Source organism: Mesoplodon bidens (assembly GCF_964165515.1).
Source record: "Mesoplodon bidens genome assembly, chromosome: 12".
NCBI lineage: Eukaryota > Metazoa > Chordata > Mammalia > Artiodactyla > Ziphiidae > Mesoplodon > Mesoplodon bidens.
This window is the reverse complement of record NC_138168.1, coordinates 55,053,993-55,126,081: the sequence shown is the minus strand read 5'-3', so window position 1 is coordinate 55,126,081 and position 72,089 is coordinate 55,053,993. Positions and strand designations below refer to the sequence as shown.

Genomic DNA, 72,089 nt, shown 5'->3' with positions numbered 1-72,089 from the left:
AATCAACCATGCCCACAGCCTATGTATACAACATGTGCTTCTCAGTTATTTGAGGCATTAAATTGCATTTTCTGCTTCAGTAAATTCATAGGGAATAAGAAGCAAAAATGTTGATAGATAGATACCTCTATTTCTACCCTTTGAATCCCGGCTGTGGGAGAAACAGTACCCTATTTTGGTCTCAGATTCAGATAGTATACCTAATCCTGGAGAACATACTTTGGCCCTCAAAGGTGTTCCTATCCAGCTGGCACCACAACTGAGTTTTCACAAGATCATTCCACCGTTCTATCAGGCCAACTGCTTCAGGTGATAAGGTAGCATGCTAAGATCAGTGAATTCTAAGCCCATTGCCACATTTCATTTGTTGCAAAACTAAGTTCATTGGTTGGAGGTAATGCTGTGTGGAATTCCATGATGTTGAATAAGGCATTCTGTATGTCCATGGATGGTGGTTTTGGCAGAAGCATTGCAGATAGGGGCAGCAAATCCATATCCAGAGAAGTATCTATTCCAGTGAAAATAAAGCACCATGATGGAAGTGGTTTGATGTAATCATCCTGCCAGCAGGTGGCTGGCAAAATTACCAGGGGAATGGTGCCATAAGAGTGTCTCAGATTTTGTCTGTTGGCAGGTTGGACATTCAGCAGGGGCTATGGCCAGATCAGCCTGAGTCACTGAGCCAATGCAAAGCCTCCATCCTTGCTTCCATGGCCACTGTCTGTGTTCATTTGGCAAGGACAGCAGTAGCTGGGGATACATAGAAATAGCAACTTTTCACATGATTATTACAATCCTCCTTTGCTGATGTCACTTTTTGGTGAGCATTAACATAAGTCACAAATATCTTCATACTCTATACCATCAGAGAGGTCTATCCACATATCTCTTCCCTATTTTGTCTTGTGACCAATTTTCTGATTGTGTTCCTTCCAAGTTTCTGACTCTTCATCCAAACACTAAGCATTGCATATGGACCAGGGTAGACCCATGCCTCTGACCATCTCTTCTTTCAGGCAGAAATGAACAACCATGTGTACTGCTCTGACTTCCACCCATTGGAAGGATTTCCTTCACCACCACTGTCCTTTAAGGCTACCCCTGAGCGAAGCTGTAGTCCTGCAGTTTTCCACTTTAGAGTGATGCCAGCATACTATGCAAAATCACATGTAAACCAGACCACAAATTTTGTTCTTCTGTAGTCAGTTGGTCATGGGAAGCTCCCCATGAGACCATAGGTACAAACTGAGATGGAGGAAGGAACTTAGGAAGAAATATGGGCCATGAGCATCTGCGATCCTGGCTCTGTGCTAACTTGTGCCTTCAGGACCTGCTTGATCCTGATCTTATATGACTACATTCATGTGATAATGAAGTACTGCTGTAGTGGCCCAATGTCTTGGCTTCTTGTCAACACTTGGTTCATGATTGGTAGCTCAGGTGATTTAGTAACTTACTGGTCCATGATCAAGCTTTCAGTTACTTATGGCTTGCCAGTAACAAGTAAGAAGCTGCTTTTCAAAAGGAAGAGAGTTTTCTACGGAGAAGGCAAAGTTTTATCACAAAATTGTTAAAGCTCTGTGCTATGACTCACTTGTAGGGACCCACCAAAGCTTTCATACAGCATCCCTATCTACCTCTGACACTTCAAGAACCATCAGATCTGCTCATTCATAAGGCCCAAGTTGTGGAGCAGCTTGTATGGTAGCCTGGACCTGATAAAGAGCCTTCTCTTCCTCTGGTCCTACTCAAGGCAGCCTTTGGTAAATAGGTTGGAATAAGTAGTTCAAATGGATAGATATTGTCTCCCAAAATCCAAAGAGGCCCACAAAGTGTTTGACTCTTTCTCAGTGTTAGATGAGGCAGATGCAGCAACTTGGCCTTCATCTTCACAGGGATGTGTCAATATGCTCCAGAGTACAAGACCTCTAGAAGCTGCACCAAGGGGGCAAGCCTCTGAAGCTTTGTGTGGTATTTCTGTATTATGCACATCTGTATATTTCTGAGGTGGTGATTTTTTTCTTGCATGTTATGATGAGACTATCCTCCTCCAAAGTATCATCACTAATAAGGAAGAGGTAAATGACAGTGAACAGAATCTTCAAGCCAGCCGTAAGTAATGTTCTGAAAGAAAGCAGAACACTAAGATAAGAAATGGAACCAGGGGCTAAAGTCCTAGTGGCAATTTGAAAGGAAAAAAGGGCCTTCAGGATAGAAAAGCACAAAATTAGGAAATGAAATTACACCTCCTCTCCCATCAAAGAGAGAATGCCACATTCAGGACTAGTTCTGCAGGTCCTTTTTCTTCTTTATATTTCTTCCTTGCTTTTAGCACTTGGTATCTCTTCTATTGATACTTTCAACCTAAATACTGGGTTTTATCAATCATGCCTGCCAAAATCTATCAGTTTTCAATGCTTCCCTCCTGCCTACAAGATAAAAAGCAAACAATTCATAGCCAAAAGGCTGCTTCAGATACAACCCTCAACTATCCTTCCAGCCACCCATGCAACCTATTCTCAAGCTATACTGGATTCCTCACCTTTCCTAGAATACACTGTATGTTTTTACAGCTTCCAGTCTTTGCATAAATGATCCCTCTCCTGGGAAAGACCTCCCTCCTCTTCTTCTCCTGGATTGCTCAGTTCATCCTCAAGACTCAACTCAAATATCATTTCTTCTCCGATTTCCCTGATTTACCCAAACAAGTTAATCAGTCTCACCTCTGGGTTCCCCACAGCATTTGGCTTATAATTGTTAGAGTGCTGACCACAAGAGCTTGTTGTTTTTCTATCTATGTATGCCTATCTTGGTGAATAGAACAAAGAGGAGCATAATAAACATTCGCTCAGTAAATGAATAGATGGATTTATTACCTTTTGATTTGCCCGGATCTTCCACTGTACCGCCCCATCTATTCACCTGCAGTTTGCTGATGATGTTATTTAAAATCTTTAAGGAGGAATTTATTTTTCCAAAACAGCTGTGTAAGCAATTACCTAGAGTCACTAAGAGAATATTCCCTTGAATTGGTTTGTTTAGAGGTCACTTAGAAAAGTATGGTATTTGGTGGTTTATGATATATGGTGTTTAATTAGCTGATTTTTTTTTCTTTTTTGGTGGCACATTTGTGCATGAATCTCTGTATAAGAAAGAGAAAGAACTGAGCAGTTAATTAAAATGCTGTTCTTCTTTTTACAGTTTACTCTGTCAAAGTTATGCAGTTATCCCAGCCAGAATAGTGGACAGAGCCCATGATTAAAATCCTTGTTTTCCAACATCCTGACTGTGTAACCTTTGATAGATAAGCCCTCCACTGCTCAGTTATCTTTCCACTGTAAAATGAAGATAATGATTCTTGCCCATGTTACAGATTTCTTGAAAATGTCAGTTTTTTAAGTGAGTACAAACACTAGTCAAATACAAACATTATGCAGACTTTTTGTGCCTAATAAATACATCAGTACATTTAATGAGGCATTCTAGGGACAACCTGTGTACCCTTAAGATTTATTTAACATTATATCTTTACCAACCTGCACAGTGTCTGACAAACTAGAAACCTAATTAACATATATTTAAATACCTTAATTCAAAGAAGATCATTGAGATAGTACCCGGAAAATTCAGGAAATTTTGCTTCATAGTTGGAGTTAACTTTTTCTGTCATTATTGTAGGCTAATGTCTTATTTCATCAAAAAACCCAAAAAAACTAGTAGTTTACAGTCATAGTCATCTAGTTTAGAAGTCCTCATGTCTAGGTCAAATTCCAGCCCAAGTAAATCCCAATTCAGTAGTACATAATTTTAAATTGGTAAATTTAAGGGAGCTATGAAAAGCTAATTTCTAAACTTTTTTTGAGAACTACAGATTCTCAGTTATACCTGTTGTCCTATAAATGCAAATGTCGACCAGAATATGAGAATACACTGACAATTTGTTTTACCTAAATTAGAAGTGTCACTTTGCTCCAACTAAATTAGAAGCACCTGTGTCACTTTGATCCAAACTCGTGAGTTGTGAAGAGCTCAGGTTCAAGCTGGTCTGACAGCTGCTTCAAAATGGCAGGGTGGTGCAGCTGTAATTGTGGAGACAGCAGAGGAAATAGGGCTACACATCAAGGGAGAATCATGCTACCATTTAATAGTTTTTCCCCCTCCTGAAATCTCACCTTAATTTTGCCTTATATTCATAGTTCAGTTCTCTATGGAAGAAACTGTAAATTAGATTCCTTAAAAATTAAACACATTCATTTATTTCACAAAGGTTATTGAGTTCTTAATATGTGCAAAAGGGCAACATGCTACTCTGGTGACAGAAAGAAAGAGAAAGCTTTCACTGTAAACTCAGGGAGAGAGACTTGTGAACAGCTTGTGCCCTAAGGGAGCAAGAGGTAGAAAAGCAACTAATTTCAAGAGAGGGAAAGGGTCAAGGAAGACTTTTTAGAAATAGTTGCATTGAGGCAGAAATAGAGACACAGATGTAGAGAACAAACATATGGACACCAAGTGGGGGAAAGAGGGGTGGGATGAATTGGGAGATTGGGATTGACATACATACACTAATATGTATAAAATAAATAACTAATGAGAACCTGCTGTATAGCACAGGGAGCTCCACTTCACTGTACGGTAGAAACTAACACAATGTTGTAAAACAACTATACCCCAATAAAAGAAAGAAAGAAGGAAAGGAGGAAAGAAAGAAAGAAAGAAAGAAAGAAAGAAAGAAAGAAAGAAAGAAAGAAAGAGAGAAAGAAAGAAAGAAAGAAAAAAAGAAAAAGAAAGAAATAGTTGCATTGAACAATTTTGAGAGATGATGACACTCTGAGTTAAGGTATTTCTAGAGAGAGGAAACTGTACCTATTTATTGCCCAGGAGTATCAATTTTCCTTGTGAACCCTGAAAAATAAAAATAACTCAGCACTTTTTATAAAAGTGTTTAGAGATGGGGAGCAGAACACAGGGCAGTCAGGATAGCCAGGGGATAAGTGATTAGGCGGTCAGGGACTGATGGCGAAGAACACTGCACACCATCCTATGACATCCTATTATCCTTTTGGGGACACTCAGCCTCTCATGGGCTTGAAGGACAGGCTCAAAGTGACTATAGCAGTCAGCCCCGAATCACAGTAATTTGAACAGGGATGGTTTAACATAAAGAATCACTAACTATAACATGGGATTGGAGTGCCCGGGGATTAGCTAGTAAGAAGTAAAAACAACTCTAAAGAATATAGGAATCCCAGATATGAGGAGCAGCCACTCCCTCTCAGGTAGATAGAGCCTGAAGACCAACCTACTTCCACCCCCAAGGCTGAGATCCCGACCTTGTTGGAGAGGGCACAGAAGTGGCTCACTGGATGCAGAGGATGCTGTGATGCTGCCCTGGTGGAACTTATTGGAAATTCACCCTCCAGGGTGCCAGCAAAAACTATTCAAGGGCAGATGACTCAGCTGGAGGCACTCCTTATAAAACTGCCTAAGGGTAGAGGTACTGAGGAATCTGCTGGCAGCTGCATTCTGCTGCCCAGCGTGAACTGCCTAGCTGGGCACCGGAGAAGCTGCCTGTACTGGAGGAGCCTAATGCTACAGAGCGATGCATTTCCAGGCTGCAGGAGCCAGACAAGAGGAACACACTGGAACCAGGAAGAAAAGCCGCTCCTCCTGCAGTGTCTCTCCAGCAACCTCTAGTTACAAAGCTTATTCTGTTACCTGCTAAGCAAAATATTCCATCAGCCTGCTCCGTGTTCACAGAGCAGGTAAAAAGGGTTAATTCAGAGCTGAGAGGCAGCAGTAGAGACAGCATAGAGCCAACATGATTTACATCAAGAATTCACATAGCGAAAGAGAGGCATGGACATATATACACTACCAAACGTAAGGTAGATAGATAGTGGGAAGCAGCCGCAGAGCACAGGGAGATCAGCTCGGTGCTTTGTGACTGGAGGGGTGGGATGGGGAGGGTGGGAGGGAGGGAGATGAATGAGGGAAGGGATGTGGGAACAGATGTATATGTATGACTGATTCACTTTGTTATAAAGCAGAAACTAATAAAAAAATCAATAAATAATAAAAAAAAGAATTCACAAAAGGCTTAGAACTGGCAGAGAAAGCAGATGCTGAAAATAAACAAATGGTGGAATGTTGTTTAAGTACTTTGATCCATAGATTCCTTCCATCACTCTCTGCGGCAGGGTGACTGCCCTCCTTCAACCCAGCAGAAAGGCTGGAGTTTTATTCTTTGAAGACAAAATAGAAGGTCTTTGGACTGGGATGTGCCGGGAACAGTGTGAAAATCAGGCGAATGTGGTGAATACAGACCTACTGAATGTTGAGCCCCCTGTGCTCTTCCTTCCTCGTTTCCTGGCTCAGTGTTGACAACCTTTTAGTTCCCACCCTTAAAATGAGAAGGCAAGGTTAACGAGATGTCTGAAGAAGCCTTTAACATGAAAGAGACCAAAATAATAATTGAAATAAAGACCTTAGAAAGGAGAAGAAAGTTCAATTATTCTCAAAGAAACAGGAAAAAATTTTTCAAGACTTTCTTGCAGTATAAAGGAACATTTGGTGGAAAAAAAAGAGAACATGATAAAAAACATGATGGCAGAGATGAAAAATTCAATAGTAGTGATGAAAGATAATGTCAAGGAAACCATCCAGATACTAGAGTACAAAGACAAGAGATGGGAAATAAGAGAAAAGATAAGAAAAGGGTAAGCTGGGACAAAGTGAGAGAGTGGCATGGACATATACACACTACCAAACGTAAAATGGCTAGTGGGAAGCAGCTGCATAGCACAGGGAGATCAGCTCCGTGCTCTGTGACCACCTAGAGGGGTGGGATAGGCAGGGTGGGAGGTAGGGAGATGCAAGAGGGAAGAGATATGGGGACATATGTATATGTATAACTGATTCACTTTGTTATAAAGCAGAAACTAACACACCATTCTAAAGCAATTCTACTCCAATAAAGATGTTAAAAAAAAGAATATGTGTAGAAAAAAAAAAGAAGATGGTTCAGGAGGTACAATATTTGAATCACAGAAGTTTCCAAAAGAGAAATCAGATGAAGCAGGCAATCATCATAAAAGCCAGGGAACCATCATTAAAATAATTTAAGAAAATTTCACAGACATGAGTTTCCAGATTAAAAGGGCTCACTAAGTGACAGCAAAAAAAAAGATGAAAAGTAGGCCCAACTAAGTGAAATTTCAGGTAAATAGAGATAAGCTTCAAGATAGAAAAAAAAAGACAATAAATATGCCATGCAAAAATAAGGAACCAAATGAGATATCTCAACAGCAACACTTTTCTCTAGAGGAGAGTGGAACAGCATTTTCAATATTATTATATAAAGAAAAGAATCTTTCAATGTAGGAATCAGTGCCCACTTACCGGTGTTATGGTAAAATAAACATATTTCCAGACGCACAAATTCTCAAATATTGTATTTCCCATGCACCTTTTCTCAGGAAATAATTAGAGGATGTACTCCAATAAAACAAGAGAGTAAGCAAGAAAGACAAAAAGAGGGAATCAAGAAAACAGGATATCCAAATTAGAAGAAAAACAAGGGAATTCTCAGCATGACAAGAAAAGTTCCTAGACAAGTGCTTTGAAGTATCCCTAAAGAGCAGTCAGTTCAAGTAGAGAATGAATGGACTTCTCCAGATGGATGACTCCATACAAAATAATTGGAACTGATAGATTACCTGAGAAGAATGATCTTGGGGATAATGGTACTGAAAGGCTATTGTGAAAAATTAGCAAAAGATTTAAATAAAACCAATCTAATGAATAAAGCAAGGCTATTACCAATGTCAAGAAAAATGAAAGTTTAAAAGGAAGTGTAATTTTAGTAAATTCCTAAAACGCTCAGCTATAAATATTATTTACATAGTCATAATAGTGTAAGCAATTAATTAAATCTAGACAAAACTTTTAATGTAACTGTATTGTGGGAAATGGGGAGGGAACCAGAGGAGATGAAAGTTTCAGGGAGCTAAATGCTCAACCACCATAGTAGAAAGTCAATTGATAATATTTAAAATTGAATAATCAAAATATAGGAGTATATGCATATTATTGAGAAATATGAACAGGTATGAAGAAGGAATCTCTGAAGGAATTAAAAAATTGCAGGAGAGATTGACAGAAATGTATTTTGTTATATAAGTTCCACTTATAAACTATGTGTATATATTACTTTTTCAAAAAAATGTAAAAAGGAATAAAAGAATATGAGTTTAAAATATTTGCATATTCACACTCATTGAACAAATATTTGTTAAGAATTCACTCTGTGCCTGGCTCAGTACTCTGCACTGGGGATAAAACTGGAATAAGACAGGGTTCCTACCCTGAAGGAGCTCATACGATTGGAAGATGACAGAAGGGTGATGAGAGGAATATGAAACAAATAAAGGGGAGGGCATTGCCGTTAAGTGCTAGATGTAGAGTATGAATTGTAGCATGGGGAATTCAATTGTCTAAAAGACGTATAAAAGAAAATGTTTCTTGAAAAATAAATGTTTTCACAGTTTAAAAGAGGTTACCATTATTAGTTCATTAATAATAATAGAAGTAATAGGTGCTACTTTTTTTTACCACCTCCTACGTATTAGATGCTCATACTCAGTCTTTTACCTTCATCCTTTGATTTAATCCTAGCTCGAATGAGGCAGATCTTATTAGCCTCATTTTACAGGTGAGCTGAATCATAGTAGCGTTAAGAATAGAAAAGCTTCACATCTGTGCCAATAGCTGACATGATTCAGACTCAGAGGGAGGGAATGAACTAGATTATTTTCTTGGCTTACTTCAAATACTGTGATTTTACAGTGTATTTCTTTCTATAGGTTGTAGTCAGTAGAGTTGAAAAGTCACTGTTACCAGAACCTCATAATACTATTGAAATGGACCTGTGTGCTAGAACATGGAGAGGTCTTTGCAAAAGAAGAAGTCTTTGTCCTGCAAAACATTCCTTTAAAAGTTTGATATTAACTATTTATCTATACAGATATACGTAGCTACCAAAGAAAGTATTTCTTCTTTCTCTTTAAGTAAACTTCTTAAAATTTCCATGTGAATGAATTCAAACCACCATCAAAATATGCTTAATTGTTCTCTTCTTTTGTAATTCCCAAAATGCTAATATTGTTCATTATACTTTTAATATATTCTGAATAATTTAATTTAAACTCTAATTACTTAACTCCATTTTCCTGTCAATTTAGTCATTGTGCACCTGCCAATTTATCTCTCTTTATAACCTAAAATAAAGGATAAAAAATGAATAATAAAATAAAATGCTTAACTCTATTTTGTATTCATTCTGCCATCCTATTATTGAAATACTTTGAAGAGCATCTCCATGTGACCTGTGTAACTATCACAATACTGTATTCTAAATTGAAATGACAGGTACTACCAATATTTGATGTCCTTTCATCCTATTATTCTCTATGTATGGTTTTCCATCTTGATGTTAGATGACCATTCTGAAAAGAGTAGGATGAGATTTTATATTTGCTAAGAGATTTCTTTTTTTAATGCTTCAGAGCTGCTCGGGAAGTCAAGAGTTCAGCCTTTGAACATCTATAAACCATTGTGTAAATTATAGAAGCTTTTAAAGTCCTCACCATAAAAGCCTCATAAAAGGTTATTTTCATATTTAAAACTCACTGTGAATTTATTTCTAGACCAGAAAATGAGTTGAGAGTTGTCTTTAAGCTACTGTAATTCCCAGGTGTGTTTCCAATTAATTAGATATGTCAAAACAGGTCTGTTGAAATTAAATTACCTTTATTCTTCCTTTAAAACACATTTCCAAATCTGGGAGAAAAAGATTCAATAAACTACCAGCAACAAGGTTCTAGAGTATGAATGGTAAATAAAATGTTCTAAAGGTACACAGAGATCTATTTTATGGATTTAGCTTTGTTATTCACTGGTCTAAAGCCAACCTGCATGCATCAGAAGTAAATAAAAAATGACTCAAGACAGTAGTCATAATCCTGTCTTTCCCTGTATTTGTACAGCACTTATTTTGAGCCCTCCTGATACATCTGCTACGTCCTACTATGTATTGTGTTTGTGTGTAAGTCTCATCTCCCCTGCTACAATACAACTCTTTAAGAAAGGCCCCTTCTCTTATTCATCTTTTTATTCCTACTGTACCTAAGTTCTGATTTTGCATATATTTAGCACTCAATACATTATTCTACTGGCACTTTAAAAAAATATATCTGTCCATTAAGGAATACTTGAAGAACACAGTAAAGGTAAAAAAAAAACAAAAAAAACCCCAACAAATGAATCACTGCTTGTTCATCTAAAAACACCAGAAATGATATTTTAAAATACTACCCGCCCTTTACTTTTTTCCTATTTGTGGCCATTTTAATATAGTTATAAGCCTGCCATCTGCATAATTTGTTTGTAAAGTTAGACATGGTAACACGAACAGTTCCCATGCTATTTTCAAACTGTAGTAAACAGTGAATTAGCTACATAATATTTCATTTAGAGCCTTTCAAAACATAAAGTTATTCATAATTCTTTTGCTATGAGGCAGAAAGGTTATTGCAAACACCCTCAGTGTTTTTGAAAAGTTGTGCAACCTTCTGAGGATAGAAGTGTGGCCAGTGATCCAGTAATAAGACACATCTCAGGGTATAGGTTTTAGGATGTATTGTATCCAAGGGAACTTTGTGTTACCCACAGCTCTGAAGTGTGAGGTACTGGGGTACATCAGGCATTACTGGCAGTTTTGTTCCCCTGCTTTTCTACCTTTACCACCCAAAAACCGACCTTCTCCAGAAGAGGAAGCTGTTCACCGTTTTTGGCAGCTGAAGGCCTGCACTGCCTCAGCTCACCAAGTCACCCCATATTTATACTGTTAATTGGGAGGCTTCCATTAAAGAGAAGTTAACCTTTAAGAGAAGAGCCCTGTTCTTGGGCCTTCATCACCCATAGATGAAACCCCTTGACTCTATGCATGGGCTCCCAGGGCAGTCTCTCCAGGCTCTACCTCTTATCCACACATCTTAACCCCAGTAACCCCCTGCTGTCCTGGATGTCAGCCTCTGCTCTGTTATATATTATGTATTCAGCTCTCAGTGTTATATATTCAGCTCTCTGCTTGATCCTTTTGAAGCTACTGACCTATTCAGATAATTTTTTATTTTTTATTGGGAGTGGGATGGAAATCTCCGCCCAAGTTCTCTCATGGACACTGTATTTTCTGGCATGCTCCATTCCAACATCCAGGCCCAGATCTCAAAACTCCCTTCCAGGCTAGAGCCCTATACCATCTTTTTGTGCAAGAGAAAAGATCAGACACTGATTATGTGGGAGATAACTTTCACATTTTTTAGTGCATAATAGGTGCTTAGTGAATATTTGTCTACTATTTAGACATTTCCTAGAGGTGCTAGAAAGAAAAACATTTTTTAAATTCTTTAATGGAAGTCAAAATAATGGTTACTTTTGGGGTTGAATAATGTCTGGTACTGAGCATGAGGGAAGTTTCATGGGTACTGGAAATCTTCTATAACTTGATTTGGGTGGTTGTTAGGATGGGTACACTTGATAAAAATCCAAGAGTTGTACACTTGTATCAATAACCACTGGTTATTCCCTGGGGATGCAGTGGTTAAGAATCTGCCTGCTAATGCAAGGGACATGGATTCGATCTCTGGTCCGGGAAGATCCCACATGCCACAGAGCAACCAAGCCGGTGTGTCACAACTACTGAAGCCCATGAGCTCTAGCGTTCGTGCTCTGCAACAAGAGAAGCCACTGCAATGAGAAGCCTTGCACCGCAACGAAGAGTAGCCCCTGCTCACCGCAACTAGAGAAAGCCCACACGCAGCAACTAAGACCCAATGCAGCCAAAAATAAATAAATAAATAATAATTTTAAAAAAGGATAACCATTATTGTATGTATCAATAAAAAGTCACCCCTAAAAACAAAAAGCAAAATCCCTGAGTTATTAGAATATTCCTAAAAACCTTTTTAATCTCTAAAACTTCTGAGATTCTAAGACAGAATCCACTAAATAAACATTCAGATGATCCATACATGACCAGGGTACCTCTTTCTTTCTGGCCCATGGGTGGGAGTAAGGTTATCAGCACAGAATAAGCTAGAATGGAAATTAGAATCAGCTGTCTGCTCACCCCAGCTCTAAATGGCATATCTTCCAAATGTCCCTGAAGGAACTTAAAGGACAGACCAGGAAAGAACCTCCCCTGCTCCAGTATTCAACAGGGATCGCTCACCTTTCCACTATTCCCTGTCTCTTCCCCCTAACTTCATTCCTTGGCTACTCCTATTCTCAATACTTGTTTCAGTATTGCCTCATTTGGTGGAAACTCTTCTCCTGCTTTCTGATATTGTCCTGTCCTATTTGATTCTAAATTTTCCATATCCCCTCAGTTTCAATAAGCCTGGCTCTTGCTACAAGCTAGGTCTGGATGAACAGTGGTATAGCTTCAAAATAGGACACACAGCAGCTGGACTGGCCTCTGGCCTCCCCACTAATAGAGGGGTCTGGGACACAGGAAAACTGGATGCAGCGTACAAACATGAAGGAGGCCAAGCCTGAGGTCTGCAGCAGAGTAATCAGAATTGGGAATTCAGGCAAAGCTTACAGGAACAGTTACCTATTAAATATTAAAAAGGAAACAGAGAACTTATTCATAATCCAAGAGTTGATCTTTGCAGAAGGCACAAAGAGAGTTGGAAGTTGAAGGCCAGAACCTGGCCAAGTGATTGAGCATCAGTGATCAGAATTATGAAAGATGAATGTGCAAGAGGGAGAGGGAACTGAAAGCCAATTCTGATTCATCCTGAGATCTCCTGTGGGGTCGTGTTAACTCAAAAGCAGTCCCCAGAGAGGCCGGTCTGAAGCCTGAAGGTGAGGATGAATAGAATTGCCTGGATGATGTGAAGAACAAATGACTGGAAAAAAAAAAAAAGACAGCTCTATATTTATACTATATCCTCCAGGAAGACAGGCACAGGTTTGCTCCCCAGCCCCAAGCAGTTATGTTTGTGCTCTTTGAGATTTATACTTTCTACTATAGGACATTTGAGTCTGCTGAAATGCCAAGAACTTTTGTATACTACCAGCCCAGGACCATTTTCACATAAATGTGTGGCTTCTGTTTTTCCCAGGCATATGGGGCATATGAATTCTGGCCCCAAACCAGAGAGAAGGCTTGTTGAGAATTCTCAAGGAAAGAATTTTCTTTTTTCCCTTTTATCCAGGACAAAGGCCAAGAAAGGTAAGCATCTTTATAATCACCATCTCCTGGTTAGGATAGTTCACGTCCTTAATGTGTTCCCTTTGGAATTCCTGGATTTGCCTCTGTGTCTTGCTCCAATCTCTCACTTTGAGTATGAGCCCAAGTGTTCCTGACCCTGACAATCTACCCATTAAAATAAAACTTTAGCACTGACTGGGAGAGAGACTCATAATTTCTTATTGTTTCTGGACTTTAAGGCCTTCCGTACAGTTATACATTTTAAAAAATATTTTATTCAGTTGTTCCGTACTTGCACTCCAGGACCCAGGCAGAAGGAGAACACTTATCTGTGGTTTGATCTTCTCAATGTAGAGAGTGAGAAGAGTAAGAGAGCTGGTGAAACCAGCTCTGGTTTATATAAAAGTTTCTGCTCTGGTGAGTGTACTGTGACTTCTGCTCACATTTCCTTGGCCAAAGTATGTCCATGGCAGAGCCCGGTGTCTGTGGTGTGGGAAAGTATGCTCCCCCAAGGAAAACACTGTCAGCACATGTCAGTGGCTGGAGATATACGATCCTGTTACAGGGAAGAAGAGAATGAATAATTAGAAACAATAATACAAGCTGCCACAAGGGAGATCACAGGTGGAAGAACAAGTCTGATGAATAAGTTGATGTGTTCACATCAGACACGTGATGCTTGAAATGTCTATGAGACACCCAAGCACAGATGCTGAGCAAGCAGTTGGATATATGGGTCAGAAGATGAGGGAAAATAACTGAATGGGAAAGATATATTTAGAAACATTAATTGAAAATGGTAGCTGAAATCTTATGGAAGTAAATGAAATCTTTCAGGGACAAGAGGATAGACTTGCCATTTGCACATTAATATTTGCATTCTTCCAATTTTCCTTAAAACACAAAGCTCTCTTGGTCTTTCACTTTTCAATTTTGTATAGAAACATCGATATCAAGAAATACTTCTCTATTATAAGAAAATCAGTAACTGAGGTAAGCAATAACTGAGGCTTAGGGTCAATGTGTGAAGGATAGCAAAGAGAGTAGTAAGTGGAAGAGATAGTACATAGCCTATCCAAATGGGCAGGTGACATACAGCTCTAGCTAAATATTGCCAGGTAGAAATACTAGCTTAGGTTGTCCAAATGGTCCAGTGTTTTCAGGAAAAGCTGAAAACATATTTAATGGGTAATCTCCAATTTAAAAATATTGAATATAATTATTTCGAAATATTGCAAGGGCCAAATTATTATTATTATTATTTTCATTATCACTATCAACATTATTATTGTTATTCAATATCTGTAGGCAGATCTGGTCTATGGAGTCACCAGTTTGATATATGATCTATGATACAGAGTGAGAAGGGGACAAAGAAAGAAACCTGAGAACATTTAAAGAATGAACAGAAAAAGAGAACTCCACTAAGAAAAGTGGTAGGAGAAACCTAAGAGGACAGGGAAGTCACAGATCCCCAAAAAAGGAATATTTCTAGAAGACCCTAATCTGGTTATTTTAAGACATTGATGCTTCCTTATATCTCAAAAATGCACACAAAAAATGTGTTTTATATTACTTGAACTAAAAATATAATCTTGAGGTGCTGGTGTGTTAAGATACCACCACAATTTTAAAGAGGTTAGGATATGCCCTGAAAAATGTCTGCAATGCAAATCTTTATATATTTTTAAACCAAGACATTTTATTTACTAATGTGCTGTAAAATGTTTGTCCTTCAGTGAATAAAATATACAATTATGGCTATACCAAAATACAAGAGAAATATGAAAGATGTTATATAACTGGTCAAAAAAATTTTAATGATAATTTTAAGACAGAAAATATAACACAGCCTGTGGAAATGTGCTAAATCATTTTTCAAGCTATGGTAAGTACCTATCTCTGAGCACCCAGGTGTCTCTAACAAACATGCTAAAATTAGACAAAAAAATGCATTAAGAGAGACTGGCATCAGCTTTCAAGGAATCTTAAATGAAGGGTAATGCTATTTGAGCATCTGCACTCAGCTGCTGGACACTGATCCCTTAATGGCATGGATGTTACTTGAACTATATAGTAAAAAAAGCAGTGCTTCATTAAGTTCATATTTATTCCAGGTTGCCAAGGCCCATACTCCCTAAAACAACGTGAACTTTATAGTAAAATGAATTATTTTATCAAAAGGCAAATGCATTTAATTGATGGTAAAGAATCTAAAATAAGGAAGAACCCAGATTATTAAAGATTATTAAAACCATAATCATGAAGATCAAAAGACTTGACCACCATTGACCTCAGAAACAAGACTCATTACTCATTACTGCAGTCTACCACCAAAGGTAATAAATGTACACCCAGCCCACTGAATCAGGAATTGAAAAAAACGTTTATGAATATATCCTTTGTTAGCATCTTTCCAAAGAATGTGGATAGTTGTCTGTTTTAACTTCTAGAAAATATTTTGGGAACTGCCATTAAAGACATTGGAATCAACTCATTATCATTACCAGAAACTATTGATATAATGTAGTTGCATGTGTTTGGCTAAATATAATAGAAATCTCTTTGAGTTTTGTTTTGTTTTGTTTTTTGATCTTCCCATACTCTTTTTGTCTCTCCTAAATTTGTTTGGTATTGGAGTCCTCGCTTTCTTTGGGTGATTGTCCTTCCTTGACCCTAGCCTGGAACAGCTTCACGAACCAAGAGATGGTTACGTGACCAAGGCCTGACAACCATGGTTGTCCACTACACTGGCCACAGGAAGTAGCAGAGGAATGGGCAGAACTAAAGCTAGGTATTCAGTCTGCCCTGTAATACCCCTAAATAAACAAGTCCTCTCTTTTGGGGTACTAAATGGAACGATAGGTATCCTTCGTGAAGGAAGCTTGTGGTAGTGGAATAGAATTAAGCTACAAGAATAAAAGAAAAGAGATAAGTGAAGGAAAAAGAAAATCCTGAAGAGCTTATTTAAATCCCTGGATTCAGTCACCCTGAAATACAAAGTAAATTTCTTTATTTCCTCAAGCCAGTTGGAATTGGGTTTTAAGAAATAGAAACATTTGTATAAATTATTAACATCAAATACCAAATATCCATAATAATGATAACATTTGAATAAGTTTAAAAGTAATATATAAGCCTCTCGTGAGGCATAATTTTTACTTCCTCTGTGACTTTTAAATCTTTATAAGGGTTGCTACATGAAAATTTCAGAGACTCACTACCCTTGTCTGACTCTTTCAAGGTAGATATGTAGTTAGTTATGAAAAATTACTGAAGAGTGACCTTTGAGAGAAAAGAAACCAGGATCTACATAATTTATGAGCTGCAGAGTTCATCTCCAAAAAACCTGGAAATTACCATATTTAACATACCAAGAAAATGCATTTGGCACATAGAGCAAAATGAATTTCCCTGCATCTAAGAAAATGCAATATCTACTTATTTTATAGAAATAAACCATATCTAGGATTCCATGCATGCAACAAGAGGTAAGTTCTCTATTCTCTGTAGCAATCAGAACAATTCTATAGACAATCTCAGACAGCATGTTTTGTGTGAACTCTCAGCTACACAGTGTAAAGGTTTATAACTAGCAGTGTGTGAAAAGACTCAAAGAAAATTATTTCCTGTACTAACTGTATAAATGTACTGCAAATGAAAATTTATCTATAGAAAAAGGTTGAAATAGTGGGACAATCTTCTGTCCTCTTCCTCAGCATTACAATTTAGTTTTATTAATATTGATTGAGCACCTAGTATGTGCTAGATACTGAATATAAAACATGAACATGACATAGCCTCTGCTACCTAGGAACTCAAAGCCTGTTGAGAATTTTCTTCCATTATTCCTAATCTCGTTGAGGAGCCAATGACTTCAATACTGAATAGGTTATTAAGGAAAGAGCTTTCTCTACCATGGGCCAATCTGGCCTCTGTCTCAATAAACGCATCATAAAACTGACTTATCTGTAGAAGCATAGTTGAAAGGATTGGTTATGTGTAGTCTTATTTCTGTGGTGCAAGGCTAAGTCCTATTCTCTTAGTTGTATTCTTCCATCCCATTTATCCACTATCACCACCACTACTCTCACTGAAAGTATTCAAAACTCTTTGGAAACTGAGTGCAGGTTATATGTGAACTTCCTGTACTATCTTTATGACTTTTTGGTAAATCTATTCTAAAATTTTCTTAAGTTTTTTTTTAACTTAATGTGTGGATAATGAGCTTTTCATGTAGGTATTTTCAATAAATGTTGCCAGCAATTATCAATCAGTCATACAAGAAGCTTAGGACATTGAAAAACAACTTAAAATATTAACATTATTATCTTCTATATTAAGTATTTTCCTGATATGAAAAAAGAAATGAGATTTCTTCTAGAGGAATTTTTTTTTGATCATTACTTTTCAACACATGTTCAGGGACCACAGGAACCAAAATACATCAAAGAAGCTTAGTGATCATCTGCTGATGTTTCCCAAGGGATGTGTCATTGACATTTTAGTCAGGACAATTCTCTATAGTACAACAGTATCCCATGAATTAAAGGATAAGTAACATTCTGGCCCCTGCCCTGTAGCACTCTTCAGTTACTGTGACAACTAAACAAACCTAAATATTTCCAAATATCTACTGGAAGGAGGTACCATATGGTACCACTAGCCTGTTCCCTATTTTTGGAAAGGGGTAAATAGAAGTCCAGAGAAGTTCTATGGCTTGATTAAGGTCACAAAGGTAGCAAAGTTCTAATTAGCAAGCAGGCTTTTCTTAATCAATATTCCTAAGATACATGAATGTTTTTGTAATCCTATAGCATTACATTCAAGGTTTCTGAATTTTTGGTGCTTGGATTTAGTGTGAATTATTAAACCAAATTCTCAAACAAGAAAACTCAAGGGGGGAATTCCCTGGCGGTCCAGTGGTTAGGATTCAGCACTCTCACTGCTGTGGCCTGGGTTCAATCCCTGGTCGGAGAACTAAGATCGTACAAGCTGTGTTGTGCAGCCAAAAGAAAAAAAAGAAAGAAAGAAAAGAAGACTCAAAGCCTCTATGAAATTGGATTTAGTAATTGATTTTGAATTACTAATAGATTTTTTAAAATTTCATCTCTATTAACATAGCATATACCTCATGACTTTTTTTGAATTTTTGAATTTTATTTTATTTTTTTATACAGCAGGTTCTTATTAGTTACCTATTTCATACATATTACTGTATATATGTCAGTCCCAATCTCCCAATTCATCCCACCACCTCCTCCCCCCTCACCACTTTCCTCCCTTGGTGTCCATACATTTGTTCTCTACATCTGTCTCTATTTCTGCCCTGCAAACCAGTTCATCTGTACCATTTTTCTAGGTTCCACATATATGCGTTAATATATAATATTTGTTTTTCTCTTTCTGACTTACTTCACTCTGTATGACAGTCTCTAGATCCATCCACGTCTCTACAAATTACCCAGTTTTGTTCCTTTTTATGGCTGTGTAATATTCCATTGTATACATGTACCACATCTTCTTTATCCATTCGTCTGTTGATGGACATTTAGGTTGCTTCCATGACCTGGCTATTGTAAATAGTGCTGCAATGAACATTGGGGTGCATGTGTCTTTTTGAATTATGGTGTCCTCTGGGTATATGCCCAGTAGTGGGATTGCTGGATCATATGGTAATTCTATTTTAAAAAAGACAAACAACCCAATCAAAAAATAGGCAGAAGACCTAAATAGACATTTCTTCAAAGAAGACATACAGATGGCCAAGAAGCACATGAAAAGCTGCTCAACATCACTAAGTAGTAGAGAAATGCAAATCAAAACTACAATGAGGTATCACCTCACACCACTTGGAATGAGCATCATCAGAAAATCTACAGACAACAAATACTGGAGAGGATGTGGAGAAAAGGGAACCCTCTTGCACTGTTGGTGGGAATGTAAATTGATACAGCCACTATGGAGAACAGTATGGAGGTTCCTTACAAAAAACTAAAAATAGAAATACCTCATGACTCTTAAGGACAATTTAAGAAAATAGTTAAAAACTTAAAGCAAGCAATAAGGTAAGTGGTGAAGATGAGAAAGATCTCATTTCTTCCCAGCAGTGCCACAGTACACAAATGACTGCAACAACAGGATTAGTGGGAACAACCTTAAATTTGGCCATGGACCCAAGAAGAGAATTATATATACCTAAATGTACAGAGAGGAAGGTCAAAGTCAAATCTGCAAATATTGGACTAGCTAGACCACCCCTTATGTAAAGATGATTAAGGAAATGTAAGACCTAGGAAAAGATTCTGAAGGACAAGGGAAAGAAAATATAAACCTGAAGCTCAGAAAAAGGACAAGCCTATGAATTTTGTATACTAATCAAGCAGAAAAACATTTTAGAAAACTCCCTGGAGCTCTCAACTCATGGAAAAAGACAAAGTAGAACCTCAGGCAAAAGGTTCTATTTATGAGGAACTAGCAATATCAAAGTTATAGAACAATGAACATTTATGTGTTGAAACTCAGAGCATCATTTATTAGATACATGTGTATATATAATAAAATCTATTAGAAATAGAAAGAATTGAGAACCACCCCCATAACTTTCCATAGAGGATTTTAATACTTCTCATACTTTGACAGCTCAAAAGGATTTTTTTTAATGCAGAAAGTTTGGATAACCTCATAAATGACGTTGAGTTTAGATAGACAGATATCATAGGAAATTATCCTTTTCAAGAACGCATGAAACAAAAACTAATCAACTACTAGGACACAAAACCTCAACTAAGCCTGGGTAGAAATGGTAAAAGCCATATTCTCTGACTACAAAGTATCAGTAACAGAGCTATAATTTAATGACAGCAGTTTAAGCAAAAAGGCTCATCATTGTGGAAAATGGAAAAAACATGTCCTAAATAATTGTTCAGTTAAAAGAAAACCAAAGCTACCGGTAAAGAATATTGAGAACATTTTTAAAAATAAGAACTCGTTCTATTAAAATGTAGAAGACATGGCAAAGTTATATGGAGGCAAATGCATAACCTCTTATACTTAATTATTTAATAGGGAAAAATAATTTAAAAGAACAAGCACTTTAACAAAAATAAAACATAAAATGTTAGAGCAATGAAAATAATAAACTGGAAACTGAATAAAAAGGTAGTTTGATTTATAAAAGAAAAAACTGGTCTTTGGGGGAAATTTTTGTTTGGAAGGATATCTCTGAGATTCCTTATTCTGGTCCAGGAATCAGTGGAAACAAAATATAATTTTGGAAAAATTACTGAGCCTGTCTTTGGTCCCATATTGTTTCCTAGGTACTCAATGGTAATGCAGATTTAGAGTCCAGAAATCTCCCTAGGTCATAGATCCAAAAGAAGCTCATGGCTTCCCTAAAACCTGGATTCTACTTTCTTTTCCTCTTTTCAGAGTTTTTAATCCCATAAGTACTACCAGTGAAAAACTGGTGATTCTCCCAGTATACAAGCATCACCTTCTGTATTTAGCATTAGTAGATGAATCTATTTATCTGTATCTCCAAGACCAAGCCAGAATCCTGTGTCCTCTACCTCTAGGGCACTGCTCTGGTAGCCCTCTGCTGCCCCCTATTGGTTCTAAGCAATACTTTCTCAGGAACTGGGACAAATGGCTTAAAGCCTCTGAATAAAACCTCCAAATGTTTCAGAAATACCTGTGTAACCAAAGCATACTTGGTGGATAGTCACTTCTAGTAATGTAATAAAATTATAGGTGGTTTTCAGTACTCATAATCCTCACATACAACTAAAGGAAATTTGCCAACTGTAAAAACAGAGTACTTATCTTTAGCAAGTAGTTTCAGAAATTAACTTCAGCTCAAAGTTTTCTAGATAAAAACAGTCAAGGTATAGACATAATAAATATTCCCAGTAATACAGTGATTCTTTACATTTCTGAACCATGAACAGCTTTGAAATCAGAGGAAGACTAGAGTCCAGAAGAGTGCCTATTCAGAATACATCCACCAGGACACTGTGAAGAGATCCATTTTCAAGGAAAGACTTGCCTCAGCTGTGGGAAGTGCTGTCTTCAGTTAGCCTTCAGCTGTCAGCCCCTGCAGGAAGCCTTGGCTTGCCTGTCACCATGCCCCTTCTAGAACCCTATACTGACAACTGATTGATGCCAGGAGATAAATGTCTGGTCACCTTAGCCCCACCCAAGCAAGTCCAGAGCTACCCCATGTAGTCAGCTGAGGCTGCAGTTGAGTCTCTGCCCATTCTTGTTTCCTTCTCCTTCTTGCTGCAGGTATTGATCCCAAGGCATAACCTAATAAACATCCTCATGTTAAACCTCATGTCAGTGCCTTCTTGGGGAACCCAACATGTGACAACTATGAACATCACTGCATAAAGTGTTTCCCCCTCCTTGTGGGAACTATTCAGAGGCTACAGGAAGAAGCTTTTATAAGTTCCCAAACCTTTTTTGGAGAACTTGGAAACATATTTAACTTCCATACTCCATTTTATATGTAAACTACCAAAAGCAGATGACCTTCATTGGGATCACGAAGGAGGCAGGGGAAACAAGGATCCCTAGAGAGAAATCTCAAGAGCAGGGGCCCAGAGAAAATAGATCTCAAAAAGCACCAGCAAAAATATACTTCCTGAAAATGGGGGTCATCCTGAAATCAATAAGTAATATTCCTAGTTTATGATCCTTGGTGCAAGGACTAGCTAGATTGAGTTGGCATATCTTTCCTCCTAAGAAGAAGTGGGGCTATAAAAAGAATCATAAAGAAAAGTTATATTTGCAGGAAGCAGCATGACACTGTGACAGAAGAGAAAGCCTTTGCACTATGAAAACTTGCTAACCTAAAACTCTACCTTGTCTTCTTCCCCCAAAAGGAACCTCTGACAAATAACCAGTCTAAGTAAACCTAACTCATTCAATGAGTAATATTTTAAGAGGACAGAATTGATTTTTTAAAATTCCCTTTTTTAAAAAAAGGTTTTTCCTCTTCCCCCTTCCTTTATTTAAAAAAGATTCATTGATTCCTTTCACTTCTTTTCCCTTGAAGCAGCCAAGGCCAATGAAACTGGTAGAGCCAAGGAGACTATTGGGGCTGTTGAAGTGGGCAGGGCATAGCTGGGTCAGTAGTTTGATTGCATACAGGAAGAATGAACAAGTAAGTAAATTGAGAATAATGGGAACCAGATTTCTCACTATTAGAAAAAGGAGTTACAAATATGGAAAAGCCAAAGGTCAGAATCAGCCCTGTGGTATTGAATTGTAATTGGAGTTGTCACTATGAATGCATGCTACTTAATATATAGAGGTAGATGTAGAAATAGATATAAATGTTTATGTGTGAATATAGATGGATGGAAAGATAGATAGATAGATAGATAGACATATTTTCTCTGCCTGGTGGGAAAGACTAGAAGCAATTGCATCCCAGGGGCAGTGAGCAGACCTACTGCTCAGATCTTAGCTTCTAAATAGAATTCTCCACTATATAGAATGAGAGCTCCTTGGTGAAATGAAAGAATGATATGAACCTGGAAGATCTTGTGCCAGAAAGTAAGGAAGGGCTAAAGTGAAAGTGATGGGGAGATGTCAAAAGTAAGGTCCAGCCTCGAGGGAGGAACATCCCATTTGCCAAATAAATAGCAAATTGAGCATCAAAATAAATAACTATAACAATGATTATCAACTCCTTAAATCAACAGAACTCTATAAGCATGTGTGTGTATACGCATATACATATATCATACGAATACATAAATAAGAGAGGGGCAAGAAAGCTATTACTTCCAGAAGAATGCAACTAGAATGTAGAAAGAATGATGAAATTAGAAAATCACAATTTGGCAACCATGGTAGTAAATATATATTGAGGTAAGAACTTCCAATAGATGCTGAAATGAATGGGTGAATAATTATTGAGAACAAGATATTTACATAATCTCAAAATATCTCCTTTCAAATACGTATTAATTACAAAGAGAAAAACAGAAACTTTACAAAGGAAAAACTTCGCAGATACCACTTTAAACAAGTGATAAAAGTTATTATCACTAGTAGTAGGAAAAATTGAATCAAAATCCAGACATGAAAGGCATTCTACAGATTAACTAGACTACATTCTTCAAAAAATAAAAGGGTCATGAAAGAAAAAGAAAGACTGAGGATGAGTTCCAGAATGGAGGGTAATAAAGAGACATGACAGCTAAAAGCAACATGTAATCCTTCATTGGATCCTGGAGCAGATTCTCTTATCTATCTATCTATCTATCTATCTATGATCTATTATAAAAGATAACATTAGGGTAATTGGCAAAATTTGAATGTGCCCTATAGATAGTATTGGACCAATTAATTTTCTTTATACTATTTTTATATCTTTCCTGTAAATTTGAAATTATTTCAACTAAGAAAGTTATAAAATGTTGCACTTTTAAAAAGTAAAATATACAAGAAAAGTAGTCATAGTGTAGATTTTATCTGTGATCAAACATTCTTCCAAAAAATTAAAAACTTATTAACACTAATCCCTCTAACTAGAAGACCACGAAGCAGAAAGGGGGCATCATGTCTCCCTTATTCTCAATTGATTCAAGGACACTCATTGTTAATTCATGACAAAGAAGACATCAGCAGATGCAGTTGAGTGTTTCAATCCTCAGGCACTCTTCAACCTGCTAAGGATTTCTATCACCACCCTCAGGTCATAAACCTGAACTTCATCTTCTGCTGAAGATGACTTCAGTCATCGAAGTAACACTGCTTTTGACGTTTCTTCTGTTAAACTAGCCGTCTTTAACCATTTCTGCTCTTTTCTAGCTTTGACTTGGACACGCATTAACCACTCCTTTGTCGCTTGTTTCTTGTTTGCTATGTGTGCTTCCCTTGGATCCTAATTTTTATATTCCAGTCACATACCACTGATTTTATCCAGACTCCAAATTATTCCAGAGCATTTCATGTTGTTTTTATTGCTGATACATCTGCCTTTTACCTAGAGAATAATGCTTTGACATGCTAGTTTGTTCTGATATTTTAACCCAAACCCTTCAAATAAATACTTTATTGATGACTATCTGTTCTATTTTTAAAACAAGATTCTAATTTTCCTTTGGGAAATAATTTTAGTGTGTAAATTCTTACTTAGATCTCTTATTTATATCTCGTGTAATAGGTTAATCCAGTTTTCCCATTTTGTCTAATTTTATTCTCAGTGGAAATATAGTTACCACATTCTAAAAGAGTATATTTTAACAGTGTTTCCCCAAACATGATCCATAGGATGTGATGTAGGTTGTCTTTTTTTGTTTCAGAAGATGGAAAGTCCTGAGATCATATAAATATGAGAAACACTGGCTTAATAGCTTTATCACATCATTTCTCAAAGCCTCTAAAAAATAATGTGTGATGTGAATCTCTAATAGGCAATGTACCAAACCTGTTTGAAAAAGATTTCTTTATTTTGGCTCCCTTTTTATTTCAGGACTCCTTCTTTCAACAAAAACAAATAAAATCCCTCTTCCTGTAATTGGCTACCTGAAGTTCTCCCACTTACTGACTGAGTAGCCTTGGACAAGTCATTTGATTTCTCCAGGCTTCAGATTCCTCATCTGTAAAATAGAAATATTAATAATATTTTTCCTTATGGAGTTGCAATGAGGATTAAATGAGTTAACACATATAAATATTTTAATAATGGTTTGCATACAATACAGGTTTTAGATTAATGTATGATTATTATTGTTATTATTATGATTGATGACAATGTTAAAAGTCATATAGAGGAAAAGCAGCTGTATGATTACTTTTACTACCCTGGAATAAATATCTGTGTTTCTAAATCAAATACAAAACCGAGGAACTAACTTGTAAAATGTATAAATAATCAACTAAAATATTCTTGTTGGCTTTTACTTTTTTGTAAAATTAATTAATTAATTAATGTATGTATGTATGTATGTATTTATTTATTTATTTATGGCTGAGTTGGGTCTTTGTTGCTTCCCGCGGGCTTTCTCTAGTTGCGGCGAGCGGGGGCTACTCTTCGTTGTGGTGTAGGGGCTTCTCATTGTGGTGGCTTCTCTTGCTGTGGAGCACAGGCTCTAGGTGTGCAGGCTTCAGTACTTGTGGCCCACGGGCTCAGTAGTTGTAGCTCATGTGCTCTAGAGTAGTTGTGGTGCACGGACTTAGTTGCTCCGCGGCATGTGGGATCTTCCAGGCCCAGGGTTCGAACCCATGTCCCCTGCATTGGCAGGCAGATTCCTAACCACTGTGCCACCAGGGAAACCCAGGCTTTTATTTTTGAAATGGAATATCATCCATTAGTGTCAGCTCTCTTAATTTGGTTCTCATGTTTTAAAAGTAAATATGTGTTACAAAAAAAAGTCATTAATGGACAAAAATTACCTCTAATAATTCAAGCACTGCCTAGATAGAGTATTAAGAAAAAAAATCTGATTATAATTTAAAACCAATGTCAGAATGGTAAGATTTTAAGGTGCATCTATTGTAGAGTATTCCATTACCTTGCATTGGACAGGACTAAACCTTACTACTGCAAACAGATAATATACACAATCTCTTTTAAATTGCAGCCTATTTTGTACTCCACATATTTCTCCCCTACCCCAGGACATACCAATAACTTTATAAAATAAGTCAGGGTTCTTTAATCTTAAATATACTAGCACAACTTTCAAGTGTTTTAATGTATAATTTCAAGATAAAATTTGAATATCTATATAGAATAAAACTCTTATTTGAAACTGAAATTCTAATTCAAAGGTAAATATATATAGAATCAACATTTTATTTTTAGAAGAAATAGTTTTACTATTTCTCACTGTTCTTACTGTTCTACTTTCTCAGACAAAACATTGGCTTTATTTATATAAAAGTTACCATATTTTTTAGTTGGCATAAATAATGCCCACACAAATCTTTCAAGGATTATAATGCTTTTTATGAAGCTTATATTCGGTCTTTAAATAAGAAAGAAAGGTCAAGCTGTAGAAGTCAAAAGAATTTATGACATTCCCTTACCAGTGCCTACAGAAGAGGGTATTATTGAGGAAGCAATCAAGAGCTCTTAAAGAATCAAAAATCAATCCATTTTCAATTAACATTGGCTGCAGGCATTTTTGGAAGAGACAGTAAATGCAATAAAAAAATTTTATTTTTACTTGTAAGTAAATACCAATTTAAAAATTGTGAGTTTTGGGAACAGCAAATGACAAACAAGATGTACCTGTAATATGGAATTATTTGTAATCACACTATGGGTAAAGTGTTTTACTTTTCATTCACTTACATAACATTCACAATCATGTTTTATTTTTTCAGTTCAGTTTGTTTTTTTGCTTCTCTCTTCAATGACTTGAAAGCATCTCATGAATTAAGCAGCCATACTTTCTGAAAGATTTGTTTCCTTCTCCACATCTCTTTAATCCCAATTTTCTAAGTCAAGGCTGATACCTTCTGAAATAGCGGACGTTTTAAACACTGTGAATCTTTAAATTGGCTTAATATTTCTAAAAGCTAAGAGGAAAAGTTTTTACATTTTTCAAGGCTGCAAGGATTTTCTTAGTTAAAATTTGTGGCATCTCACATTCCTGGCTTTCTAAATGTTACAATTTGTGGCAATTCAAATTTCTGGCTTTCTCAATTAAATTCTAAGACAAATCATAGATTCAAATTTTGTTTCCAAGGTAGTCACTTGTTCTACTCACTTAGGTACAGAAGAGGTCAAATGTTTTCAGGTCCCATTCATGTCCCATTCATTAGACAAGTAAAGTTTTGTTGAGATATTTTATCATAATATACCACACTCATTACCCTTTCTATCACTGAGGATGAACAAAATAGAAAATGAAAATTTGCTTTGTGAGCTAGAGTTTAATTTAATACTGTTTTGTATTGTAGGGGAGCAGAACTTGCCACCTCCAAATATCTCTTTGGCATTCAGATTATTTCTAGCTAAAAATAATCAAGGCCCAAAAAACTCAGGGAGAAACTTTGACCTTTCCCCTAACTGCCTAAAGAATTTCGAGGGTCAATTACAAGAATAGAGCTATTACCAGAGATGTCTGCAATGAACATAGGCTAGGTATTGTGGGGAAAACTTAGAGATCAGAGACTCTGTGTCCTATTGTCTCTGTGCGGCCCAGCAAACATTTGTTTACCAAACTTTTGATTTGCCATCTCCATGTGAATTGCTTTCCTCCCCTCTGAAGTCCCCAAACCACCCCCCCCAACATCTTCTTTTGTCTTTAGCTGAAGAATTTAAGGTGAGGGTTTTAGTCATTTTCACAAGTCACTCAGTTTTTCTGGGTCTCACCCAAGGGTGTATGTTATTAAAATTTTGTTTGATTTATCTCTGGTTAATCTATCTCATGTTAATTTAATTCTTTGACCACCCCCAAGAACCTAGAAGGGTAGAGAAACCTTTCTTCCTCCCCAACAGCATTAAAGCCCTTCTATTTTACTGGAATTTGGGGGGATGGGATAGGAAGTAGGAAGAAAACTCTAAGAGATTTTCTCAACTGTTAATGTCATAGATTGTTTACTCTAAATTTTTTAATATTGTGAGATTTAATAATAGCTATTTATTTAAGACTATCAATGTACTTGCTCGATTTTTTTCATAGAAAATAATACTCAATCTGGGAAAAAATAAACATGATTTCCAGATTTTGGTAACGTAGATTATTTTCCAAGAAAATAATTTTGAAAGACATCAGAAATTTTTCATCTCCTAAAGAAATATTTTCACTGCAAGAGTAAGAGAAGGCAAAAAGGGACCCTAAGTAAGTACTTAGTGTCATCCAAATCCACCTTCTCTTATCTCTCCCGCCATCAAGTTCACTCTTAAATTCACTCATTTATAAGTGTTTATCGAATGTATATTATATGTAGATGCATGATGAGTACTATCAGACATATAAAATAAAATTATCAGAGCATATAAAATAATCTATGACCTTATGTAATTTATACTATAGTGGGGTATTCAAGCAGGGAAACAGAACTAAAAGGAATAGTCAAGTTCATATCACACCAGCTCTGTAATTCATTAATTAATTCAACAAACATTTACTTAAACATACCTACTATGTAAATGGCATATTTTCATTTTGCAAATACAGTAAATTGCATAGGTATTGTGTGATTAACTGCTGGGTATAGTGTTTGGGACATGGTGAAGACTACACATTACTTAAATGTATAACGGTATGCTTCTCCAGAGAAGACCTTATAAAAACAAGCCAGAAGCTTCATTAAAATTTTCAGGTATATATTTTGCAAATGTGTTATTTATTTCTGAATAATATTGAAATCTTTTCTTAAAAGTTATTTTCCACAGACAAAAATTATGTAAAGATTAAGGAGAATAAAAAACTCATTAACCAAACAATGACAAACTCTGCAGTTCTTGCCAAACTCACAGTACCTATAGTAGGTTGAATAATGTCCCCTACAAAGAAGGCCACATCCTAATTTCCAGAACTTGTGAGTATGTTACCTTACAAAGCAAAGAGGATTTTTCAGGTATGATTAAGTTTATAATCTGGAAATAGAAAATTAGCCTAGATTATCCAGCTGGGCCCAATGTAATCATAAGAATCATTATAAAATAAAGGGAGAGGCAGGAGAGTCAGAGAGAGAAATATGACAACACAGTAGAAGTTGAAGTGATGAGGGATTGTAAACCAAGGAAAGTGTACAACCTCCAGAAGTTAGAAAAGGCAAGGCAGTGGATTCTCCCCAAAGCTTCCAGAAAGAACACAGTCCTACCAACACCTTGATTTTAGCCCAGTGAGACCTATTTTGGACTTCTGACCTTCAAAACTATAAGATAACAAATTTGTGTTCGTTTACACCACTAAGTTTGTGGTAATTTGTTACAGCAGCCATAGGAAAATAATACAGCACCTTCTTGAGCATTTACTTTGTGCCACTACACATGTTAGACATATGATATCTTTTAATCATCATAAGAGCCCTATAAAGTAAACACTCGAATTTTCTGTGTTTCACAAATGAGGGAACCAAGATAAAACTGTTTAAGCAGTTTGCTCAAGAGACTGAACCCTTAATCATCATTAAATTTCCTCATGATCAAGCAAGGAAATACATACATATGAAGCAGGATATCAACCTAGTAGCAATTTTATTATTGAACTGTTTTACCAAAGTGCCCATAGTTTCCTTCGATTTTATTTTGTACCTTGATGAAAATTCTGTAAGCATACTCTACAAAAGATTTGAGTGATTGCTTGAGTTTCATGATAAACATGTTGGCTTTGTTTATTCTTGATGGCAGTACTCCATTTCTAATGTTTTCCATTTGTTTCACTCCTAGGAATTTGATGAGATATCTGCCACTGTCTCTCTGTCTCTCTCAGAAATGGACCAAGACCCCCTAAACACCACCATACAGAAATGATAGTTGAACAGCTTAAGGTAGAGTGGTTTATCTAATCAAGGCTAGATTAGGGACAGTAGAGCAGGTAATTGTTTAAAAATAACATAGAAGTATTGGAGTGATTCGATACCTGAAGTAAATGTACAGGCTTAAAACCACTTTATCCTGAAATAGCTTAATAATTTATCCAAAGAAAAGTATGTTTTGCTTGTTTGTTTAGTTTGAACTGGATCACCTGGATAACTGCCTCAATATTTTCTCTCAGCATTTAGATACATGTTGTCCAATATGTGAGTTATTGAACTCTTATAATGTGGCTGATCTGAATTGAGATGCGCTATAAGTTATAATACAAACCAGATTTAGAAGACTTATGAAAAATAATGTAAAACGTCTTATTAATAATTTTTATAATAATGTCATGTTGAAATGATAATATTTTGGATGTATTGGGTAAATGTATTGTTAAAATTAATTTCATCTTTTTTCTTTTTAATGTGGCTACTAGAAAATTTTAAATTGCAGCTGCACTGTATATTTCTATTGCATAGTACTGATTTAGACATTACCTTCATAACATATTTAATAAGAATTCAAAAATCTGATGAATGTCCAAACAGAAATAGTTAGCTCTTTTCTGTAACATGATAAATAACATTTTTGGGTAAATGAATGCTTGATTTTAATATTTTAATATATCTTCAATATAGTAACATTATACTTGATCAGTTTCTATGTGCGATCAGTAAATACTAAACATATTTCAGCTAACTGCCCTTGAGATGCAAAATGTTTTAGAATGCTGTTAACGTTTCTTCAGGTAGTCACTATCAATGATTATAAAACATTAAACATTAGAAACATTTGAATTCTCTACGGACTTCATTATTTACATTGTGAATATTTGCTTTTTTGTCCCTAAATTTTCATATGTTCTGCCTGAAATAAATATTCTATTTTTGTAGTCATCTACTTCACTGGCATAAACACCTGATTGTCCATGAGAATTACTGGCTTAGATTTGAGCAAAAAAAAAAGAAAATCTGTGTGGAAAGAAAATTATTCATTTATATTTTTAATATTAAGTTAATAGTTTAGGAGAGTGTGCCTTTAACATTATTACTATCATTATTTTAAATATCAAGATCACTGAAAAAAGTCTATCTTAAATCAGGATATGGTCTCTTCCAATTCTAAGTTTATACTGACCTCTATAGGCTATTATGTCCTAATCTATTTCTGGCTTATTCTTAAAGAACATATGGTGAAATATTTAAACATGTTTACATTTAGGATTAGTCATAAAATACTTTTTATAGGCCTTTTTTCTCCTTATAAATGCAAAATTTTACTCATCCTTTAAGACAATTTATTTCGAGGGCCCAAGGTGTTTTATCCCTCAATAGTTTCAGTGTTGGTCTACTGAGGACAGGGGAAATAAATCAAAATCCCTAATTTACAGCAAAATATGACCTGATTATTTTCCATTAAAAATCTGTTCTATTTTCACAATGTTTCATAGCTATAGTCCATTAAGAAATTAGCTTTAAAGTTTATACAGAAATTTGTATAAAGGCAGGAAAACCTTGGGACCAAAGGTAAGTCTGATTTCAGTTAACCTTGATGGAGGGACACTAATTCTAGGTTAAACTGGGAACTTTTAAAGTGTTGTGCAAGATACTAAACCATTTCCTTATGGATATGGGTGAGGAATTACAGGAGAGGGTGAAAGGTTACAGACTGCTGGCTTCTGGGCACAGGCATCTCCAGTAACAATTAGTGGGGAAGGAATTTTCTGTGGATGACCACTAGACAATATAGAGAGGAGCATGGCAGCAGCAACCAGCCAAGGCAGCAGTGGAAATTGTCCCATAGGTCATCATTGGTAATCTACAACAGGAACTCTATATACTCCGTATGCTTCCTTAAATTGCCAGCACCTGAATGAGATACTGAACTAATTTCTTCCTAGTCTATACATAGATAGTAAGAATCCACCTCTTAAAAGAAGAATTTCGGGCTTCCCTGGTGGCGCAGTGGTTGAGAATCTGCCTGCCAATGCAGGGGACACGGGTTCGAGCCCTGGTCTGGGAAGATCCCACATGCTGCGGAGCAACTGGGCCCGTGAGCAACAACTACTGAGCCTGCACGTCTGGAGCCTGTGCTCCGCAACAAGAGAGGCCGTGACAGTGAGAAGCCAGTGCACCGTGATGAGGAGTGGCCCTCGCTCGCCACAGCTGGAGAAAGCCCTCGCACAGAAACGAGGAACCAACACAGCCAAAAATAAACAAATAAATAAATAAATAAAATTTAAAAGAAAAAAACTTTCTTTAAAAAAAAAAAAGAGTTTCAACAGTGTTAATTATCAGCAGAAACTACAGCAGCTCAGCAGTAAGTATGAGGTAGGCTCCAAAAGGTACAATGCCATGAAGTCCAGAATGTCGGTTCTAAATTACTCTGTAATAACAAACACTCAGGAAGGAGTAGTGCATGACTATGAAATATCTATAACTAATGTTTAGAAAGATCTTTCATTATTCATGCTTATTCTGGAGGAAAAAAATCAGTCATGGACTATGCTATATGAATTTAATATGAAGCCTGACTACTTTTGTTTTTCTTAAACTTGTACTTCAATACAATCTGAGAATTAGGGATAATCGAATGGTCTCCTTCCAGATCAGATAGTAATTTCCAGAGTATTATAGAGCAAAGATATGTTTTGATCCTTTTTATGACTTGAAACTAGGCATGGATTGCCAGAAAAAATATTAAGTATTTTCCTCTACACTGAAGATATGGTTTTATTGCCATACAGGTAAATTTTGAAACCAGAATTATTATTTGGGTAGATACTCTCACAATACTAATGACTGATAGTCAATAAGTCTAAATTTCAGAGTAACTTATTTAGTTACATTAGGGTAAATTTTGTGCCCAGTTCATCCTGGGGATTACACTGGTCTAAGCTGATTTTTATTAATGTATTCTTGAAACATTTACTATTAACAGGATAACCTTGGTAACCCTGCTTTACATTTTTCTCAGGCTAAAACTATCACAATCATGCTCTACTTGGGAGCTTTGATTCTTTGTTCATCCATATGTGAGAATGAACCCAGAATGTTTCCTGAGGAAAATCTTAAGCCTGCCTATAGTATTCCAGAATTCTCTCAGCCCACTCCTGTGCATGTCTATTCTGACCTGTGTCTTGGTCTTACTCCTGAATTTCCCTGAGACTATTAATTTTAAATTCCATTTATTTTAATGCCAAAGTTTATATCTTGTCTTTAATTGGCAACATAGAGCATGCTCACATTCTTGCCGAAGAATATAACCTTGAGCTCTCTAATGCTCAAAAAGATAATCTTTTGATCTAATGACCAAAAGCTCAGTTATGAAAAATGATATTTTAGGAGGATTGCCAGAAGGCTCTGCAGTCCATCCTTTCCTCCATCAGCATATCTTAAACTATCTTCCACAGAATATTAATTATGATAGATAGTAATACATGTTTCTTGGAAAAGAAAAAAGGGTTTTTAAAAGTCAAATGTTTCAAATGTTAACATGCAACATCAATCACAAGAATATAATATGCAGTACCACCCAAACATATTTGGAATCTTTTCAGGGGTGGATACCTATTAGCATTTCTAATATTTTTGGAAATTGCCCACTTGAGATCTCCTAAAGTTGATCCCTGAATCAGGTCACACCATAGGAGAAATGAGCAATTAGCATTTTTTAAAACTCCTAATTTACTTACTTTTACTGATTTGTGCTTTGGCATTATGACTTTGATTTGTACTATAAGAAGTAGCCTGGAGAAACAGCTCCTACTGAATTGCTGATTTGTACTGAAAACATGTTTTGGGTTGCCTTCGAGTACAAATCTAAAAAAGCCATCATCTTAACTCTTTCACAGTTGGCAAGGAGACAATCTGTTAATTATAACTAATAATTCTTTCTTTGCTTTACTATTGGTTTACAACTAATGGTTATATTGTCCCTTAGTGGGTATCACAATAATTAGTAGTAGGGGATAATTCTGACAGTGAGTGAAGGTTAATAATACTAACAAATCTGTCTCATAAAGCATAATCTCACATAATAAAGTACTGGCCAATCTAAAATGCAAATAATGTCTCTTTGAGAAACTCTCTAGCCACTAAGAAGCTTATAGTCAAATATATCACACACCTCTAAAATATGATCAAACTCTTATGATTACTGAGGCTATATAATTTATTATCCAAACTTGACAACTTGACTCTAAAATATATATATATATATATATATATATACATATATATATATATATATATAAGCATCAAGAACAGCCAAAACAAGTATGAAGAGTAAGGTATAGAAACCCTTCCAGATATCAAGACTTCCTTTAAAGCAACTATAATTAAAACCATGTATTTAGAGACACAACTATAAAACTATGTGTTAGTAAACTATGTATAGATGGACAACTCAATCCATAAAATAGAGTTCAGAAACAGACACATGTGTATGAAATGTGACATATGACAGCAATGGTATTGCTGCCATATGAGATGAGAGAGAAAGAATTATTATTCTAAAGTTCATACTGGAACAATTGGTTATCCATAAGAAAAACTAGAATACAAGTGGACCTAGTGGTATCTTGGTGCTAGATCAAACCGACCAGTTGCTAAATAGTCAAGAATTTCACAAGTGTATTGTTAAAACAATGGTAGATGGGAATCAGCCACAGTGGGAGTATTTATACTGGAAATCTGCAAATGCTACATATCAGGGCTATTCTTCCCCCCCTGGAGAGGCAGGTTACCATCACATCATTGACTGGATTTCTACCTCATACCATACACAAAAATCAGCTCTAAGTGGATTAAAAACCTAAGTGTTTAAGAGCAAAACGTTAAAACTAGAAGAAAATATACAAAGGAAAATATCTCTAAAATCTTGGTACTAGTAAGGAGTTCTAAACAACAAAAGCATGTAACTTAAGGATCAAGTTTGTCAAATTTGACATTATAGTAAATTTAAAACTACGCTAAGGTGTCATCAAAGGACACCACAAAAAAGTGAAAGAATAAGTCCAGACTGGGAGATGTAATTGCTCCACACATAACAAAGAATTTGTATCCAAAAATATATTAAAACCATCTACAAATCAATAAAGTATAGATGGATAGCCCAACTGATAAATGGACAAAAGACTTGAAAAGGCACTTTATTCAGAAGAGGATGTTGCAATGGTCAATAACAAAAGTTCTCAATCTTACTAGTTATCAGGGAAATGCAAATTGATAGTATAATGAGACATTTCACTTCTCTCATGTTAGCTAAAGTGTGACAAACCCAAGTGCTGAGAAAGATGTGGAGCAATTCTCATACACTGCTGGAGAAAGTGTACATTGGTAAAACCACTTTGAAGAGCAATTTGCAACAGTCAATAAATTGGAGACATTGTAGCAAGATTGCTAGTTGGTCCCTAACATTCATTCATTATGATCATCTCTTGGTGGAGGGGGAGGAGCAATTCTATTTGTAATGTTTTGTTTCTTGAAGACGGGAAAGTTCATGGTTATGACGTTATTCTCTTTACCTTTTTGTAGGTCAAATATTTCAAATTTTAAAGATGTTTGTATTAATAGCTTATTGGGTGATACTTCACTTTCTTACACTTTGCATTTAATTGTCCATTAGGCATCCAGATGAATCCCCTTACAGAGATGAAAATGTGGATCTGCCCCTCTGTCTTGAAACTCTGTACTACTAGCATGCCACTCCTTCTTAACTGGATTTGGTAGGTCTTCTGATCTCCCATAATTGTAGAGTCCCTAAAATGCCTTCCCAAGGATTGTGATAAATCAAACTTGTGTAGAAGCTATGATCTTTATAGTGGAGATACCACTTTATTTTTGGATTGCATACAAGAGGTCGATCTCATATAAATAACTATAAGCCTACCTAAGGAAAAGACACAGCTCTGCAATCATAAATTGCAACTGAGTAGCTCTCTAGATGATCAATTAAGATTAAGTGCTATATGGGTTTTATCCATAAAGGTATCAAGGGATCTCTTTTCTCAGAATATCTTTAGGGACTAATCACTGTAAAAATAACTGTAACTTTTAGTGAATACATTCCCCGGAGATGTCCATTATCACCTATGGACAGGGTTCTAAATGTTTCCTCAACAGCTCGTGACATTCAGTAGAATCAATAACATGTTTGAGCTATTACTATGTCTTATCTAACTCATTTAAAAATTTTAAATGTGCAAACTTCTTGTAACAGCTTAATAGGACAAGAGATTAAAACGCGTTCTCAATCGCAAACAGTGATAGAATTGGAAGCACCCAAATGAGTAGAAATATCCCAGTAAAACTTGGCCTAGGCACTGGCCTTCAGAAATAAGTTGAGAACATAAGTGGGAAAATAAAAGATGCAAAAGCTGAAAAACGAGACGCGCTCGGGAGTTGAATTAGAAGAGTAATCGCGGAAGGAGACTGCCTCGGGTGCCAGTGTCGCGCATGCGCAACCCCAGCACTGCACCCTCCCCTCCCCGGGCCACGAAGGAAGTGACGCAAGCTGAGGGGCGGGGTGGGCTCTGCGCCGGAAGTGGCTTGTAGTTAGTAAATAAGCAGGAAAAGGCGAGAGGAGCTACCTCCATCTTGTTGGCATCTGCTACTCCTGCGACGCCGTAGAGATGGGGAGCGTCTTGGGGCTGTGCTCCATGGCGAGCTGGGTAAGGTGGTTTTTAGCGGCCTTTGGGGTACTAGCGTGAGAGACAGAAGAAAGGCATCAGAGCTGGGCTGGGTGAGGCCCAGCGGGACCGTGGTACGCCACCCAACGGGCAGTGCCTTCGTTCCCCATTTTCTCCGTCTCGCCTAGCCACTCCGACTCAGCTTCGGGGCCCTGAGTCTTTCGAAGAGCTGACCGGGGTGGCCGTGAGGAGCAGTGGACATGAGAAGTTGACTCCGATGGGAGAAGTGTAGCAGAGAGCTGGTAGTCTCCCTCCCCTGCCCTTCTTTCGTGAAAGCTTTTCCCGATTCTTCCAGGCCCCTTTTTGTCCTATTTTTCTTATGTCTGCCTAGGCTATTTCTACAAAGGTTTTAGGCCCCTTCCTTTTGTGGAGTACCCCATCGCTTCTCGTCATCTCTTCCCAGCGACCTCAGACTGCAGCACTGTCATCCCTGGAGGCATGTCGGCCTCTTTGTTCTGTCGCGCAGACTACAAATAAGTGCCGGATATGTAGGGCAGCTTGGCAGTAATACTGATATAGTTATATCCTTTTTAAATGTCCTAACTCTGCGACTGGGTCCTCGACCTCAGTGGTATGAGAAAATTACGTACTTCTCAAGTAATAATTTATGTATCTGAAAAAGCTGGTCAGTTCTGTGGTATTAAATACCTGTTTTTTGACATAAAGATGCTTGCGTAATATGACATCTCACTTTTAATTAGGTGCACGTTGCATTTTGATTAGATAGCGTTGTTAGAGTGACACCATTCTTCATTATAGTGGCAAGATTTCTTGTTTCACGTGGTACAAATAAATTTGAGTTTGATATAACCACTCCCCCGCTCCCCAATAGACAAAAATTGACTTTACAGTTAATAAAGATATTTGTAATATGGGGCGAGATATTTGGGTTCAAGTCATATTTCTTTAACCCATGATTTATAAATTCCACTTATAACAATTGCTGGTCTGACTTCTCAGATGACCCCATTATATACATTAGCCAGCATTTTTAGTGTTTTACATACCTTACCTCTTTTTAAAAAGTTTTTGATATGGCTTGAACTCTAAGTGTTAAATTTTAGTTAAATAATACATAGAGGTTACTCCAACCCAGGTCATTGTCTTGATTATGTTATTTTTTCTTGTAGTTCGGTGTGGAAAGCTGGTATATTTTTCTTTCTTTCAAAGCTCAGAAAGTAGAGAATCTACTTGAACCCATTGAGTATCTTATAAGAGGCATATTTAGTGTAATAACTTAAATGTATTACAAGATTATTATAGAATTGTCTTAATTTGGGGGATGTTTAATTCGATTTATAAAGTCAGATTTTGTCCATTTATCAAGTGGGCCTGTTATTTGTATATAGTAAGTCATTAACTTAGATCGGTTAAGCCAGAATTCAAATGAACCTCATTCTTCCCTTGCTTGAGTTTCTTTAGACTTAATCCATTTTTGTAAAGGTTTTTTGTTTTATAAAACTGTAGAAAATACCTCAACTATGAAAAAAAGTATAAAAAGATTACATGTAACACTACTGTATAGAGATTAGAGTGTTAATTTTTTAATTTCATTTTGTGGTTTTTTTGTTTTGTGTTTCTGCTGTTAAGTGGCCTAGAATTAGATTGATCTTAATCCTTGGTTCAAGCATGGCTATTTGATTGATGATTAAGCATTATTAAAAACATCTGTGGACCTCCTGCCTAATCCTGTAACTACATTACTAGCAATTTATGCCTACTTAAGTGCTTTTCCCCACCCCAGTCTTACAATGCTGTTAGTGAATAGCACTGATTTTTTGAGTCACTGTACTTTATATACAGTAACTATCATTTTTTTGTCCAAGATATTTAATGTAGTTAAGTAATTGAGAAGAAGGAGCTTGTGATTCCTGACTGCTTATTTTGTGCAGCCTCTGCTAGATTTTTATTTTTTAGTACAATGACTTGATTTTGTAGAAATGATTCACAGTTGTTATGAATAGTCAAGCAGTGCAGAGTACAAAATGTAAATGTCACCAACAAAGTCCCACCACCAATAACATTTCTTCTCTCTCAATGCATATATACAGTTGGATGAATGAACAGACAAAAATACCTTGTTAAGGAACGGTAGCATGGTGGACATGTATTTTTAAAGAACTTAATTTTTTTTTTAATTTAACAAAAGAATGTAAAAGTAAAGGAATTGCTGAATGTTAAGTAAACATTTCTTCATCAGGAGAGGTTCTGAAAAAGAGTTCTCTAAGGAGGTATTTCTAGAGCAGTGGTTCTCAGCTGTCCCACAGGGAATATTTGGCAATGTCTGCAGGTATTTTTCATTGTCACAACTTGGGATAAGGGGTGCTAATAGCGTCAAGTGGGTAGGATACTGCTAAATATTTCACAATACACAGGATAGTCCTCAACAACAAAGAATTATTTGGCCCAGGATGTCAGTAGTGCCATGATTGAGAAATCCTGCTTTATCCTCTTCACTTGGCCAGTGTAAGAAAGGGAATGAAATTTAAGAGTTTTAACTGCTCTTTAAAAAGGCATTCAACTAATCATCCTATTTTCACCTCTACCTTCAGCCTCACTTATGGAGGCACCTGGTGCCACCAATTCCTGATGTATTCGAGGATGCTATACAAATTTTATTGCTGAACTTTTTCCTTACTTTTTCTTTTGATGGTTTATAATTCAACTTTCTTGACCCATTAAATCAGTTATTATTTTGTTCCTTCCAGCTTTATTCTCCTGGGTTTTTTTTTTTTTTTTTTTTTTTTACTTTTTAAGTTTATTCCTTCTGTTAAAAATCCTTTTATTTTTCATTTTATTGGTGTTTCTAAAGTAATTCATATATTCAGTTTGCCATCTTTAACCAGAATTCCTTTGTATTATTTTTTATATATGACTGTATTGTGTTATAACCATAATTCCCACAGTTGTTTAATCTTAGAACTAAACCAGTCATTCTTAAAATATCCCGGACCCAGTAGCATCAGCACACTAGGAGACTTACTGGAAACACTGACTGGGCCCCAGCATTCTATTTTAATATGCTCTCCTCGTGATTCTGATGGAAAACCACAGTTCTACACTTAAATGGATTCAAAGCTCAAAGCATTCTTTTTTTACCATGGCTTCTCCCAGTTTATTTTTTTTTAATGTTAATGTCATCTCATAATTGACCAAATTTGGTTGACCAGTAGATTTTTTCAGAAAGGCTTTATGGATGATGAAATCCCTGAATTTTTTCATATTTAAAAATGCCTCGTATGTTCTTGAGAGACATTGTAGACTGGTATAATAGTATACCCATTTCCTTCAGGACTTTGTAGTTATTTCTATGAATTGTGTTCTGTCTTATCCCACCCTGGTAGTCATTCCCTTCCAGCACATCTCATGTACGCAACTGACCTGTTTCTTCTGCTTGGGTATCTGAAGAACTTTACTTATCTTTGAAATTAACCAAGTATGTCTGACTTTAAATCTTTTATCACTTTTTTTTTTCTGGAAAATATCGTTCTTTTGAAAATACAGATTTATTTCTTTAAGGAAGTTGTTATTGTATTATATCTTTGAATGTCCTTTTTTGTTTTATTTAGAGGATTCTCTATTTTAAGGGCATGAGTTACTTTCATTTTATATTGTCTTAGTTTTCCTTCCATATTATTTTTCCTATTTTTATTTTTGTCATTTTTTTTAGTTGATATAATTTACATAAAATTCATACTTTGTAGTATGTGGTTCTGTGAGTTTTGACAGATCATGTAGTTGTGTAACCACTACAGAACATTTATCACCTTAAAGAATTATGCCATCCCCATCCTGGAGAACCCCTGTTTTTTTCAGAGTCCTCCCTTTCCAGAATGCCATGTAAATGGAATCATACAGCATATAGCCTTTGGAGTCTGGCTCCTTTTACTTAGTGTAATCCATTTGAGATTCATTCATATTGTGGTGTGTATTAGTAGTTTCTTCCTTATTGTTGCATAGTATTCCATTGCTTGGATGTACCACAGCTTGTCTGTCTATTCACCAGTTGAGGGGCATTTCCAGATTTTGGTGATTAAGTAGCTGTAAGCACTCCTGTAAAGTTTTTTTCTGTGACTATAACTTCTTATTTTGTTTACCTAAATACCTTGCAATAGGATTGCTAAATCATATGGTAAATATACATTTGACTTATAAGAAATTGCCAAACTGATTTCCAAGATGGTCATATTAGTTTTTATTCTCACCAGCAAATATTTTCTTCAAGTCTGTGGCTTGTCTTTTCATTCTCGTAATGGTGTCCTTCAAAAAGTAGAAGTAATTGTTCTTTCTATATTGATTTGCTTTGGCACTTTTGTCAAAAACTTCTTTACCATATTTGTTTAAGTCTGTTTTTGAACTCTGTTCCTTTTATGTGTCCATACTTTTGTCTAAATTACCCTATTTTGATTACTGTAGCTTTAAAGTTAGTCTTGAAATCAGGTAGTGTGAGTCTTCCAACTCTGTTCTTTTTCAAAATACTTTGGGCTACTCTAGTTCTTTTGCCTTTCCATAAAAGTTTTAGAAGCAGCTGGTTTGTTTCTACCAAACTCCTGCTGGAATTATGATTGGAATTGGGTTGAATTCGTAGGTCAGTTTGGAAAGAATTGATATCTTAATATGGATTCTTCCAATCCATGAGCCCAGTTTATCTTGCCATTTATTTAGATCTTTGATTTCTTTCATTAGTGTTTTTTAATTTTCATCATTTGAAAGCTAGTGTATATTTTATTAGATTTATACTTAAGTATTTCTTTTTGTGGGTTTAATTTCAGTTTCCAATTGTTTGTTGCTAGTACGCAGAAGTATAATTGATATGTCCATACTGATCGTGTGTCCTGTGACCTTATTAAACTTTCTTGTAGTTCTAGTAACATTCTTGTAAGTTCTTTGGGGTTTTTCGTGTTGACAATTATGTGCGGAAGAAAGCAGTTTTATTTCTTCCTTTCCAAAGTATATACTTTTTCTTGCTTTTTCTTGCTTTGTTATATTGGCTGGGACCTTCAGTGTGCAGTCGAATACAAGTGGTGAGAGCAGAGATTCTTGGCCTTGTTTTGGATCTTAAGGGAAATCATTCAGATTTTCACCATGAAGTATGGGTGACAGCTATAGTTTTTTGTTTTTTTTGGGTTTTTTGGTAGATGTACTTTATCAACTCGAGGTTATTCTGTTTGCTGAAAGTTTTTTAGTTTGTTTTATAATGAATGGATATTGAGTTTTTTCAAATGATTTTTCTGCTTTCACTGAGATGGCCAAAATTGTTATCCTTTAGTCTGTTAATGTGGTGAATTGATTTTTTTTGTTGTTTTTTGTTTTTGTGGTATGCGGGCCTCTCACCACTGTGGCCTCTCCCGTCGCAGAGTACAGGCTCTGGATGCGCAGGCTCAGCGGCCATGGCTCACAGGCCCAGCCACTCCGCGGCATGTGGGACTTTTCCTGACAGGGGCACGAACCCGTGTACCCTGCATTGGCAGGCGGACTCTCAACCACTGTGCCACCAGGGAAGCCCTGTGGTGAATTGATTTGATTGATTTTCAAAAGCTTAATCAGCCTTGCTTTTTCCCAGCTAAACCCCACCTGATCAGAGTGTATCCTTTTGTATACTTTTTCTAAGACTTTTTTTTAAAGCAGTTTTAGTTTCACAGAAAAATTGAGAGGTAGAGATTTTCCGTATATCCCCTGCCCCCACAGGTGCATAGCCTCCCCCATTGCCAACATTCCCCACCAGAGTGGTGCATTTGTTACAATTAATGAACCTATCAATACACCAACACATCATAATCACCCAAAGTCTGTAGTTTACATTAAAGTTCATTCTTGGTGCTGGACATTCTATGGATTTGGATAAATGTATAATGACATATATCCACCATTATAGTAGCATAGAGTAGTTTTCCTGCCCTAAAAATCCTCTCTGTGCTTTGCCTTTTCATCCCTCCACCCACTCCCCACTCTTGATCTGTTTGCTGTCTCCATAGTTATGCCTTTTCCAGAATGTCATACAGGTGGAACCATACATGTATGTATGTAGCTTTTTCAGATTGGTTTCTTTCAGTTAGTAATATCTATTTAAGGTTCCTCCATGTCTTTTCATGGTTTAATAACTCATTTCTTTTTACCATTGAATTATATTCACTGTCTGAATGTACCAGAGTTTATTTATCCATTTACCTACGGAAGGACATCTCATTTGCTTCCGAGTTTGGGCATTTACAAATAAAGCTGCTATAAACATCCATGTGCAGGTTTTTGTGTGAACTTAAGTTTTCAACTCCTTTAGTTAAATACCAAGGAATGCAATTGCTGGATTTTATGGTAAGAAATGTTTGGTTTTGTGAGAAACTGCCAAACTGTGGGGATTTTTATTTGGATTGCATTGAGTCTGTAGATCAAGTTTGAGGAACTGACATCTTAACAATATTGAGTCTTCCTAATCCATGAACATGGAATATCTGTCCATTTTTGTAGTTCTTTGATTTTGCTAATCAGAGTTTTGTAGTTTTCCTGATATATGCTAAGTAATTTGTGTTTTTGGATGCTAACATAAATGTTATTGTGTTATTTCAAATTCCACTTTTTCATTGCCTGGTGTATAGGAAAACAATTGACTTTTGTACATTAACCTTGTATTCTGCAACCTTGCTATAATCGCTTATTAGTTCCAGGAGTTTTTTTGTTGATTATTTTGCACTTTCTACGTAGATGACAATGTCATCTGTGAATGAAGACAATTTAATTTTTTTCTACTATTATGTATACCTTTAATTTCCTTTTCTTGTCTTATTACATTCTGGACCTTCTGGTAAAACATTGAAAAGAAGTGGTGAAAGGGAACATCTTTGCCTGATTTTAATGGGAAAACTTCCAGTTTCTCACCATTATATATGATGTTGGCTGTAGGTATTTTGATGATGTTCTTTACCAAGTTCAGAAAGTTCTCCTCTATTCCTAGTTTATTGAGAGTTTTTATCATGAATGAGTGTTGGGTTTTGTCAACTGCATTTTCTGTATCTAAAATGTGATTATATAATTTTTCTTATTTTATCTTCTTGATGTGATGGATTACATTAATTGATTTTTGAATGTTGAACCAGTCTTGCATTTCTAGGATAACTTGGTCATGGTGTGGAATTCTTTTTATACATTATTGGATTTGATTTGCTAATGTTTTGTTAAGACTTACGCCTCTATGTTCATGAGAGAAGTTAATCTTTTATTTTCTTGTAATGTGTTTGCCAGGTTTTGTTTTAGAGTAATGCTGACTTCATAGAATAAGTTAGGAGGTATTCCCTCTACTCCTCTTCTCTGATAATGTAGAGAATTGATATAATTTGCTCCTTAAGTGTTTAGTAGAATTCACCAGTGAACCTGTCTAGCCCTAGTGCTTTCTGTTTTGGAAGGCTATTAATGATTGATTAATTTTCTTTAATAGAGGCCTGTTCAAATTGTCTCTTTCTTGTGTGAGTTTTGGCGTCTTGTATCTTTCAAGGAGTTGGTCCATTTATGAAGGTTATCAAATTTGTTGGCATAGAATTGTTCATAGTATTCTTTCATTATCCTTTTAATGTCCATAGGACCTGTAGTGACATCCCCTCTTTCATTTCTGGTATTAGTAATTTGTGTTCTCTCTTTTTTTCTTAGTTAGCCTTGCTGGGGACTTATCAATTCTGCTGATCCTTTCAAAGAACCAGCTTTTGGTTTCATTGATTTTTCACTGTTTTCTATTCCTAACTGCATTGATATCTGATCTAGTTCTTATTTTTTCTGTTTATTTAATCTGCATTTCTTTTTCTAGTTTCCTAAGACAGAAGCTTAGGTGGTTGATTTTAGATTTTCTTTTCTGATAAATGCATTCAATGCTATCTATACATTTTACTCAAAGCACTGCTTTCAGTGAATCCCACAAGTTTCTATAAATTGTGTTATTTTCATTTAGTTCAAAAATTTTTTTAAATTTCTCTTGAGATTTCTTTGACCTGTGTGTTTATTTTATTTTTTGTTTATTTATTTTTATTATTATTTTTAATTCTAGAGCGCAGGCTCAGTAGTTGTGGCACATGGGCTTAGTTGCTCCGCGGCATGTGGGATCCTCCTGGACCAGGGCTCGAACCCATGTCCTCTGCACTGGCAGGCGGATTCTTAACCACTGAGCCACCAGGGAAGCCCTGTGTGTTTATTTTTAAAAGTGTATTGTTTAATCTCTAAGAATTTTGGGATTTTCCAGTTATCTTTTTGCTGTTGATTTTTAGTTAATTGCATTGTAGTCTGTGAGTAGTCAGTGTATGGTTTCTGCTGTTTTAAGCTTGATAATATGTTTTATTGTCAAGAATGTGGTTTTGGTGAATGTCCTGTGTGATCTTGGAGAGGAATGTGTATTCTCTGGTTATTGGATAGAGCAGTGTATAAATGTCAGTTATCCATTAGATTGGTGGTGTTGAGTTCAACTGTGTCCTTATTGATTTTCTGCTTGCTCAATCTGTTTATTTCTGAGAGACAGGTGTTGAAGTCTCTTAACTCTGATAGTGGATTCATCTATTTCTCCTTGCCGTTTTATCAGTTTTTGCATTACATAGTTTGATGCTCTGCTGTTAGGTGCATACATATTAAGAATTATGTCTTCTTGGGGAATTGACCCCTATCATTATGGAATGCCTTTCTTTATTCCAGATAACTTTTGTTGTTTTGAAGTCTGCTCTGTCTGAAACTAATATAGCTATTCCTGTTTTCAGTTAGTGTTAGCCTGTTGTATTTTCCTCCATCCATTTACTTTTATTCTGTATGTGTGTTTATATTTAAAGTGGGTTTCTTGTAGATGACATAATTGGGTCTTATTTTTTGATCCACGCTAACAGTTTCTGTTTTTTAATTGATAAATTTAGATCTCTGATCTCCAAGGTGATTATTGATAGATTTGGATTCATATTTACCATATTCGTTAATGTTTTCTGTTTGTTGCCCTTGTTTTTCCTGTTGTGTGTTGAGGGGGGGTGTTTAAGCATTGTATATGATTCCATTTTCTCTCTTATTCAGCATATCAGTTAAACTTCTTTTAACTTCTGTAAAATTTTATTTATTTACTTATTTTTGGGTTGTTGCCCTGTTTATTAGTGCACTTGGGCTGCTGTAACAAAAGACCACAGACTGGGTGGCATGTAAAGAACAGAAATTTGTTTCTCACAGTTCTACAGGCTGGTAGTCCAAGATTAGGGTGCCTGCGTGGTTATCTTCTGTGTCTGGGGAAGGCCCTCTTTGGGTTGCAGACTGCAAACTTCTTCATATGTCTTCACATGGCCGAAGGGGTGAGGATCTCTCTAGGGTCTCCTTTATAAGAGCACTAATCCCATTCATGAGGTCTCTGCCCTTTTGATCTAATTCTTCCCAAAGGCCCTATCTCCTAACATCATCGTATGCATTAGATTTTCAACATATGAATTTCAATCTGTAGCACCATAGAATTTGCAGTGTACATTTACAACTAATCCACTTTCAAGTAACAGTATACTACTATACACACTTCAGTATAATGCTGTACCAGTTGATGGCTAGTGTGAATACCTTGTAATAGCAGAACAGTCCTAATTCTTCCCTCCTTTCCCTTCTACATTACTGTCATTCACCTTGTGTGTGTGCGTGTGTGTGTGTGTATGTGTGTATATATATATATATATATATATATATAAACGTGTGTGTGTGTATATACCCACATATATGTATGTATTACAGAAGTATGTGTATAGACATAACATATATGTGCATACATAATTTAATACATTGTTTCTCTTGTTATTTTGAGCAAACGTTAGCTCAACTAAGACAAGTAAGTTTTCATTTCACTTTCATTTACTCTTTCTTTATGCTCTTTCCTTTTTTATGTAGATTAGAGTTTCTGACCTATATTATTTTCCTCATCTCTAAAGAACTTTGAACATTTCTTGCAAGTAGGTGTACAACTTGGCAACAGATTCTATTAGCTTTAATTTGAGAAAGTATTTCTACTTCTTTCAAAGGATAATTTGCACAGTAGAGAACTATAGGTGGATGAGTTTTTTTTCTCTCAATGCTAAAATATTTCACTTCACTCTTGTTCATGGTGTCTGAGGAGAACTCAGATATAATTCCTTACTTGTTTATCTATAGGTAAGGTGTTTTTTCCTCTGGCTTCTTTCAGGACTTTTTATTTTCTGTAGTTTCAAGCGATTTATCTAGGTGTAGGGTTTGTTTGTTTTGTGGAGGGTGGGGTATATATGTCTGATGTTAATTCGGGAAAATTCTGTCATTAAAAAAATTTTTTTTTCCTTCTCTTTCTGGTATTCCCATTATATTATACCATTTGTAGTTGTCTCACAATTCTTGGATGTTCCATTGAACAGAATATCAGTCTTTACTTCTCTTGGCTTTTCAGTTTGGGAAATTTCTATTGAGATAGTCTACAGCTCAGAAATTATTTCCTCAGTCATGTCTGCATTCTTCATTTCTGTTAGTGTTTTTTATTTCTAGCATTTCTTTTTGGTTCTTTTTTAGGATTTTCATCTCTGCTTCTTGTAGGCTATCTACTTTATCCATTAGAATCCTTAACGTGTTATAGTTGTTTTAAATTTTTGGTTGGTAAGTCTAACTTACCTGCCATGCTGGTTTTGACGCTTGCTCTGTCTCTTCAAATTGTGTTTTTTGCCTTTTGTTATGCCAGGAATTTTATTCCTAATAGCCAGACACTATGTACCAACTAAAAGGAACTGCTATAAATAGACTTTGGATCGTGTCATGGTGAGGTGTGGGGGAAGGAGAAACATTCCATCATTCTCTGATTAGGTCTTAGTCTTTTAATAAGCCTATGCCTCTGGACTGTGAACTTTACAAGTGTTTCTCAGTTTTTTCCTCCCCCCTTAAATGGGGGAGGATGGCTAGAATAGCCTGGAGTTGAGTATTTCTCATCCCCTAGATTATTTATCCTCTGATCATACTCCAGCAAGTTAGACTCTATTTAACTAGTTTCTCTTGAGGTCAGGTGTTAAGAGCAGTGTTCTAGTATATTTCAGAATGGTTCCTTTTCCCCTTTGCTGCAAGAAGCAGGGGGGAATTTTTCTCTCATGTTTGCTATGAGAACCTGGTTGAAGTCCTAGAGGAAAAGTTCACAAATTTGTGGGGCCTTTGTATAACTGGGTTTTCCTGGAATTTTTAACTCTCATACTTGTCCACAACGAGGCTCCAGCAATTCTTCAGTTATTCTCCAGGATATCCTCCCTGCACAGTGGTTCCCAAGTCAGTTTCCACTTGTGGGCTGTAGGAAGCCACGACTCCCTATATTCACCTGTCTGTGTCTTCGGTCTTGGGGGCAGTGACTTACCCTGTGTCCTCACCTAGCTTATGGATCCTAGAAGAATTGTTGATTTTTTTAGTCTGCTTGGCTTTTTACTTGTTGTTAGGATGGAGTGGGGTTTCTAAGCTCCTTACCTGTGGAAATGGAAACTGGAAATCTTTGTATACTTTTTATATTGTTGACTTGACAAGATAATAGGGACCTTTTTTAATGTTCATAAAAGATATTGGTCTGTTGTTTCCTTATGATATCTTTGGATTTAGTATCACTTTTTTGCCTCTTCAGTTTTCTGGAAGAATTTGGGTAGAGTGGCTTGATTTATTCTTTACATGTTTAATGGAATTCACTAGTGAAGCCATCTATGCTTGTGAAGGTTTGTAACTACAAATTCAGTGTCTTGAATAAATACAGGGTTATTCATCCTATATATTTCTCATTGAATGATTTCTGGTAGTTTGGATTTTTTATGGAGCATGTCCATTTTATCTAAGCTGTTGAATTATTGAATAAAATTGCTCATAGTTTTCTCTCATAATCATTTGATGCTTGTAAGATCTGTAATAATGTCTTCTCATTTCCTACACTGAGGATTTGTGTGTTCACTCTCTTGCTGTTTTTTATCCTGATCAGTCTGACTATATAGGTTTCTAAATTGTAATGTTCTTCTAAAACTAGCTTCACGGATTTCCTTGTTTCCTGTTTTTTACCTCATTGATTTATCTTTATTCTGCCTATTTGGGCTACAGTTTGCTCATTTAATAACTTAAGGTGGAAGCTCTGATCAGTGATTTGATATATTCTTATTTAATATAGCCATTTAATGCTATAGGTTTCTTTTTAAACACTGCTTTAGGTGCATTCCAAAAATGTGATATGTTATTATTTTCATTCTCTTTAATTTATTCTTTGATGTCTTCTGCCTGTGGGTTAATTAGACTATGCTATTTAGTTTCTAGAGATATCTTTCTGTTATTGATCAGTATTTAATTCCATTGTGGACCAAGAATCCATGTATGATTTGAATAATTTTATATTTATTGAGATTTGAGATTTGTTTTATGGCCCAGAATATAGTCTGTTTTGGTTAAGTGTTCTCTGTGCTTTTGAAAACAGTTTTTACTGTGCTTTCATTAGATGGAGTATTTCCTAAATGTCAGACACAGTTGATTAATAATGTCGTTCAAGTTTTCTATATATTTATTGGGTTTTTTTTGCTTCTGTTTCAGTTAATGAAAGAACATAAATGTGGATTTGTTTCTTACTCCTTTTAGTTCTATTAATTCTTTCCTTGATGCATTTTGAAGTTCTCTTTTAGATGCAGAAATATTTAGGATTGTATGTTGTATGTTTCCTCCATGAATATCCCATATTTCCATGTATCGATATGTCCCCTTTTATTATGAAATGGCCCTCTTTATCCCTGGTAAAATTCTTTACTCTGAAGTCTACTTTGTCTGATACTGCTGTAGCGTGGTATGTGTGTATGTATTATTTTTGTATATATCTATCTATCTATCTATATATATGTATACTTTTTTCTTTATACTTTTTAACCAATTGTGTGTGTCTGTGTTTAAGTGGGTTTCTTGTAGAAAAGTTGGATCTTGCTCTTTTATCTGACAATCTGCCTTTTAATTGGGAGTGTTTAGTCCATTTATGTGATTATAGATTATGTTTAGGCTTAAATCAACCACCTTTCTATTTGTATTCTGCTTATCCTGCCTGTTCATTGTCCCGTTTCCTTAGTTTTTGCCTTATTTTGGATTAATTAGCCATTTCTTAGTATTCTGTTTTATATCTTTTAGCTTACTAGCTGTATTTCTTTGTTTTGCTTTTTTAGAAGTCACTTTAGGGTTTTTAGTATTTATCTTTAACTATAATCTACCTTTGTGTGATATCCACTTTATTTCTAATTTAAGTGTACAGTAGTATGGTTGAATGTCTCCTCTTCCAGCCTATTTTTTTAAATTAATTAATTTTTTTATTATTTATTTTTTGGCTGCATTGGGCCTTCATTGCTGGACGGGCTTTCTCTAGTTGCAGCGAGCGGGGGCTACTCTTCGTTGCGGTGCATGGGCTTCTCACTGCCATGGCTTCTCTTGTTGCAGAGCACGGGCTCTAGAGCGCAGGCTCAGTAGTTGTGGCTCGTGGGCCTAGTTGCTCGGCTGCATGTGGGATCTTCCCGGACCAGGGCTTGAACCTGTGTCCCCTGCATTGGCAGGCAGATTCTTAACCACTGCGCCGCCAGGGAAGTCCTTCGAGCCTATTTGTGATTGTCACACATTTTATTTCCATCTTTGTTATAAACACCAGAATACATTGCTATTATTTTTGCTTTAAAAAATAATCTTTTCTCTTTTTTTGGCGGTACGCGGGCCTCTCCCGTTGTGGAGCACAGGCTCTGGACGCACAGGCTCAGCGACCATGGCTTATGGGCCCAGCTGCTCCACGGCATGTGGGGTCTTCCTGGACCAGGGCACGAACCCATGACCCCTGCATTGGCAGGCGGACTCTCAACCACTGCACCACCAGGGAAGCCCATAAAAAAATAATAATCTTTTAAAGTAACCTTTTTGATGTAAGAAAAAATACACACTACTTCCTTTGTTCATTTCTTTTGTGTAGATCCACATTTCTGCTGGTGTAACTTTCCTTCTTGAAAGATAGTTTAGATTTGTTAGTTTTGGATTCTTTTTTCTGTGCCTAAAAATGTCTTCACTTTGCCTTAATTTTTGAAAGATATTTTTGCTGAGTATAAACTTCTGTGCTTACAGTTTTTTTTTTCATTCAGTAATGACGTTTGGCTTGCAGTATTTCTTACTAGAAGTCAATACCTTTCTTTGTTCTTCTTTATATAATGTGCCTTTATTATTTTGCTTGCTTTTAAGATTTTTCTGTTTATCATTGTTTTTCATCAGTTTATGATGTGACTTGGTGTATAGTTTTCATTATATTTGTATCACTAGGGCTTTCTTGAGTTTCTTGGATCTGTGAGTTTATAGTTTTCATTAAATTAGGAACATTTTGGCAATTATCTCAAAAGGACTTTCCTGTCTCCTCTCTCCTTCAGGAGCCCCAATTTCACATATATTAGGCTGTTTGAAATTTTGTCACAACACTAACCCTCTGTTATTTTTTTTTGTTTTTTAGTTTTTTTATCTCTTTAATTTTGGATAATTTCTTTTGCTGTGTCTTCGAGTTCATTAGTCTTTTCTGCAGTGTCTTATCAAGTACTTTTTGGTTCAGAGATCTTATTTTTCACCTCCATAAGTTTGATATGGATCTTTTAAATTATCTTCCATATCTTTCTTTGACATGCTGTGTTCTCTACTTGAGCAAATGAAGTATAATTACAATAACATTAAAGTGCCATTATTTATAACTGAATTAAGTCATCTGTGTAATTTCAGGTTGGTTTTGATTTATTGACTTTTCTCCTCATTGTAGGTTGTTCTTTCCATACTGGCATGCCTACCAATTTTTTTTATTAGCTGTTAGATATTATAAATTTTACCTTGATGGGTGCTGGATGTGTTGTATTTTTAAAAAACATTCTTGGGTCCTATTCTTAGACATAGGTGAGTTATTTGAAGAGAATTTGATCTTTTCAGTGTTCGCTTTTAGGCTTTGTTAAGTGAGACTGGAGTAGCTTTAGCCTTATGGCTTATTCCGCCCCCCCCCCCCCCCCGCCCAATACTGTGTAATAATAATAGCCTATAACTCTGCTCAAGGCCTTATGGATTATAAAGTTCTTCCACTCTGGCTGGTAATACCACCCTCCCCACTCCCCCACCCCCACCCCACAGTAATTTAATCAAATGCATGTACTGATCAGTGCTCTGCTGAAGACACAAGTTGAAGCTTCTGCAGATCTCTGGAGCTCACTCTTGGTGTAGCTTTCTTCTCTTCTTGTTTCTGCCCTATGAACTTTAGCTGCCTTCACTTCCCTGAACTCTCAACTCTGTGCCAACTCTGTCTCCTCAATTCAGTAGACTGCTGTCCTCTGTCTGGATTCTCCTCCCTGCGCTGGAAACTCTTTCCCAGGCAGAAAGATTGGGCCAATCATAGATCTCACACTGTTCCATCTCTCTCAGAAACTAGTGTCCTACATTGCCTATTGTTAATTGTCTGAAAAACCATTGTTTCATTAATTTTTTCCCTTGGATTAAGGCAGTAGGGTAAGTCTGGTCACTGTTACTCTATCTTGGCTTGAGTTTATGGTACTCATCCCAAACTTTATTTATCGATCAGATTTTATTTTCAGCTGTTTTTGTTTTGTTCCATGATAGTTAATTACTGTTTTTTTAAGCATGTTTTTCCCCTTCTCATTTCTTCTCAGCCTTGCAATCCTCCTTTTCAACTTGTTCTATTTTCATTTTGAGCTCTCCTTTTTGCTTCAGGTGTACCAATTTTAGGGAATTTCCCCTTCTTACTGAGTTATGTTTTATTTCAGATTGGATTTTTCAGATGCCTTTTTTTTTTGTCTGAGGGAGTATGTTTGCTTATTTTTATGTTTTGCTAAAGTGTGTTTGCATTGTTTCCACGACATTTATTTTTATCTTACTGAAGTTTAGTATAAGTGGTTCTTATCCTACCTTATATTGGTTACTATAGTGTGTCTGGCTTCTACAATTCTCCCTTCCTATGGTATCTGATCGTATGGTGGAGCTCAGCCTAGATTATGTTCAGTTCTTTTAAGGATACTTTGATTTTGCCTTTCTGAGATATTGTTAAATTCCGTTACTAGTATTCACCTCTCCTGCTGAGGGAGATATTCTGTTCCCCTAGGATATACTACTAGTTTAGTGTGGAGTTCTGTTAGACAACGCTAGCTAGCCCCACTTGTTCACCTATCCTGTTTTGCTGATTCTAATAGAAAATTTTACTGTTAACACTACCACCAAGTCAGAAGAGGGAAAAGATAAGGATATCAATTCACTTCTTTTCTTCTTCTGGTGGATCTGAGAAATATCAGACTTTTGTGAATTCACCAGCATGATTTTTGGGGTTAAAAGGCAGGAGTTGGAGATCAGCTTGTAAGTATGAATATTCCATTCCTTTTCTCAGCTAAACTTTGGTTGCTGCTGCTGTTTTTTTCCCCCTTTTGTTGTTTTAACTGAGTTTACTCATTTTGCTTGATATAAAGGGCAAGCACTTTTTGGTTTTACTTTGCTTCAGTTTTACCTGGAAGTTACTAAATTTTATAGTTTATAGATAATATATGTGAACCAAATCTCTTGGTAATTACTTTAACTTCAATCCTTTCTTTTTTGAGTAGGTAGAATGTAAATTTTCACTGTATCATTTGAAACTATACTGATTTTTAAAGTTCTTTTTCCAGATTCCATGTTTGTGTGGCAGTGCCCCATGTTTGCTGTGCCGATGCTGTCCTAGTGGAAACAACTCCACTGTAACTCGGTTGATCTATGCACTTTTTTTGCTTGTTGGAGTGTGTGTAGCTTGTGTAATGTTGATACCTGGAATGGAAGAACAACTAAATAAGGTTAGTTTTCTTTTTTTTTTTTTTAATGATTAACTGAACCTTTAGTATGTATATGCATAAAACTGCTTCTTGTGTATTGGAAACAGAATACTGTAAAAAGGAAGAATACTTAATCCGAGTTTTAGTAGTTCATGATCATTTAGGAAAGACAAACAGTGAAAGGCAGTTTATTAAAATTCTCTGATGGTAGGGCAGAAAATGTGTTGTGTTAATATGAGGAAATCAGTAATTCTAACCAGGGAAATGTCAGAATCACTGTGGGTCTCATGGAAAAAGAGACATTCTAAGAATCAGTAAATTTTTGTGTGCAGAAATTGAAAAATTGGAAGAGAATGAGGATAAAAGCTTTTTGAGCTAAGTATGTATGCCTTAGGAAGATTTATCTGATAATTAGGATAGAAGGCAGCAGTTAAGTATGGTGGCTGTTGGAATGGTGTAATCAAGAAGGGCATAGAGGGCCTGAAATAATTCTCTGAATGTAGAATTGACTGAATCTGGATTTAAATATTGGCAGTGATAGAATAATAAATAATAACCAGGTTCTGATCCTAGATAACTGAGAGGAAACTGTTGCTGTTAACTCAGGGAAAAAAAGAAAGAAAAGATGTTTTATTAAACTTTTCTTTTCCCCCAGGGAGTCAGGTTGTTCAAAGGGTTGGGGAAAATATCTAGTATATAATGTTAGCTTGTGGGTACTGCACTACATTGTGTGTGTGTGTCCAGCAGGAAGTAAAAAATTTGGGTGTGTAACTCAAAAGAAATCAGAGATAGAGATGAAATTCAAACTATGGCGGCATATGCTGAAGAAGACCATTTGGAGTGAGGAGAGCTAGAGCTTTGACAAAAGCTCTTAAGGGAGTTGGTGGAGAAAAGGGAACCTCTGAAGGAACAGTGAAAAAAGAGAACCAAGAACCTGTTTAGTAGGCCTTAGGAACAGTCTTAAGAATGACAGCATAATGTCTGTGTAAAAAAGGTAAAGGAGTGTGAGGATTAAGAAGTAGCCTTGGGGGCTTCCCTGGTGGCGCAGTGGTTGAGAGTCTGCCTGCCGATGCAGGGAATGCGGGTTCGTGCCCTGGTCCGGGAGGATCCCACGTGCGGCAGAGCGGCTAGGCCCCGTGGGCCATGGCCGCTGAGCCTGCGCATCCGGAGCCTGTGCTCCACAACGGGAGAGGCCACAACAGTGAGAGGCCCGCGTACCGCAAAAAAAAAAAAAAAAAAAAGAAGTAGCCTTGGGATTTGACAGCCAGTATATGTCTAGTGTCTTGAAAAAGCATTTATAGAGTGCTGGCCTAGAAGGATTGGGAGGGAGAGTTAGATGGCTATGAGGAAATGTATCCAATGAGAATAGACTGCTGATTTAAAGGAGTTTTGTAATGCAGATAGTAAGTCTTGGAGGCTGAATTAAAGAAGTTTTTAGGCTGGGGAGATTTAATTATTTGTATTTTGAGAATAGTCATAAGGGATCTAACCCATGAGAGAGTGTGATCAGGAGAAGGCATATAGAAGTTACTTTTCCTCCAAGGAAAAATGAATGACAATAGAAAATTTGAGGTTGAGAGAGTGTTTATGTCAGATAACCTCCATTTTAAAGCATAGTAGTCTGCTTAGGGTTGACTTTGGGGTAAGGAAAAATAGTGTAAGTTTGGGAAATGAGCTTATTACAGTTTGAAAGTAACATAGTACATGGCATATGTAGATGCTCAGTTAATGTTATTCAAGTCCTTCGTATAAGCAGAAGACGTTCATATGTTTTTTGTCGTGGACCCAGTTGACTGTTGTTATGAACGGTTTAGTTGATAGATGTTAGTTTGTAACCCCCAATGTTTCTGCTTCTCTGCTTTCTGAAGGTCATCAGAGAATTGCATTTCCTAGAGTGCTTGTGATATGTAGGGTCATGTCTCTAGTACTAGTCAGTGAGTTATGAGTAGAAGTGATAAACATCACCCTCTACTTGCTAATGCAGATTCTCCTTTCTTTTCTGTCACAACCTGTATATCATTTGAGATGGTGGTTTCTCTGGCAGCCTAGATTCTTTTAGTTGACTATGTAGAACCAACCATATACATGTACGTGAGCAAGAAATACATCTTTGCTGTTAAGCCACCTATATTTGGAGGTTGTTACTGTAGCAACTTAACTTAATATAGGTGATTGAATTAAAATTTAATGATGGGAATTAGCCAGGTGGTGTGCTGCTCTCATTTAAGGGCATGGGATAATTAAGGGTGCTAGTGAGTACATGTTGCAAGTGAGTATGGGTAAGTACATATTGCCATAATTGTTAAACTAAGTTGGGAAAGTAGGGTTCAAGTGAGACCAAGAAAGAGCTTATAGACTGTATAGGAGCTAGCAAAAAGGAAGTAGCATCTGCATCAACTTAAAATATAATTTTAGGTTCTTGATTTTAAAGGCACACGTTAACAGTTGTATTTTGGCATATTGGTTTGCTTTAACGTTTCTAGAGGCAGTAATTCACTCTGATATATGTGAATAGTGTATCTACTCCCATTTATTTCACTTAAAAATATTTAAAAAATACTTTCTTATACTCTGATTCCAGTGTGATTTTCTGAAATGGTCATCAGTCTTTTTTAAGGTTTTAAGTTAAAAAATAAAAATACAGCCAGCCATTTTGCTGTTAATCCAAATCCATCCATTATCAGAAATAACCCTTGTGGGACCAAAACTCAAAATGCCTTCATTGTTCTCTTTAGTATTTAGAAACTGATTTAGTTACTCTGTGATTCTTTACACTTTTGTTGATTGTATTTTTCTCTTATACATGTGATCCCGGTGGAATGCAAGTTTTTAAAAAAACTTAGAATAAGTCTGCAAGTTAAAATAAGCATCCACTTTAGGATTGACATTTGTAGCTTATCCAGTGCTCTCATAAAGTAAAAAAAGAGTTACACTTCTGTCTTATGAAAATGTGTAGACTTAGCTTGATTACATTTCAGCATAAACTGTAAAGTGAACTTCAATTTTCTAAACCTTAAACTATTTGATTACACAGAATTTTCATTTTTTCTTGAAAAAAATTCTAGATCTCAAATTCTTGTTTTGTTTTCAGATTCCTGGATTTTGTGAGAATGAGAAAGGAGTGGTCCCTTGTAATATTCTGGTTGGCTATAAAGCTGTATACCGTTTGTGCTTTGGCTTGGCTATGTTCTACCTTCTCCTATCTCTATTAATGATCAAGGTGAAGAGCAGCAGTGATCCTAGAGCTGCAGTACACAATGGGTAAGGTTTTTAATAAACTTCAATATAAAGTCTGGATAGTCTCTTCTCAGTAATTTTGAGTCTGTCTAAAGAAAGTTTAAAATAAACTTGAACAATCTGCAGAATTATTTTATTCATGAATGACAAGGTAAGAAAATCCTCTTGTCTCTACTAGAGAATGTGTTGGAATTTGGAAATATAAATATTAAATAGTAGCCTTGGGTCATTTTTTGCTATAGTCTCTGCATAATGTTTATAAAGTTGACCCTTGTGAACAACGCAGGTTTGAACTGTGCAGGTCCACTTTTATGCAGATTTTTTTCAACAGTAAATACTACAGTGTACTACACAATCCATGTTGATCTCTAGTTGATTGAATTCACAGATGAGGAACCTCGGATACAGAGGGCCGACTGTAGTTATACATGGATTTCCAACCATGTAGAGAGTTGGCACCCCTAACTCCAGCACTGTTCAAGGGTCCACTGTATTTTCATCCTAAAAAGGAAGATTTATTATATCTGTGACTAATAATGAGGAGCTTATTCCTCCTTCTTCTCTTGGCTTTTTGTAGGCCAATCTCACTACATAAAACTGAACTCAGTTCCTAAGATGTACAGTGCAGCCAAAATGAAAAACTTCATTCCTTTGAAACAAGGTGATTGATTGATTTTCTAAATGGTTATACTGAACAACCTAGAAACTTCAGGGTCCCTTTTATCAGTCTCCCTTAATATAGAGCACTACTTCTCACACTCAATTTTGAATGTTTTGAATTTTATCACTGTTTCCCCCCCCCCATAAATTAAAAAAAAAATTGGAATATCTGCTATTGCTTATCTATTAACACGCTACCAAAGACAGGAAAAATGAACAAGTGAAATATAAATATTAATGAAAAAAGATGTGCTGTGCCAGGTTGATTTTATTTTGTTTATTTTGTTCCCTTAGTCGTAGGTTGTTTTAATTTAATTTTTTTTGCACTCTTAAAACATCTTTACTAAATGTATTTTTAAACACTTCTCAAAATGCATTACAGGGTGGCTATCACAGTCATTTCATGAGATAACATTCTTCTCAAAACATGCACTAAGCACTCATGCCACTGTTAATGTTTTTTTAAAATTGAGATATAATTGACATATAACATTGTGTCAGGTTTAAAGTGTACAAAGTGTTAATTTCATACTTTAATATATTACAATATGATTACCATCATAGTATTAGCTAACACCTCTATCACATCACATAATTCTTATTTCTTAGTTGTGACGAGAACAGTTAAGATCTAGTCTCTTAGAAGCTTTAAAGTACATTTTTCTTTTTCAGATTCCACATATTGGTAATATCATAAATGTTTGTTCTTCTTTGTCTGGCTTATGTCACTTAGCATAATGCCCTCAAGGTCCATCCATGTTGTTGCAAATGACAGGATTTCCTTCTTTCTGGGGGCTGAATAATATTCCATTGTGTATATATACTACAGTTTCTTTATTTATCTATTGACAAATACTTAAGGTTGTTTTTATATCTTGCCAATTATGAATAATTCTCCAATAAACAAGGATGTGCAGATATTGTTTCAGTACCCTATTTTCACTTTCTTTGGATATATACGTAGAAGTGGGATTGCTGGATTATATGGTAGTTCCATTTTTATATTTTTTGAGGAACCTTCATACTGTTTTCCATAGTGGCTGAACTAGCATACATTCCCACTAACAGTGCATAAGGGTTCCCATTTCACCACATTCTCACCAACACTTGTTATTTCTTGTCATCACGATAGCCATTCTAATAGGTCTGAGGTGGTGATATCTCATAATGGTTTTTACATTTCTCTGATGATTAGTGATGTTGAGCACCTTTTCATATGCCTGTTGGCCATTTGTATGCCTTCTTTGGAAAGATATTCAGTTCCTCTGTCCATTTTCTAATAGGATTATTTGTTTTTTTAATGAGTTTTATGAGTCCTTTATTTGATATTAACCATTTTTTGATACATGGTTTGCAAATATTTTCTCCTATTCTGTAGGTTGTCTTTTCATTTTGTTGATTGTTCCTTTTGCTTTGCAGAAGCTTGTTAGTTTGATGTAGTCCCACTTGTTTGATTTTACTTCTGTTGCTTGTACTTTTGCTGTCTCATCCAAAAACTCATTGCCAAGACCAATGTTGTGGAGTTTCTTCCTTACTTTCTTCTTCCCAGTATCAGCATCTTTCTAGTATTGATATCTTTTATGGTATCAGGTCTTAAATATTTAAGTCTTTAATTCATTTTGAGTTAATTTTGTGAGTCGTGTAATAAAGGAGTCCATTTTCATTTTTCTGTGGTTACCCAGTTTTCCCAAGGCTGTTGAGGAGACTGTCCTTTCCCCATTGAGTGTTCTTGACTCCCTTGTCAAATATTCGCTGATCCAAAATGGAAGGGTTTATTACTAAGCTCTCTCTATTCTATTCCATTGGTCTATGTGTCTACTTTTATGGTACTACTGTTTTAATTACTGTAGCTTTGTAGTATAGTTTGAAATCAGTAAGTGTGATATTTGCAGCTTTGTCCTTCTCATGACTAATTTGTCTATTTGGGGTCTCTTGTAGTTACATACAAATTTCAGGATTGTTTTTTCTATTTGTAAGTGGCATTGAAATTTTTTTTTTTTTTTTTTTTTTTTTTTTTTTTTTTTTCTTTTTGTGGTATGCGGGCCTCTCACTGTTGTGGCCTCTCCCGTTGCGGAGCATAGGCTCCGGACGCGCAGGCCCAGCGGCCACGGCTCACGGGCCCAGCCGCTCCGCGGCATATGGGATCCTCCCAGACCGGGGCACGAACCCGTATCCCCTGCATCGGCAGGCGGACTCTCAACCACTGCGCCACCAGGGAGGCCCGGCATTGAAATTTTTATAGGGAGTACTTTGAATCTGTAGGTGGCTTCGGGTAGTATGGACATTTTAACTATTCTTCAGATCCACAAACACGAGTTATCTTTCCTTTTGTTTGTGTCTTTTTCAGTTGTTTTTTTTTTAATTCATCCGCCACTGTGCCTTTTGGTTGGTGAATTCATTACATTTACATTTAGCATAATTATTGATATGAAGGACTTACTAATGTCATCTTATTCATTGCTGTCTGGCTGTTTCATATTTCCATAATTTCTTTTATCTTTGTTAACACCTATGTAAATTGGTGATTTTCTTTGTGAGTTGGTGGTATAGTCTGCTTCCCTATTTTCTGTAAATCTACTTTAGATTTTTGCTTTGTGGTTACCATGAAGCTTACATAAAACATCTTATAGATAAAACAGCCCATTTTAAGCTGATAGCAACTTCAGTTGTATACAAAAGCCCTACCCATTTACTCTTTTATTTTTTCGATATCACAATTTATCTCTTATATTGTATATCCATTAACCAATTATAATAGCTTTTTGTGTGTGTGTGGTACACGGGCCTCTCACTGTTGTGGCCTCTCCCATTGCGGAGCACAGGCTCCGGATGTACGATCTTCCCGGACCGGGGCACGAACCCGTGTCCCCTGCATCGGCAGGCGGACTCTCACTATGCCACCAGGGAAGCCCTAGCTGTTGTTTTCTAATACTCTTTTTAATCTTTATACTACAGTTATGTAGTTAACACACCATCCTATTAAAGAATTAGACTTTTCTAAATCTGTGTATTTCCATTTACCAGTGTCTTGTATACTTTTGTATGTTTTCGTGTCACTAATTTAGTGTCTTTTCGTTTCAGCTTGAAGAATTCCTTTCACCATTTTTTACAAGACAGGTTTAGTGGTGGTGAATTCCTTGGATTTTGACTGGGAAAATCTTTATTTCTCCTTTGTATCTGAAGGATAACTTTGCTGGACAGAGTAATCTTGGCTGGCATTTTTTTCCTTTCAACACTTTGAGTATGTCACTTAAAGTCATTCTACTCTCTCTTGGCCTATAGAGTTTTCTACTGAGAAATCCACTGAGAGCCTGATGGAAATGACTTTGTAGATTACAGTCTTTTTTCATCTAGCTGCTTTTAGGGTTCTCTTGTTCTTTGATTTTTGACAGTTTTCATTAATATGGCTTAAAAGGTTTGTTTGCATTGAGCTGATAGTGTGATCTATTAGCTTTGTGAACTTGGATGTCCAGATTTAGGAAGTTCTCAGCTATTCTTTTTTTTTTTTGCGGTACGCGGGCCTCTCACTGTTGTGGCCTCTCCTGTTGTGGAGCACAGGCTCCAGACGCGCAGGCTCAGCGGCCATGGCTCACGTGCCCAGCCGCTCCGCGGCATGTGGGATTTTCCCGGACCGGGGCACGAACCCGTGTCCCCTGCATCGGCAGGCGGACTCTCAACCACTGTGCCACCAGGGAAGCCCCTCAGCTATTATTTCTTTAAATAAACTTTCTGCCCGCTTCTTCCTCTCTTCTCCTTCTGGAACCCAATCATTCTAATATTTGAATTCCATAGATTACTGAGGCTTTCTTCCCTCTTTTTCATTTTTTTTTTTCTGTTCACCCCTGATTGGGTTATATCAAAATTCCTGTCCGCTTTTTCTGTCTTCCATTTGATCTGCCCTTCTGCAGATCTCTATTGTATTTTTCATGTCTTTTGTTGAATTCTTCAGCTGCAGAGTATGTTTGGTTCTTTTTTATGATTTCTGTCTCTTTGTTAACTTTCTCATTCATATATTTTTTTCCTGGCTTTTGTTGAATTATCTTTGTGTTTTCTTATAGCTCATTGAGTTTTCTCAAAACAGCTGTTTTGAATTCTTTATCTGCTAGACTGCAAGATTTTGTGCCTTTGTGCTCAATTATTGCAGGATTATTGTTATCTTTTGGTGGTAAAATGTTTTCTTGATTCTTCGTGTTCCTTGTAGTGTTTGCATTGCTGCTTTCACATTTGAAGTAGCAGATGCCTCAAATCTCTACTAGTTGTCTTCAGATAAGGTTATTGATCCTTTTATATCTAGGGTTCTCTCTGACTCTGAACACCTGCTTCTCACTTCTTGCGCCTTTCTGTGGCAGAATTCTTAAGCTTTTATGTCTTCTCTGGTTCTTTCAATTCATCTGGCTAGCTAGTGGAAATCTGTTTTCCAGGCATTGTGTGTTTTCAAAACTATTCATTTGTACAGTGTACCTTATTTACACTTTCATATACACCAATTATAATAGCTGTTGGTGTGTATGTAAAATAAACGTGTGAAATGAAACTAATATTCTCATTTTATCATAATGAATTAAAACTGTCCTAAAATAGTTTACATGATATTCTTCACGTCTCATTTTCAGGGTATCCTCAGAAAGAATAGAATAGTCACATAAAGTGTAGCTGTTCTTTAAGAATAGCTCTTCAAAGATTCCATATGTGAAACTACTTGTTGAATGAATATTTATTAATAAAAAATTCTTTTTGTTTTAGATTCTGGTTCTTTAAATTTGCTGCAGCAGTTGCAATTATTATTGGGGCCTTCTTCATTCCAGAAGGAACTTTTACAACTGGTAAGAAGTATTTTTTTTTCTTTAATTGTGTGATGTTGATATTTTATAAGGAAATTGAAATAATTGTTGCCTGGAACTGTATTTGTTTTGTTTTTTCCTCCCCCCCACCCCCCGCCCCGGTTGGCAAAATCAAGGCATTTATGTAAAATTTTATTTTTCCTTTTCTGTATTGATTGTGAAAATGAAATAATGAAAAGTGAACCAGTCACTCATTTGTGGTTTTTTGCTTTCTTTTTTCCTTCCAGTGTGGTTTTACGTAGGCATGGCAGGTGCCTTTTGCTTCATTCTCATACAGCTAGTCTTACTCATTGATTTTGCCCATTCGTGGAATGAATCATGGGTTGAAAAAATGGAAGAAGGGAACTCAAGATGTTGGTACGCAGGTAAGCTTTTTGTTTTACAGAACATCTTCAAGATAGTTGAAGTTTGAAAGTGAGAACAGATATGTAGACTATGGGAAAATCACGATTTTTATGGTACAATTTTCTGTGAGGAGATTTTTAGCTGAAGTTTGTGAGTGGCATCTTACCACATTATATCAGCAACTTTACTTGTAGAGACAGTTTTTGGCATGTCAACTAGGAACATACCCAAGAACGAGGAAATAATCCAGAAGACCATGAATGGCTAAAATAGAAGTTCCAAAGCCTATTGCTGAATGCATGTATATTTTACAGCCTAATTTCCTGGGAAGCCTACAGAAGGTTAAAAGTAAAATATTAAAGGGACGAGGACTGCTAGAAATAGATGAACAAACAGTGGTACGATTCTTAAACATCAGCAAGCAGGAAAAATAAAAAAGCAACTCTGAAACGTTTTGCGTAAGTGCAAAGAATGCCCTTATGTGTAACTAACACCTAAGGGAATTTTTACAGTAGTGTTTTAATGTTTATTTATAATGATGAGCTTGAGTCCTGTGGTTATACTCTAAAACAGGGATCAAAATTCAGACGCTTACAACAGGTAACAAAAATGAGGGAGGAGAACCAGGTTTAAGTGCGTTTTCAATCTTTTTGCAAATAGAAGGGACTGTGATGAATTGGAGAGTGTAAAGGCCTTTATCTAAAATGCATAGAGCTACTGCTCGGTTCCATCTCATAGTTGCCTTGTGGAAATGTGAACCCAGTGTTGCTTAACTTTTCTGATTTTTCCAAAAGAAGCCATAAATCTGGATTTTTATGTGAAATGATCTGAGTTTCAGCTAAAAAAAAAAACTTTAAAAAAAAAATCACAGTGAAAGCTAAATCCAGCATGTCTGCTAGCTTCATATATTCTCTCATACAACTAGTTTGTGGTATTCGATCTCAGTGGTTAAAATAAAGAGTTTGCTATTCAAAGAAATGAGCTTTGGTCATTTGGAAAATTTACTTATATAGAATATCTCATTTTTTAATGTTAAATCTAGTGTAAGAGTTTCTGCTTTGTTCCCCACTATATCCCTTGGGTCTTTGTAGGTATTCAGTAAATATTTGTTTGATGGATCCCCTGTCAGTGAAGCACATCAACATAAATACATGTATATTAAGCATACATTAGCACAGAAACTAAAACGTGTGTGTGTGATAGAAGAAACTTAGGTTGTCTTATTAAATAATAATGACTTAACTCTTGAATAATTTCTTTTTTAAGATTTTAGTTGATAAGGAAAACATTGTTTTGCAGGCTTAGCATTAACAAAATGATTTTCTTAATGCCCTTGTTTACAACTGAATGATTATCATTCTTTAAAAACCTTAATATTCCCCTCTTAGTTATTTTTCTGTATTTTGAAAATAATGGCTAATACATCTGAATGCATTTTGGAAACTATGTAAATATTACTATAAATGAAGATCATATTAGTATGTTATTGTCCTTAAAAACACATCATCATATGAGCTATATGTAAAGACTATAAAGTTCTTAAATGTGATAAAGCTCAGAATATCTGTACCTGCTTATATAGCCTGTGTAATGCTGACACAATGTTAGTTGCTTAAAGTAATATTTTTGAATAAAATAAGATTGCTTGTAAAATGAGCCATATGCCTAATTCCTAATATTAGTGATAAAATCTAATTGTCCAATGTATTTCTTTCACAGCTCTGTTATCAGCTACAGCTCTGAATTATCTGCTGTCTTTAGTTGCTATCGTCCTATTTTTTGTTTACTATACTCATCCAGCCAGTTGTGCAGAAAATAAAGCGTTCATCAGTGTCAACATGCTCCTCTGCCTTGGTGCTTCTGTGATGTCTATACTGCCAAAAATCCAAGTAAGCTTGGATTAGTTCATTAATGTTTATGAAGCTTCTATTTTTTAAGTTTTCCTAAATCTTGAATGGTAACAATATTTTTCTGTTTTGCTTATTTTTTTGTAGGAATCACAACCAAGATCTGGTTTGTTACAGTCTTCAGTAATTACAGTCTACACAATGTATTTGACATGGTCTGCTATGACTAATGAACCAGGTATGTTCGTTTGCTTGGATTTGTTTCTTTTTAATGAATCCTACAGCTTTTCTTTTTTCAAAGATGGTCATTTTATAAAATTAAGCTCACAGAGAAATGAAGAGAATGGGAATAATACTATTTTCATCTTTGATGTATTGCTATATTTTTTCACTAGCAAAACTATAAGAAATAATATGAAAATTATAAGAAATATACCTAATTTGTACAGTGCATATGATAGTATATGTAGAAAGAAATAAGAGCTGTTAAAATGTTTGTTGATTCTACTGTAAATAGTATAGTTTTTTTCCACTTACTGTTTTTTGTCTGTGGTTACCTTAAAAGTGAATATAATTAATTGGTCTTTGTAATCTTTTTATAGGCCAGTTTTATTGCATTCTGTGGGAGTAGAAGCCCTTATATGTCATTTGCGGTGAAACAAATTAGAAATTAATAATTAGTCGACCCTTGAACAACAGAGTTTTGAGCTGCACAGGTCCACTTATCCATGGATTTTTTTCAAATATATGTACTGCATTACTACACGATCTGCAGATATGAATGGCTGGGTATGGAGGCCGGCCATAAAATTATATGCAGATTTTCGGGCTTCCCTGGTGGCGCAGTGGTTGAGAGTCCACCTGCCAATGCAGGGGATGTGGGTTCGTGCCCCGGTCCAGGGTGATCCCACGTGCCGCGGAGCGGCTGGGCCTGTGAGCCATGGCCGCTGAGCCTGCACATCCGGAGCCTGTGCTCCGCAAGGGGAGAGGCCACAACAGTGAGAGGCCCGTGTACCGCCAAAATAAAAAAAAAAATTATATGCAGATTTTCGACTGTGTGAGGGGCTTGGTGCCCCTAATCCACTTGTTGTTCAAGAGTCAACTGTACTATTTTTTTTTTTTTTTTTTTTTTTTTTTCTTTTTGCGGTATGCGGGCCTCTCACTGTTGTGGCCTCTCCCGCTGCGGAGCACAGGCTCCGGACGCGCAGGCCCAGCGGCCATGGCTCACGGGCCCAGCCGCTCCGCGGCATATGGGATCCTCCCAGACCGGGGCACGAACCCGTATCCCCTGCATCGGCAGGCGGACTCTCAACCACTAACTGTACTATTTTTTGAAAAGGAAAAAAAATGGTCTCTCTTCCTCAGAATAAAGAAAAATTATAAAATGTTTTCTGAATCTTATATTTCATTGAGTTTATAAATTTCATAGGTGCTTTATCACTAGTTGGAGAAAATGTTTTTGTTTTTTTTTGTTAGTATACTAGAGAAAAATTCCTTATATTTGTCCAGGTAAGTGTCTAGAAAAAAACTAATAGTAGTTTGCTTTAGGGATTATCCTTATATGAATGGCTTAAAGATAAAAAAACATTTTTCATTGATAAGGTGGCAATTGACGTATCTGGCTTTGTGGGAGGAAAACATATGTGGGACACTTACGTGGATACCAACCCCATTTAAATTCTTTATTTAAGGGAGTCAAGAAGCTGAATAAGCATTCGGTCATTACGCCTCGTTTGCTCATTTCCACAAACTATTTGTTAAAATTCTAGTAACTGATTTATGTATAAACTGTATAACAATGTAGTTTGGCAAATTGATAATAACAATAGTCATTTTATGAAATTTATCTCACAGTTTGTAGTAGAAAAGCCTGTGCATTTTAGTTTAGAATATCTGAATTTTATTCTTAACTCTACTTGAGCTTTACTATGCTTTAGAGAGGTCATCTGAATTTCACCAGTTTCCTGATCAACAAAAAGCTTAATGTCTCAGCTCCTGCATGAGGTTGAAAATGAAATTGTTTTCCAAGCACGTCTATAAAATTAACACTATAAAATTTTTATAAAAAGGTCTCTATAAATACAAGTTGTCTTAAAGTATTTTTTGTTATGTTTGTGCCTTTTTCTAACAAAATGTTTTGAATTTGCAAGAGTATAAGAGTTAAAAAGAACGACACTGTGCTCTGAAAAATTTTTTATACTAACATTTTAATTTGACCTTACTTTACATTACAGAAACAGAGTGCAACCCAAGTCTACTGAGCATAATTGGATATAATACAACAAGCACTGTCCCAAAGGAGGGGCAGTCTGTACAGTGGTGGCATGCTCAAGGAATTATTGGACTAATCCTCTTTTTACTGTGTGTGTTTTATTCAAGGTAAGAAAAATTATGGATTTTCATTTTTTAAAAAGTCCAGCTATTATTCATATATGAATCTTTAAATTCCCCCTTTTTTTCCTTCTCTCTTTCTAAACTGTCTTCCATGCAGCATCCGTACTTCAAACAATAGTCAGGTTAATAAACTGACTCTAACAAGTGATGAATCAACATTAATGGAAGATGGTGGAGCCAGAAGTGACGGATCACTGGAGGATAGAGATGATGTTCACCGAGCTGTAGATAATGAAAGGGATGGTGTCACTTACAGTTACTCCTTCTTTCACTTTATGCTTTTCCTGGCTTCGCTTTATATCATGATGACCCTTACCAACTGGTACAGGTACTTATATTTTATGAAAACTTTGCATGTGGAAACATGGCTTTTTTGTGATTCCATTGTTAAATGTGGTATGGAGTACTTTTTAATCCTCCAATATATTTCAAAATTTACAACTAAATGAATAGTGAGATCAGTTTCAGAAATGCAGGCTTTATTTCCTTGCTTCAGCAATAACAATCATTGAAATATTTCCAAATCTTGAAGAGACTGAAATAAAGTTTCATGAAACTAACACATTGCTTAGGGAAATACATGTTGACAGTTGATCAAACACAATGCTTGCTTTTCTTTTTAATACTGACCAGTTCCCAACGTAGTGCAATAAAAAGATACCTTCCTTCTGTTTTGTTCAAACTTTGTCATTAAAATCTTTGAAGATTTCAGAATTGAGGTGTGACTACATTAACATAGATGGATTCTTAGAATTCTTCAAAACTAATTTTTGTTTTTTTATCACTTCAAAACTAACCTTTTTCTGTTAGTTGGAAGATAGCGGTTTATATTTTGTTTTTAAAAATTCTAATTTTGTCCAAAGGAGTACTATTTAAGATTCAAGTTGGACTATATGGTTAGGGCAGTTCTATTTTTAATAATTTTTAATGCATAATATCCTTAACAGTTTGTAAGAGGGCTTTGAATGCCATCAAAAGATGTAGAGAAAAGATTATTCTTTGCTTTATTTCTTTGAGAGCAGCCTCTACCAGCATTTATTATTGAAAAATACATATATTTATAAAAATTCCTACACTGCAACTTCTTAAGGTATACAAACCCAAATAGTTCTCAGTAATTCACAGCTTTGGCTGTCAGGTTAATAGTAAATGTTAAGATTAGATGAAAAATATTTTTGGTATGTTTCATCAACATAAAAGCTAACTTTGGGATGTATTTCCTTCCCAGTTTCTTAAATCTGAGAAGGTGGAGGGGGTTCCCATATACACTCTGAACAGATTATATTCTTAATGACATAAAGACTTACCAATTCTAAACTGTATAATGTCTTATTTATCTAGAGGTCACACTCCATTTCTCTGTCTCGTAATTAGTGAGCCAGAAAAACGAAGATGCTCTGAGTATTATCTAAAAGAGCTATTTCAGAGGCCTGTGTACTCTACTCCTTTAAAGGATATTTTTTTTTACCTTCACATTAGCTATCAAAGTGGTGTGGAAAAGCAAGGCAACAGATAATTAGTCCAGCAACTATATATCTGTTACCACAAATTATATACAAAGAATATTTCTGAAGTAATGAAGCCTGATGGCTTGATGACCGATAATCCAACCTCTCTCCCCTTTTTGTTTTCCTTAAATTTTAGGTATGAGCCTTCTCGTGAGATGAAAAGTCAGTGGACAGCTGTCTGGGTGAAAATCTCTTCTAGTTGGATTGGCATTGTGCTGTATGTTTGGACACTGGTGGCACCACTTGTTCTTACAAATCGTGATTTTGACTGAACGGGATTTCTGACGTGAAAGTCTCACTTCGATCATCACTTATTTGAAATTAACAGTATTCCCAACTTTTGTAAAGTTGCGTATGTGTGCTTCCCATGTAACTTCTCCAGTGTTCTGGCATGAATTAGATTTTACTGCTTGCCATTTTATTCATTATAGTCTTGCCAAGCACATTGATAGGTGTTTTAGATTGAAGCAGAGTTTTGAGTATGTTGGTGGTGGTAAGTTAGGAGAAGTGGACATTGATAGGTTTATCCTTTGCTCAGTACTTGTGAAAAGAATAAAAACTGCTTGACAGTTTGATTTTTAAATTGTGTTAGAACTTAAGCTGTTTTAGGAAAATACAGAAGGAAATTTATGGCTGCCTTCTGAAATATTTGATGTCTTGCCCTACAGGATACTACAAAGTACATGGCTATCCTAAAATTGTATAAACAAGTCAGTTAAATGCCAGTTTTCTAAAAAATCTTTTCCGATTTTTCCCTTGATATGAAGAGAAGGAACTTACACAGGTATGGAGTGTTTGATTGACAACAGTGTAGCTTATGGTAGAGACTGAGACACAGAGCTTTCAAAGAAAGATTGCTGGTGGTGGGTACTAAATTGAATACCCAAGTTGGTTTGTAATGATTCCTGGGTAGGGATGGCCTTCCATACTTACATAGTGAACTTTGTTTTGGTCATTATAAACACATGCAGATGTGTTAAAATGTGTTCAGTGGGTTCAGTGGAGTGGTTAGGAACTCTGAAGGGTTTAGACAAAGGTCTTGAAAAGGATAATCATGGGTTAGAAGGAGGTTGAAAATCACTTGGAAATTTCGTTTTGAAAATCAGAGTTGATAAACTTTTGACAGAACAGGAAGAAACTGCAAAATGGGCTTCAGTAGACAAAGTCTCATTTAGTTTTTCTCATTTAAAAAATGAAGAAACTGGGCTTCCCTGGTGGCGCAGTGGTTGAGAGTCCGCCTGCCGATGCAGGGGACATGGGTTCATGCCCCAGTCCGGGAAGATCCCACGTGCCACGGAGCAGCTGGGCCCGTGAGCCATGGCCGCTGAGCCTGCGCGTCCGGAGCCTGTACTCCGCAGCAGGAGAGGCCACAGCAGTGACAAGCCCGTGTACCGCAAAAAAAAGACAAACAAAAAAAAGAAACTGAAGCATAGGCTTAAACACAGCTAATCAGTGGCAAAGCTGGGAAATCCCAAGTCTGTCAAAACAACTGGCATTCAAAAATAATTACTATTCAAATATATGCGTAATAGATTTTACACCTTGTGAGTGGTGGATAATTTATGTGATGTGAGTTGCTGGTGTCCAGCATGCCTTCTACACACAGACAGGCCAGGAGAATGATGGACTGCTGTAAACTCCTGCTTACAGTATACTATACAGTTCAAAAGATGCTTTTGTATTTGCTGCCATCCAATTGAAATACATAGGTTATTATAATCTTTCAACCTGAAAATCAAGCAGTATCAGTGTTAACTTAGGTAGAAACTCTTAGTTACTTGTGTGATTGTTGTCTTAATGAATCTTAAAATCTGCATTTGCTTCTTTTAAGATATTTATTAATGTGAATGAAGTATAACAATTTAATTTCCCACCTGTGTTGATACTGTGTTCATGATTTCAAATGGCTGTGTTCTATAATCTTTAAATAAATGAATTCAGAGAAAGTGTGTGGTGTATGTATTCTTTAGCAGTTTGAATTTAGGTGGTATAATATTCAGATCTACTTTCTTCCTGTGTATTAAAGAACGTGACACTAAGGGTTAACTGACCATTTTCTGTACTGAAAAACTGAATTGTTTTTAAGGTGACGTTTACCCTTTTGGTCCTCTGTAAGAAACTCCTGAGTGGATCTCAAAGGTAATTCAAGTGGTGTTCTCCTAAAGAACCTTCAGGAGGGAGACCAGTTAAGTTTGGAGAATATTTTTAATTCATTTGATTGATAGATATTCTACACTTGCTGTGTCCTCCAGGCATTTTTTCCCTGAGTGGCCAACTGATGCTTCTTTCTCTGACAATTAAGATAGATAGTATTAAAAATAATAATAATAAAATGCTCTATTCCATAACAATGAAATATCAGGAAGAGAAATTAAAGAAACAATCCCATTTACCTTTGCATCAAAAAGAATAAAATACCTAGAAATAAACCTACCTAAGGAGGCAAAAGATCTGTACTCTGAAAACTTAAGATGCAGATGAGGGAAACTGAAGACAACACAAACAGATGGAAAGATGATATACCATGTTCTTGGCTTGGAAAAATCAGTATTAAAATGACCATACTACCCACAGCAACCTACAGATGCAATGCAATCCCTATCAAATTGCCAATGGCATTTTTCACAGAACTGGAACAAAAAAATTTTTAATTTGTATGGAAACACAAAAAGCCCCGAATAGCCAAAACAATCTTGAAAAAGAAAACTGGAGCTGGAGGAATCACGTTCCCTGATTTCAGACTATATACTACAAAGCTACAGTAATCAAAGCAGTATGGCAGTGGGACAAAAAAACACATAGATCAATGGAACAGGACAGAAAGCCTGGAAATAAACCCACACACTTGTGGACAATCTGACAAAGGCAAGAATATACAATGGAGAAAAGACAGTCTCTTCAGTAAGTGGTGCTGGGAAAACTGGACAGCTACATGTAAAAGAATGAAATGAGAACACTGTTTAATACCATATATAAAAATAAAATGGATTAAAGACCTAATGTAAGACCAGATACTATAAAACCACTAGAGGAAAACATAGGCAAAACACTGACATAAATTGCAGCACTTTTTTGGACCCGTCTCCTAGAGTAATGGAAATAAAAGTAAACGAATGTGACCTAATTTAACTTAAAAGCTTTTGCACAGCAAAGGAAACTATAAACAAAAGCCAAACTGAAGAATGGGAGGAACTATTTGCAAATGATGCTACTGACATGGGATTAATTTCCAAAATATACAAACAGCTCATACAGCTTAATATTAGGAAAAAAAAAAAAACCAATCATCAAAAAATGGGCAGAAGACCTAAATAGACAACTTGTCACTATTTGGCCATTGTTACACCCTTTTTAGTACTGTTCCAGAGAGACCAATAGGGTATGTGTTTGTATGTGTATGTGTGTGTGTGTGTGTGTGTGTGTGTGTGTACAAATTACACAGGCTGACAAGTCCAAAATCGGGCTGCTTGGGTTGGTTTTGAGACTGCACAAGAGGTATTACAGAAGCTTTGGGCTCAATCTAGTAAGTCAAGGTTAATATCAGCAGTGAAAAATCAGGTTGATAGCATTTACCTTTCATGTGTTGAAAGTGGCACTTCACTTCTATGATCTTTCCCAAAACCCATAATCCCAGTCTAATGGGAAGAAACATCAGGTAACCCCAAATTGAGGGGCACTACGAAATATCATGCCAGTACGCCTCAAAATTGTCAAGGTCTAGCTTATTTGTATTGTAGTTAGTCTGTTTGAAACCAATTCCCGGAAAATTGACTTGTTTTATGGCCTAATATGCAACTGATTCTCAAAATATTTCATGTATGCTTGATAATCCAATTAGGCTCTAATTCTCAAATGTAGCATTTTATGTATGTTCATCATGTGTCATTTTCCCAGTCTATGGACCTTTTGTTCTCACACTTCAGCCTCTAAGTTCCTGAGTATACACCATCCCTATGAAACACACAGTGACACACCCTAAAAGAACACTTAGCT

General features: G+C 36.1%; 1 protein-coding gene across 1 annotated transcript; it reads left to right on the top strand.

Moving 5' to 3' along the window:
* The first annotated feature begins 36,323 nt into the window (after window positions 1-36,323).
* SERINC1 (serine incorporator 1) lies at window positions 36,324-69,518 on the top strand. Its single transcript, XM_081251132.1, has 10 exons — window positions 36,324-36,450; window positions 53,124-53,285; window positions 56,356-56,525; window positions 61,905-61,984; window positions 62,230-62,367; window positions 64,067-64,236; window positions 64,342-64,432; window positions 66,429-66,573; window positions 66,686-66,916; window positions 68,233-69,518. The coding sequence occupies exons 1-10, from the start codon at window positions 36,412-36,414 to the stop codon at window positions 68,366-68,368; spliced, it is 1,362 nt and encodes a 453-aa protein (XP_081107258.1). The 5' UTR covers window positions 36,324-36,411; the 3' UTR covers window positions 68,369-69,518.
* The last annotated feature ends 2,571 nt before the right edge of the window (window positions 69,519-72,089 follow it).

Bases quoted from the DNA above. Each gene is read 5' to 3' on its own strand.
- SERINC1 (XM_081251132.1), top strand. From the start codon at position 36,412: ATGGGGAGCGTCTTGGGGCTGTGCTCCATGGCGAGCTGG. The intron at 36,451-53,123 runs GTAAGGTGGTTT...TTCTTTTTCCAG, and splicing joins TGTGCTCCATGGCGAGCTGG to ATTCCATGTTTGTGTGGCAG. The intron at 56,526-61,904 runs GTAAGGTTTTTA...TTTTTGTTTTAG, and splicing joins AGAGCTGCAGTACACAATGG to ATTCTGGTTCTTTAAATTTG.